At 38.7% G+C, this 71,718-nt stretch overlaps 4 protein-coding genes across 5 annotated transcripts; all 4 read left to right on the forward strand.

Moving 5' to 3' along the window:
* Positions 1 to 14,399: 14,399 nt before the first annotated feature.
* On the forward strand, positions 14,400 to 20,392 carry LOC130711800 (protein LIKE COV 2). Its single transcript, XM_057561547.1, has 7 exons — positions 14,400 to 14,772; positions 15,845 to 15,897; positions 15,981 to 16,090; positions 16,780 to 16,947; positions 17,956 to 18,053; positions 19,667 to 19,793; positions 20,032 to 20,392. The coding sequence occupies exons 1-7, from the start codon at positions 14,650 to 14,652 to the stop codon at positions 20,127 to 20,129; spliced, it is 777 nt and encodes a 258-aa protein (XP_057417530.1). The 5' UTR covers positions 14,400 to 14,649; the 3' UTR covers positions 20,130 to 20,392.
* Positions 20,393 to 21,482: 1,090 nt separating this feature from the next.
* On the forward strand, positions 21,483 to 28,543 carry LOC130711793 (uncharacterized). The gene is made up of 13 exons (XM_057561536.1): positions 21,483 to 22,252; positions 23,550 to 23,628; positions 23,748 to 23,804; positions 24,399 to 24,454; positions 25,295 to 25,523; positions 25,766 to 25,852; positions 25,938 to 26,012; positions 26,099 to 26,179; positions 26,828 to 26,892; positions 26,963 to 27,146; positions 27,226 to 27,314; positions 27,440 to 27,554; positions 28,264 to 28,543. Exons 1-13 carry the CDS (start codon positions 21,597 to 21,599, stop codon positions 28,303 to 28,305), a joined length of 1,815 nt encoding a protein of 604 aa, XP_057417519.1. The 5' UTR covers positions 21,483 to 21,596; the 3' UTR covers positions 28,306 to 28,543.
* Positions 28,544 to 30,574: 2,031 nt separating this feature from the next.
* On the forward strand, positions 30,575 to 34,460 carry LOC130711808 (uncharacterized). 2 transcript variants are annotated; one of them, XM_057561567.1, is made up of 9 exons: positions 30,575 to 30,774; positions 30,867 to 30,989; positions 31,883 to 31,963; positions 32,048 to 32,136; positions 32,232 to 32,306; positions 33,342 to 33,403; positions 33,505 to 33,558; positions 33,710 to 33,904; positions 34,101 to 34,460. In XM_057561567.1, the coding sequence occupies exons 2-9, from the start codon at positions 30,867 to 30,869 to the stop codon at positions 34,169 to 34,171; spliced, it is 750 nt and encodes a 249-aa protein (XP_057417550.1). In that variant the 5' UTR covers positions 30,575 to 30,774; the 3' UTR covers positions 34,172 to 34,460. The 2 variants fall into 2 exon arrangements, with proteins under 2 accessions (XP_057417550.1, XP_057417541.1); XM_057561558.1 differs by having other exon boundaries at positions 30,576 to 30,774; positions 33,502 to 33,558.
* A 9,111-nt stretch (positions 34,461 to 43,571) lies between these two features.
* Positions 43,572 to 44,888, forward strand: LOC130746540 (uncharacterized). Its single transcript, XM_057599210.1, has one exon. It carries the CDS (start codon positions 43,572 to 43,574, stop codon positions 44,886 to 44,888), a length of 1,317 nt encoding a protein of 438 aa, XP_057455193.1.
* The last annotated feature ends 26,830 nt before the right edge of the window (positions 44,889 to 71,718 follow it).

Consider the following 71,718-nt stretch of genomic DNA (forward strand, 5'->3'; position numbering starts at 1 on the left):
GAAAACCTAATTTAACCTAATTTAAGAAGATCCATTTTCCTTTCCACACCCTTCACCACCAACCCAGCAAACCAGATGAAGAACAAGAGCAAGACCCTCACTCTCTGCTCAAACAAGACCCAATCCAGATATGGGTTAAAACCTTCTCCTCCCCCAAAAACACCTCCTTCCCCAACCTCACCAGCTTCCTCGCCGTCTTCGTCGCCTGGTTCTTCCTCTTCTTCTTTCGCGACCGCCCTGTCGTAGTCCGCTCCCGCACCGTCGACCACCGTTTCCTCCTCATCGCGCTCTGGGTAGTCACGGTTGTTGCGCTCGTCCTCACCGAGATCTGGCTCAACGTCCTCATGTCGCTCCTCGTCGGCGCCGCGGTGGTTTGGCTGCACGCGGTTTTCCGGAGCACTGAGGATTTGTACATGGATGAGTTAGATGTTTCCAATGGAGGGTTGATTTCGGTTGTTTGCGAAATAGACTGGTGTTTTCTAACGAAAATCTAGATTGGGACAACTTATTGAGCTTAATTCAAGGGAAAGCCTGGTTGTGGACTTCTTCAATTGTGAGGGAGTTTAGATGCTTAATTCATTGGAAGGTTTTGCATGTTGGAGCGGTGGAGCATTGCCACTTAGTTGAAAACTTTCTGTCGCTCTTAACTTGTTTGTGGCGTGCCAATGTTTCATTTTTTTTACTGTTTCCTAGATCTGATCCTTCTTTCTCTTCACTGTAATTTTTTCACAATGGAATTTTGCAATTTTGCAGAATAGAAGAGGAAGGGGGATTTATCTTAAGGGGTTTGGGGTTATTTAGGTATTTAGGAATTTTAATTTAGTTTGGTGTTTAGGTTAGTTAGTGATTTGAAGATGAATGAGGATGAAGAGGAGGATAAATTTATGGGTTCTTAAATTTCTGGATTTGAAGATGAATGAGAATAAAGATTTGAAGATGAATGAGAATAAAGATGAATGAAGATGTTTAAGTGGTGAATTTCTGGTTTTGAAGATGAATGATGATGAAGATGTTTAAGTCGTGAGATTTTTTTTTCTGATTAGGTTAGGTTTTTTTTTAATGTTATGAGTTGGAATTAAAAAAATTAAGAATTCAAAATTTTCAATTTAAAAAAAATCAAAATGCCATGTGGAAAAGCTGAGTAGGCTAAAAATCGAGCCACATCAGCTGTTGGCACACTTTGTCCTTAATTGGATTAAAAAAAAATTTAGGGATCCAATTTGATGCGAAAATTTTACAGGGACCAGATTTGATTCCCTTTACAATTATAGGGGCTAATTGAGCCTTTAAGCCTATAATAAATCTAATTTTTTATTAGTTTTAATATGAAAGTATTTTCGTACAAACCCCATGAAAGCTTTTTACCCCGTAACTTAAATGTAAATAAGGCTTAAATATATTTCCAGTTCCTCTAAAATTATGGTGTTTTGCTTTCTATCAAAGTAGGTTATAAAGAAAATAGATCCGGAATATGGAGAAAGAAAAAAATGAATTTATTATTATAAACTAATCCTGTCAACCTTTCTTGAAGGTTATAAAATTAAGTCCATATGATTTATAAAATGGAAGAGATGAATCCAATCCTTTTCAAATGATGGATAGTTAAGCAAGCGAATAACTAATTTTGGACAACTACAACATATATTGATAGAGAGAAAAACAACACTCCTCTCATGCTAGAGACCAAAACAGACCAAAACATTAGACACAAAAATTCAACAGTGCTAACACAAATATTGATAAAACATACCACAAAACAAATAGTTGTTAAACACATGAAAAGAAATTACTCCACTACAATAGTTCAAACAATGATTAAAATTACATGTCATACACATCAACAATGTTAATCACATCATTGTCTTCATCCCCACCAATGTTAGGATTCATCTCAAGAGCCACTTCAGGAGCAAGTTTGTAAGAAATCTCCCAGTGAAATGGAACAAATATGTGGGTATAAAATCTGGTCTGTCCACAATAGATAAAGTGCATCATCGCAGTAGTTTATATTTGGTGAACCGAGCAGATGTCGAACAAACCAGCCCCAATTTTGTACTCCCCTAATTTACATGATAAAACTAAGGATTAAATCCTTAAATCCCATTCATTATGACATGAGAGCTGGATTTCAGGTTCTGTTTTGTCTAAAAAAATGTCATATGTAATTACTAACCAAATAGATTTAACAAATGAGAAACATTGAATTTTCCTCTGTAACCAAAATAAATAAATGAGGAACATGGAGATGCTTAATAAAAATTATCATAATATAAAATTAGATTTGTCTACCAAACAAAGTCTATTGTGTCTTTTTTAAAATCAATGTTTAGAGTTTCAATGGATCCTTAGTTTCCTTAGTTTCTTTTTAAAATCAAGTCCATATATAGTATATTGTTAGTCTAGTGTTTGTGACCCGAGTGCAATGTCCTTTGTTTGTTGAAATTAATATTCGTTCCATTTATTTATTGAAACCAAAACACTATAAACGGGTGAATGCTCACTTTCGTCTCTAAAGTTACAGGCGTCAGACATTTTAGTCCTTATTCTATGGAAATATCGCATGTAGTCCCTGATGTTGCGAAACGTCAATCACGTTGGTCCCTGGGTTGAATTCCATCAGTAAACGTTAACGGGAATGCTGATTTGGCACGTTAAGTGTCCATGAGGACTTTCCACATGGATTTAAATATTGAGAAATTTTTTGAAAAACTTAGAAACTTCAATCTAGTCCCAAGCTACAATCCCCAAATCAGAAAAACTTCAATCTCTCCATCATCTTCTTCCTCCTCACTCCCACCACCAAAACCCTTAAATAATAAATAATAAATCCAGAAGCAGAGATGAAGGTGAAAAGCCAGATTGAAGAGATAAAACAAGGGAAAACAATGAAAACCCAGATTACATCTTCTTCACCCTCCCTCCCACTACCACTCACCGCCACTCACCACCATCATCATCCTCTTCATTTGTTTTGAGAGATTCCTACCGATCTGCACACGATTTCTCCACTACCAGTCACCGCCACTCACCACCATCATCATCCTCTTCATTCGTTTTGCTGGATTTTTGAGTTTTTTTTTTTTTTTTGAAATTTGTGGGTTCAGTGGAGGATTTTGAGATTTTTACGGGAGTTGTTGGGTTCTAGTGAAGACTTTTCGAATTTTTGGGTTAGGGGTGGGGATTGGGGTTGCGATGGGATGAAGTGGGGTTTACTGGGCTTGAGTTTTTTTTCTGGGTTTGGGATTTAAGATCCTCCATCACATGATTCATATCTTCAATTGTGGAATACAACATCTTTTGTTTCTCCTGACTAGCTTCAGCAGATGCTACTGCATGTTGTAGTTGTAAATCTGATTCTCTCAGCTTCTTCTCAAGCGACTCTACTATCTTAGGTGTCCCACCAACATCTTTCAAAAGAGCCAGCTCCTTGTTGAGCTCTTCCTTAGTCTATGTCAATGATTTACAATGAGCTTTGACATTATTAGCTCGACTCTCTGCAGTTGACTAACAAGGTTTTCAAGGTCTCTGATTTCATAACACAAAAAAATATATTGTTCCTAATATTATCAGCAGAGGCCTTCACATTCAGTAGCTGGCATTCAGATTCACGATGCCTAAAACCATTCAAATTGAATTGAGAAATCTGGAGTCTGCCAAATAGTTCTTTTGAAATTCCCATCAGGATCTCATATGCACTGTCTGCCTCAAACCATTTTTCCCAAACCTCGGTTTCTTCTTCCTCCATGAGAATTATCTCTTGTTCCTTAGTTAAGTTGTTGTCATGATAGCAATAATCATTTTCTAAATACTTTTGTTTTGCATTGTTCTCTTTGTATTTGACTTAACAATTAGATTTGGGTTGTTGATATTGGCTGGTGAGCGTGTTTGTTTTGCTCTCATAGTTGCCATATCTCTTTGTTTGTAATCAGTTACAATCCTTTATAATTTGATCTTTCAAAAAAAAAATTAAATTTGAAGAACAATCTTTCTTGGATTCTTTCTGGTGAAGATGAAGATGATATTGATGAAATGAAATTTAAGATTGAAGTTTTTCTGATTTGGTGATTTTGGCTTGGGACTAAATTGAAGTTTTAAAATTTTTCAAAAAAAAAAATTCAATATTTAAATCCACGTGGAAAGTTCATATGGGTACTTAACGTGCCAAATCAGCCTTCCCGTTAACGTTCACTAACGGAATTCAACCTATGGACCAACGTGATTAATGTTTTACAACATCACAGACTACGTGCGACATTTCCATAGATCAGGGACTAAAATGTCCGACGCATGTAACTTTAGGGACGAAAGTGACCATTCACCCCATATCTTCCACATCCGTAATGTATCCTCCAAAGATTCACATGTAGATTTGCTTGATTTGCTACTTTCGATATGTATCGTATTTGCCCCCATGTCTGCAATTGATTTTTGCAGTATTTTCACCAAGCTGTACTTTCACCATCTGGACAAAAGATAGCTATGGATATCCTAGCTGCAACAGCATCTCCCTGTGCCGCAATATATCCCCGGAAGGCTCAGATGCTGCTGCTTACAATGTCAAGGTGAATGCTCCTAATGGTGTTGATGTTAGTGTCTCACCACAGCAAGCTTGTGTTCGGTGCTGAGAACAAGACACATGCTTTTGAGGTCACTCTCACTAGAGTTGGGTATGGTGGTTTTCAGAGTTTTGGGTCCATTGAGTGGAGTGATGGAAGTTACCGTGTGAGGAGCCCAATTGCTGTGAGATTTGGCAGTGGATCCTCATCATCATCCATGTGAATTGCACTCAAGATTGCTGTTGTGGAAACATGTCTTACCCAGGTTATGGGTTCAACGTCAGCCTCTTTGTAATTTTAATTTTAGCCTATTGTACAAAGTACTACAAAATATTTATTCTGTATGGTGGTATTCTCAATGTTGTTTCATACAGTTGTACTCTAGATTAATCTGAAATTGTTGTTGAAGGTCTTCTAATAATTTATGGGGCTAAAATAGAATCTTGCATAAAATGTCTTCGGATAATTGGGGTGTTGCATATTGATCTCATCTGATATGTTAGTGTATCATGTAAAACAAGATGTAAGATGTATATACCTAATAACATTTGGATTTGTCATGTCAAAATAATGCTAATAGTATATTAGTACTTCATGGCACCTGAATTTCAAAAATCAAATGTACTCTATTATGAAGTTATTTATTTACATTTGGAAAACTCAATGTACATGGATCCTTATAATTTTCCAGCATCACAGCAGGACAAGTTTATCTTGGTGGGTGGGGTGTGTTAAGGGTACCTTTTCTATTATTGTTGTGCGTCATTCAATTATTTAAGTGTTCAGTGATTCATCATGTTATTTCACAAGTTGTATGCCTTTGATTTAAAATTGCCAGTGTTTGTGTTGTTGGAGACTAGCCTTTCTTTAATTTTTTGAGTATTTGTGTCTTGGGTTGTTTCCCTGTATTGATATTAGTATTAGAACTTTCACATATTAGTTATAATAGCATAGATCAATGTATTTTAGGCAATGGAAGTGCCTCCATTATTCCCCATTGCTTATCTTGCAGTGTGAAATTTGAGATTCTCACATGCATGTTTTCTCTAATTTTAATGGAATAGGTATTTTTTTATAGGAACTCTATTTAAGGTGTTATTTTTAAATTCTAACAGGTTAGATTATAGGAGACTTAGGAGGTTTGGCAATATGTCATAAGAGATCCGCCAAGGAAGTCATAGTGTATGATTCATTTTGTAGTTTCAAGTTTGATTTAAAGATTCATTATGTAGTGACCCTACATTTAATAAATGAAACTGGATCAACTTATGTACTATATCATTCTACAAATGAAGACATTAGTATGATGCCTCATTCAACTTATGTATTGCATCATACCTAATTTGGGTAAATTTCATTTCATTTTCTATTATAATTGTGGCAGATGTGAATTGCAGACATTAATATATGATTAATTGCAGATTGTGTGGATGAAATTGATGCTCAGAGAGTTTTTGGATATACACTTTATAAGGATGGGAAAATACCAAGCTTTCTTATCCCTTGAAAAAATTTGACTCTGATATCTCTAGGAGAAGTTTTCAGAAAGGCCGTTTCATTTAGAGAATACTTCATCTCTTCCTAGGGATGGCAAAGCGGGCTAACCCGCCCCAGCCCGCCCCGCCCCGCCTCGCCTGTAGCCCGCCATAAACGGGACGGGTTGGGCTGCCCCGCCAAAATAAGTGGGCTCTCAATCCTAGCCCGCCCCGGTAAAGAGCGGGCTGGCGGGTTAGCGGGCTAGCCCATGGGCCACTATGTTAAGGGAAAAAAAAATTTGTGAAAAATATGAAATACAAAGTTTCAACATAATCCATATTTAATTTACCAATGTATCAACCATCATCATAAATTAAATATATCAAAAGAGAACAAAATGACCCACAGTTACATATCTAACAAGAAACTTGTTTTGTTCCCAAAATAAAGATTATAAAGAGAAATAGAGTAGCACATAAAAATTTGTTTTGAGACCCACCTCCAGTTTTGTTTTGTCCATGAAATAGAAATTTGTGCAAGTTAATCAACTTGCAAATCAAAAAGTTAATCAACTTGCAAATCAAAATCAAATACACCTCGTGTAGTAAGAGGACGAGAAAAAAGCACAAGAAGTATAACAAATTATACTTATACTTGCTCCAATGTATTTATAATCTATATGAAATAGAATAATACAACCCCTCCCCATAAAATAAAATAAAAGTAAGGAACCTGCGGGCCAGCCCGCCCCGGCCCGCTTTTAGCCCGTTAAATTGCGGGCCAAAACGGGGCGGGCTAAATGGGTTAGTTGGTTACATTTCTCAGCCCAGCCCGCCCCAAAATAGTGGCGGGGCGGGCTGGCCCAACGGGCTAGGCCCATATTGCCATCCCTATCTCTTCCAAAGGACATGTTTTTGTCATATTTCCATTCCTTGAAGGAATCTTTTCTTTTGAAGTTAAAAAAATTCTTTGAATCTTACACTTACATCTTACTTCCAATTTTGTGTAGTGTCAAATTAGAACAAGGAACCTATTGTTACATTGTTGTCTTGCATTTTGTAAAAAACAACCTGATGTCGAAGCAGATGCCTTGACATCTGATTTCGTGAAGCTAGGACATCAGTCCTTTGCTTGAAACGTGATTGTGGGCCCTTGAAGATCTTATGAAGATATGTTTTTTAAAGTTACTTGAGGTTCAAGTAGCTGTACCAGATGGGTTTTAATTGTGGGTTGTTATTTGTTGAAACAATCTTTGATAAAAGATTTGTTTCTATCTTTACTTGAGAAAAACGCAACAAGATCTTTGGAGATTCAGTTTTGATTTGATGGTTGTTGCAATCTGTTACTTCAGCCCATGCTAACCCTAGTGCCTATGCTGCTGCTGAAGTATATAAAAGGATGAAGACCTAAAACATGAAGACCACTGAAGCTAATAGAGAGAGATCAAGTTTTTTAGGGTTGTTCATTGTTCTTTGTCCTTGTTACTTGTGAACAAACTTTGCTCACTGATTCTATAAAGCAAAGTTGTGTTATGTGTGCTGTTTGATTCTGAAAACTCGGATTGTTGATTGTTTGTTACCAATCACTGGGGCAGTGATTGGAAGAAAGTCAGAGGGGCTCTCATACTTAGGTTGAGATACTAAGTAGAAATACATTGGGTAGATTAGGAAGTGAACTATGAACTATGGTGTTCATGAGTGTATGTAATTCCTGAATCTTGAGATAGTGGATTTCCTTTCTTTGGGTGCATACCCTCCAGACGTAGGTGAAGTTTCACCGAACTGGGTTACCAATCCTCTGTGTTCTTCTTTATTATTTTGCTGGTTTTGATACTGTTAGTCAGTTGTCGAACCGGTTGTCCCAGCATCGCGTAGAACATATGTCATGTGCGAGAACCGGAATTACAGAACCGTTACATCTTTACTTGAAGAAAATGGGACAATCAAAGGAGTGCTCTACAAAACCAAGAGTGGACAAGAGCTCACAGCAATGGCTCCTCTCACAATAGTATATGTGATGTTGTTCTCCAACTTGAGACGTTCTCTTTTCAACCCAAAGGTAATCATGCTTATTGTTGATTATTTGTTTAATGTGTATTTGGAAACTTAGGTAGAATTTTTTTCTTTCGAAAAAAAGAGAATAATATATCATTAGAAGAAATAAAGAGTGATTACACAGTAGGAAACTTAGGTAGATTTACACATCTGTGGAGATGTGATTTTGAAAAGAAATCAGGTAGGTTCACATGTGTTTGGATCAGTGTTGTCAGAATAAGTTTTGGATAAAATTGATTTTGATAAAACTGATGATAGTAAAAAGTGAGTTGAAAGTGAATTGATTTATGTTTAGATTCATTTATAGGAAAAGTGATTTCGATAGGATAACTTAAATGTTTATTACAAGTTGTAGAATTTTGAACTCATTATTTGCGCATCATCTTGGTGCTCGGCCACTTAGGTCATGTTATTGATTGAGCAACCCACACATCATATGTTACTCAAACTAGCAAAGTAGCTATGACTTTATCCAAACCCTCCTTTTTTCAGTTTCTTCATTTCTCTTTGTTAGTGTCCCTCAATGACTAACAAAACATTCTGAACTTCCATAAATTTTTCCAGTTTGTCTCCTAATTCTCTTCAAACTATGTAGTATGTAATTTGGAGTTGATCTTAACTTGTTTTTTAGTTTCTTTGCTACTGTACATTTCGTATGTGCACTATGAGAACCTACTCTTCTCTTGGTTTCTTTGTCAATGTTAAATAACCGGCCAAGTGCCAACCATTTTTTTTAAACATGTTTCATCTTCTTTCCACTTTTTCTGGTCTAAAGTAAGTTACTTATCATGTTAATCAGTCATAGAGTACTTATTGTACTATAATTTATTTTGGTCTTCAAATTTTATATAGATATTGTAAGTGGGTGTCATATTCTACATCCTTCTTAAGTGGGTGTCATATTTTAACCATAGACTGCATGGAGTTATCCGTTGGAACTTGGAAGGTATCTCATTTGTTAGTGTTAAAAATATATTTTGTATTTGTTGTGTTTGGCTTTGGTTAATGCATTTATTGATGTTTGTTTTGTAGATTTTTTAATTTTTATGATTTATCACTTGGATGTTTTACTCTCATTGACAAGTTCATATGAATCTCTTAATGTGAATAAACCTGAATTCCATCGAAAAATAAGATAACACTATTTTTAAAGTTGAATTCCATCATGTAGAACCATCTCCATAATATATGATACATTGAGATCCTTAAAACTTGGAATAGCCCAAAGCCGAATGGTTCTAGATATGAGTTTCACATCCTTAACATGTTTGATGCTTTTGATATTTTCACACCAGATGCGGGAGTCTGCAGTTTGTGTTTTATGCATATGGAAACAGCTTCACACTTGTTTCTTCATTGTCATGTGATTTGGTTGGCTTGGTGTTCCTTTCTGCGTGGTGAGGGAGTGTGTTGGGTTATGCCAGAAAGCTTGAGCGGTGTGCTGTTGGAATGGGACAATGTGAGGGCTAGATCTGATCGGGTGGTGTGGGGGTTACTACCCTATGCTTTATGCTGGTCTGTCTAGCTTGAGAGAAATGGAGTGGTGTTTAATAATAAGGTGTTTGGTGTTGAGGCGATGTGGGATTTGTTGTTGGCAAGACTTGCTTGGTGGGTGAAGTCATGGTGGGGCAATTGCCCGTATAGCATAGGACAATTTGCAATGAGCTTTCAGCATTTATCATTGCCTAAGCCGGTTCGTCTAAGGAAGCCTCAGGTTTGGATTGCGCCAGATGAGGGCATTTTCAAATTCAATGTGGATGGTTTGTCGTTGGGGTGCCCGGGAAGAAGTGAGGTTGGGGGGGGGGGGTTCTCAGGGATCATGGAGGTGTCGTGCTGGGGTACTTTGCAAAGGAGACGGGGGACTTGTGGGCTTATGAGGTTGAGGTATGTGTCATTCTTCATGCTCTCATTTTCTGTCAAGAGTTTGGTGTGGGGATGGTTATTATTGAGAGTGACTCGGCTGGGTCTGTGAGGTCGGTCACTTCAAATAAAAAAAGACCATGAAAGTTGTATCAGAGTTTACTTAGGATTGATCAATTAATTGAGGAGGTTAAATGTCTAGGAGTGCATCATATACTGAGGGAAGCAAATGGGGTGGCGGATTTTTTTGCCAAGTATGGAAGGGAGAACAATGAGCTGGTGTGGTTTGCGGGTAGATGATGGTGTGGGTGTGGTTTTTAAATGATGGGGTGGTAATGGGGAAAGTCTTAAATCAGTCATGCAAGTTTTAGTACACTGCAGGTTGTTAGATTTTCTTTTGCAAGTGCTACTGTCAATGTGTGTGTTTGGATTTAATCCCTATGGTATGGTGTATTGGTTTGGTTGTTCTGGTACTGATAGTGCAGGCAAAGATGGTGCATCTCAATTAAATGCAAAAAGTGGATGGGAAGCTTGTGTGATTGTGGAGGTCGTGTGCTAGGAGCAAAGAAGAATTCATGTGTGGATATCTATTGTGATTGGCTGCAGAGTTTCTTGGTCATAATTGTTTGGCTTCATTGCTGGTTGATTATACACATGGCAATATTTTTACTAATAGTTTTATTGGGGGGTTATTGTATTTTTAGTGGCCTCTTTGAAATTTGGGTACTCTTTTTTCTTATCTAAGTTTTTATCCCATTGGGTTTTTCTTAGAAAGGTTTTAATGAGGCTCATTTTCAAAGATCATCCTTTGGCCAGGTTGGGGGTTTAGTGTGCTGTTTTGGTTGTGGTTCAGTTTCTGTACTTTCCTGGGTGTGCTGTTTTAAAGCACATTTCCTTACATTTCCTTTCATTTATATATATATATATATATATATTTTTTTTTTTCAGCTGTCAAAAAAAAGTTTCAAAGAATGAAATAAGAAGTTATGAATAAACTTATTTTATTAATTATATATATAAATGCATACAAGAATATGATGTGAAAATTGTGTCTCTAGCATTTAACATCATGTTTATTTTATACTTTATATTATAATGAAGAGTTATTTTATTTTTCATTACATCTTATGTTAATACATTTGAATTTTATTATGATATTTATTTTACCATGACTAACACGAGTTTTTTCTTTCGAAAGCTAAAAGGAATTTTGTTGATAGAATAGGAAATAAATACAAAGAAAACGGGCCAGGAAAAACTAAAAATAGACCTAAGAGGACAAACCCAAGCAAAGACCAAAAAACCATGTCAAACGCGGTAAACAATATTAATTTAACATACATGCTATTATCATGATGAAAGTAAAAATTATGTTTTGTTTAACAACCAATATATTATGAGTGCACAAAATAGCATGACAATAAACTATAAATAAGTATATAACAAGGGAAAATTTATGGCAAACAATGTTAAAATTTGATCCACCCACAAACCATTTTCTTACATGTTATAAAATTTCATATTTAATAGCATCTATTGTTTAAATCCATACATGGAGAATTTAAGCCTCTGCAATACACTAAATCTAACAACTAAGAAACTCTACAACAAAATCATCCACTGAAATGCTCACATGATATTCTTTTTTTTTTCTCCCTGCATTTGCATTTGATGACGGTGTTGAGTAAGCAACAACTGTGATACTTATGATGATAAATTCAGTCACAGTTTGAGCTAATCATAAATTTAATTAAAAAATGAACTAATTTGTTAATTGTGAAAATATTGAATTTACTCATGTAAAATAATTAAATTAATCATCAAATCAATTACAACAATTTGAGAAAAATGATTTCTTCTTCTTCCTCTGGGGTAAGCAGTTCAGGATTGATATCTTCATCAATCTCTTCATCACTATCATTCTCAATTACTGAGCCTTGAACAACTATCAAGCACCAACCACGACATGGGGAGGGAAGAGCGCTCACGCTCCATGCTATCGCTACGCTTAGGAGATCTGCGGCGGGGACTTGGGCTCCTCCCCTGCGACGGTATGGGCTTGGGTTATGTCCTCTAACATCAACACGAAAGCAACATCTACCCGTTATATGCCCACATTCGTAGCAAAGCACATCCACACCGGTCATGTCCTCAAACCCATCTCTGGGTCTAGCTAGCTGGACTCGGCAACCATCAAAGTCGTTCATCTCACGGACAGCGACTAGAGCCTTTCTCAAGTCAGAAAAATCAACGTACGCAAAACCGGATCTTACAATCCAGACATTCTGTACAAAATCAAATGTGTTGTGAAGATCCTTCAGTCTGTACAACACATCATTTTTTTATTTTTTTTATTGAATTTGTCTTATAATATCTAAAAATTATATACTTATTGACTTATTTATATTTTCAAGCATGTTAAACTATATAATTATTTAACCATATAAACATTTGTACATAGAGACTGATGACCTATTTACAGTGATTTAGACAATATAATGATATTATTACATTTTTTAGCTATAAGTTTGTTGACATGTTTACAAATAAATGTGTTGGTATACTTGAATGTCATATGATAAAACATACCATTAAGAAATATCGATTTAAATTATGGTTATATTGTGCGAAATGTTACATATAACCTCATTTTAAGTCATGAGGATTTACAGATCATCAGATGATTTTATAAATATTATTCAAGTGATCTCTTTCAAAAATCGTACCCAATGTGTAAAGAAATAAGAAATAATCATAAATATTTTAACAAAATAAGAACTTGATTTTTTTTAACAAATGCTAAAAAGAAAAAAAAGAGCGCATACTCCCTAAGGAAAACTGCCCCTAGGCTGTCAGATAGCAAGGCAGAAACCATGTCCACTTGAGGAACCTCCCACACTACCATTGGCGACGAAGAGTCAACGCCCAACTTCGCCAGGAAATCTGCTGTCGCATTCCCTTCATGAAGCAAGTTTTCTCATGAAGCATGTGAGTGTTGAAGCATGTTGAAGGAACATTCTGACTTCACACTTTAGCAAATGTCGAAGCATTTTATTCAGCAATGCTGATCTTTGAGAATCTTGTCTTCTAATAAGCAAATGTTGAAGGCTTCACAACCACAAAACCTGAACGTCTCACGCTGGTCTTGAACCTTGCAAATTTGATCAGTCTATACTAAAACGATCATATCTTGAGCTACATAACTTGAAATTGGATTCAGTTTAAAGCTCTACAAGTTAACTTCAAGGGCTACAATATTCGTGAGAAACCCAAGTTCAAATTCAGACGTTTAGAGAGTTAAGTAGTGATAAAAATATGATTGACGATATTGGATAATTCCTAATGGTTATGAACGTGACTTTGCCATTTTAACTCATAATTGAGTGCAGTATAAAGCTACAACCTCTTAATGGGAATAGGGATGTGTGACACTTGGACTATGCACCACTATACATACTACTCCATCAGTTTCAAAATATAAGTTGTTTTAACATTTGTACCATGTTTCAAAATATATGTTGTTTTGCAAATTCATAGCATTTTTCTCACTTTTTTCCTTCTATACCCTCATTTAATATTAGATCTCTTACCTACCACTTTCAATTTTCACCTATTACAACTCTCACTATGAACTTAACCAATAATCACATTTTCCTCTCCTTAATATAAGTCAACTTTAAATATGGGTATTTCAGTCAAAATATTTATCAAATGATAAGATATTAATACTCGTGCATAACCTTAAATAACTTATATTTTTGAATGAAGGGAGTGCTATAATATATTAGGTCTTAACCCAACATTTTGTCACCTTATCATTAATACTTAGCTTTTTCCTATTAGAACTACTGTTTTTGTTTTCATATTTTTTAAGTTTTAACCCACACCCAATGTCTTGCTAAACTCTTTAGTCAATTATGTTTCCATCACAAACAACCAACAAACATTCATAATATTTTTTTTCTTATTTTCTTTTAGGTGTCCACTCTTATTGCAATTAATTAATCACCAAGTTTTTGTAATAACGATCTTGGTGTCTCAACACACCCCGTGCTTCAACACACTGAACTACATTTATTTGAAAATAATACTTTGACACGCCCCCGTGACAATGCAATCATTAATGTCCATCATATTGGTCTCTAAAAGTCTTTACGAAGCCCCTTTACAAGACTTTCCAAATCTTAGCTGCCTCCGAGTAGCCTCGCATAATCGTTAACAAATGAGTCAACATCTCGTCGCTCAACCTAGCTAGGATGAAACATTCCTTACTGAGTCATGCATCTCATGACTTTCACTTGGTTACGAGACCTCTGGGCCGACCGAGATGCCATTAGGGATTTTGACACTTCGAGTCGGCCGTGGAAAGTCAAAACTTACACATTTTAAAATTTATTTTGGAAGAATTAAATCAACGAAAATATGATTTTACTCTAATTATAATCCAACCATAGTGAGGAATGAGGATAGAAAGAAAAAGATCACATCCTCGAAAACCACGTTAACGGGGACATTGCTCGTGGGTGGGGGGTTAATGCGATTTATCCGGTGACGGAGAGTGAGTGAATGAGTGAGAGGCAGTGTTGCTTAGTATCCAAGACAAATCATTACTACCACCACACCATTGAAACCCAAATCAAGCTCTGAACTAAGATCTACCAGTTTTTTATTTCTGGCATCAAAATCGTGAGTGAAGAAACACGATGCCGGAGGAGAAAGAGTCAACGTCGATTCCTCTCAGTCAAGCTGAAGACAATGCCTCCTGTGACGATCCCGAAGATCCAGCCAAGTCTCCACCAAACTCGCCCAACTCTTCAACTCGCAGGGTACCCTGAATCTCCTTTTCCTTTTTAATTTCTCATGTTTTCAGTTTACAGTTCAAATTAGGGTGAAGTTGCTTGATCTTGCTTCTCGTGGTAGATTTTCGTTCTTTTTTGCCATTTTTTTGGGGATTTTGATAAGTCAACCATGGGTCTTACTACCCGAATTCGGAAATCTAGTTTTATGGGATGAGAATTCGATGCTTGTTCTGTGATTTTGTTGCAGCTACGATGAGTTGAGACCGCCGTTAATGTTTTGTGCTCATAATTGATTGATTATAATGAAGTTGGATGCTCAAATATAAAATCTGATGTTTTTGTATTATCATATTTGGCTATATGAAGGGTTCTGCATTTGCTGGGCGATATGTTTTATTTAGGTTAGAGTTAGATGTTATTTAGGAAGAAGCCCCTAACTTGGTGCAGACGAACCATTTCGAAAGAAATTTCCAAGAAGACGGGAATACTATGCGCGAGAGGAGTTTATTGATTTATTTATTTTTGGGGGCAAGAGATATGAATTTGAGTGAGACCCCAATACAGTAGCTATATTATTTGCAAAGGAACTACTTGGAGCCAAAGTCATGAAGTTCATAATCTAATTTGTTGTTCAGATGTTGTGGATTTTGCTAGCTCTTTGCTCCAAGGAGCTCCTTGTCTTGTTGCCTTAAAATGTATGTACGCAGAACGCTAAATAAAATTGCTAAAATAATTCATTCAGAAAATATGATAAAATTGTATAAAATTGGAGCATGATTATAATTGAAGTATTGAACCACAGCCAGTGTTGTTCTTGACCTGCACTATATGTCTCAGGAAGTTCCACCTGACTATAGGATTTTGGAAGGCTGAGGCTGACTCAGTTTGAACTTTTCCTCAAAAGAGAAAAAATGATCATCTTGCTTTTTATGATAAGTTCTGAATGATGAAGATGAAGTTTTAGAGGCGCTTAATCATTACCCGACATGCATGCGTTTGGCATGATGATATATAGTTTATGGAGTTCTATGTTTGTTCAAGGGAGACTCTATCTTTGTTTCACTATTGAGTATTGACTCATTCTGTGCATTTGTTTCAGGCATGCTGTTTTGTTCTCCAGAGTTGGTTCTCAAAGAAATTTATGACTGGATGGTAATGGACTGAACTACTTATCAAGAGGAGTAATTGTAACCATTATATTTGGCCTGACTATATGTTTGGTTTTGAATTTGCAGCGTTGTTCTTTTTCCAGTTGCAGTTACCTTTTTTATTACATGGTGGTTTATTCAGTTTGTTGATGGTTTCTTTAGTCCAATATACTCCAGGCTTGGCATTGACATATTTGGTGGGTAATTTATTTTTCCGTGAATTAAACATGGTTTTGATTATTATTATATCTGCCTCCTCATAAGTTATGTATGACAGGACTATATCATTGTTCTAGAAGGTTACTCTATATTGAGAAACGAGAGAGAGAGAGAGAGAGAGAATCTGATTTGAATGATTTCTGTTATTGGTTGATTAGATGAATGTGATACAATTACGTTTATAACGTGATTCAGCTGTAGCAAGCTCGAACAAACACTAGTTGAACCCTAACTACTTGACAACTGTCAGTAACAAACTGCGACTAAATGCTAGGCTAGGATTCTCTACATTAGGTACAAATGAGCTCTACATACTCCGATATTCTACTATTTTATCAATTGAGGTGGAAGGCATTATTGTTTTTTATTATAGTTTAGCAGATACTTGGGAATAGCTTATTTGAATTATACTCTAATTGTTTCAGAAGATGTGGTAGCTCCCCTTTCTTGTACTTCTTTGGTTTCTCTGATAATTTATTTTTTCTCTATTAAAACACCCGCACAAACATACATATACTATAGTTGTGGAAGCCTCCTGTGTATTCTTTCTTTATATTTTGATCACTCCACATGATGTCTGGATTTTGGTACTTGAACAGTTGAACTAACTCTTTTTTCTGGATGCAATGTATTGACTATTAAGTTTGACTCTTGGTTTGTGGTGCAGGACTGGGTTTTATTACATCGTTAGCTTTTGTATTTCTTATTGGTGTTTTTGTTTCGTCATGGATTGGCGGCACTGTTTTCTGGATTGGAGAATGGTTCATAAAGCAAATGCCCCTCGTTAGACATATATACTCTGCGTCCAAGCAGATCAGTGCTGCAATTTCTCCAGGTTTGTTCTTTTTAATAACATTGTCCAACTAGAAATCTAGAATTTAGCCAAAAAATATTATTTAGATACTGGGTCTGAACTCACATAGGGATGAATAATTAGACTACACTAGATTGGTTAGCCATTGATGTTAGAATAGGAAAAGAACATCTTTTAATAGAGTCATTTGAAAACATCACTTAGGATATATGCTTTTATTGATGACCTACATTTAAAGGAATTCTTCCGGATTGCTTAATGTTATCTCTTGTGAGAAAAGCGTGTAATGCCATTTGAGTTTTTCAAGCACTGTTGTTACATGTATTTGATCATGGGTAAGGGTTAATCAAGCCAGGGTTGTCAATTATGACTGATAAATTCTAACAAACTGATTGATTAGTTTTGAATTCATCAAGTTTCATATAAAACTATTCATGTAAATATCATTTTTCTTTTTGTAAAATGAAGAAGATGAAAAAGAAAAGGTAATGCAAGAAATAACAAATCTAGGCCAGCTGTGAACTTGAGGCATTCTCTAGTTGTAAAAATAATGAGGGTAAAATGATGATAGTTATTGAATAGTGATGTTGTGTGTGGTGTGGCGGTAAGGGATTCGTGGTAGTAGTAGACTAATGGTATGGTGATGGTTGTAGCAAAATTGGTCATGTATAATATCTTGATTTAAATTAATTAAACTAAACGAATATATGTATGAAACTTATTGTATTGACTGTAAAAATGGAATGCTGCGGCCAATAACATAAAACAAGTCTTGAGTAGTGTAGTTTGTAAGGCCCTAAGGTTGAAAATATAATTTACTGTTTTTATTTTAATAGATATTATGAGTTTGTCAAGTAGGCGTGCTTCAAATAGTTATTTCCTTATCATTTTACCTGTCAGTGTTTTCTTTTAAGCCAATGCACCTTGTAGATCAGTAAGTTGTAACTATCGTATATCCACAATTTTTAATATTGGTGACACGGTTACAACCACTAATAGTGATTTTATTTTTTTAATTCTTCTTTACAGATCAAAATACTACTGCCTTTAAAGAGGTAGCAATTATCCGTCATCCGCGTGTTGGTGAATATGCTTTTGGCTTCATTACATCAACTGTTATTCTACAGGTACTCTGAAGTCTGAACTATATTACATCAATTTCTTTCGAATTTGATAACTAGTAAACTTCATCCGTTTCTATTATTTATAATGCTTTTACCTGGCAACAAGGTTGACAAACTCGTGATTCTACCTAGGAACGGGGAGGGGGTGCAGAATCGTAAATCGTGTAAACATAACATGGAGGTTATGATTCTGCAAATATACTATTATATATCTATATATAATAGTATAAATACAATTTTTTATATAGTACTTTGAAGTTGAGGCACACGTCCAACAGAGGAAGTGCCACAACACAACAACAGGACCTTCGAATTCAGGTGTCCCCCTCACACGCACTCTTCACTCTCTTCCTCTCCTTCTTCTCACACACTCACACAGAGACCATGGCAGATGGCACATGAAACACATCGACGATGCACGAAGGAGAGTGGAAAGGGTCGCAGGTTAGTGAAAACTGAAAAAAGGGTCGAAGGAGAGGGAAAGGGGCAAAGTAGAGGACAACGGTGATGTAGAAGGAAGGCAAGGTGACAGCGTCGAAGGCAGGAAGAGTGACGGCGGACAGAGGAGAGTGAGGTTGAACGAAGAAGAGAGTGAAACCCGGGTTGAATCGGGTAAAAATATCAAATTTGAACCCAGGAAAAACCAAGCAGGATCGACTCATTCCACGATTATACGCTTTCACGTCAAGATCGCAGTTCCCACGCGATTCCACCAGCTGCCGATTCTGTTCACGATCCAGCACGGGCAGGGTGAGTAAGCTCTCAGAATCATGCGATTGATCGCACGTTCTGAATCATGATTCTGTCAACCTTGCTTGGCAATATCTGTGATGTTGGAACACAGACATCAGTATCACATATATTGTGATGTGATCCATCACGATATGTGAAGAATTCACTGTCATTAAATCACAGTTGATTAATCTCAATTAAAGTAACATTTGAAGAAGGATCTATTTAAGTAACATATGGTTCTAATGCTTCCTACTCAGTCAAGCACAAAAGTGTATACTATATACCCATGCATGTACATGATAGAGACCGTGGGGTCAGCAATTAAAAGGGCCCACAATTAAGGGTTATTCTAGTAGGAATAGGAAATACTTTGGATTTAGTTACGCACACAAGAAGGGGTACTTTAGGAGGGTATTATGAATGAGGTGAGGCAGTTGCGTTGATCAAAGTTTGTTAGACATTCTGCTGGGAAGAGAATATTTTCCGAGGAGCTTAGGCTTTGATTTTCCTCCTCCTAGCTCTTTGAGCTCACGTTGAGTTCAATTAACTTTCTTTAATTCAGAACACTATTTCAGGGCCCTATCATTATGAGTCTATGCTGTGCATCTGTGAGATTTGAAACAGCATACAAGTCTAATGTGGTCTATCTTGTGTTAAATAAATAAATAAATAATTAGTACTTTATCTTAGCCACTAGGGGCTTGCATTTATCTCATTTTCGTCTTGAAGGGGCTTCATGAAAAATCTCATCATATATGTGTATCCTCCGAGGCTTCGACAAATCTTGTTTTATTTTCTGAGTAAACTACTAATTTCCGTTTTTTTCTTATGTACATACATTTAATTTAACCTTTAATTTCATCCTTTTTTCTCCATCACAGAAAGAGAATGAAGATGAAGAGCTCTGTAGTGTTTTTGTCCCAACGAACCATCTGTATATTGGTGATATACTTTTGGTTAACTCCAAAGATGTTATAAGACCAAATCTTTCCATTCGAGAAGGCATAGGTAGGTTCCCTTTTCTTTCATTAACTGACAAAGTACATTGTGTGTGTTATTATGCTTGTTCAACAATGTTTATGAAGGATAAACAGTTGGTATATATGTAGTTCTTTTACCTCATCAAACACAGTTGTGAACTTTGTTATTTGACTTTTTGCTGGATGTAGGAATTCTTAAACTATTATTTGGACATTGTTTTTCAGTAATCACATGGTGTAACATATTTGTATTGGTGCTGATGCAGAAATAATTGTTTCTGGGGGAATGACTATGCCTCAGTTGATATCTCCGGTGGAAAGGGTTACTCGACCGAATGAGAGAATCTTGAACAGAATCGGATAATGCAATGAGTCTACGGTTTTAAGATATAGCTTGGAATCCTTGCCATTACAGTGTGGATGGTCCATGCCGTGATCGAAAATGAAATCTGAACCGCCTTGTGATGGAATTCGTATACTACAATTTTTGTTTAAAATTTACAGTTTCAATTCGAAGTTCAAATGAGAGTAAGATACTAAGATGCCTTGTAGTAATGTAATGTAATTATCATAATCCTAGACTCCCAATATTCCCTTCTATTAGTTTTACTTCTCCCTTCTATTGTACCCAATCTATGTATGCTTTTTGTGTTTAATTCTTTTAAATAGATATTAAACAGAATCATTTTAAATTTTTTATCTTTTATAAAAGATGGATATAATCTAAAAAGTTACTGCAAGAGTTAGGTTTCTATCAAAATAAAATACATGAAGTGAATGTAGAACATTGAGAGATTGTTTTGAGATGACAATACGGTTTATTGTAAATGTTTTAATTTTAAATTTGATAATCTTTTCTTTGTGAGACATTTTTTATTGTTTGTTTATGCTATTAAAAAAATTAAATTTAAGCAATTGAAATTTTTTTTTATTGTTAACAATCACATTTAATTTATAGCATTTACCAAAAAAAAAACATGAAGTTATACTCGACTAATCTATTTTCCAAAAAAAAGTCGACTACTCTTAAGTTTATCTAAATTACTTAAAAAAAGTTTATCTAAATTACATTTATCATTCCAAAAAAAAATTACTCGCTTATTCAAAAAAAAATTTACATTTATCTTAAAAAAAAAGTTTGCCTTGAGCTTGTTGAGGCTTTGCGGGATGATTCTTTTCACTTTCATGCCCTAGATCAGTTATTGCATCATGAGTGGTGTGTGCAATTCAATCACATCGCTAGGAGTGCTAATGGCGGGATTTGTTAGCCTTGTACTCGCTTTCCTTTGTTTTTTCCTTTTCCGATATAAAAAAAAAGATTACATTGAATTTTTTTTATTGATTTTTCACCAATAACAAGAGGAACATGTGTATAAGAATTTTTTTAGCAATGATTTGATTTATGAAAATTAAATCACAAAAAAAAATTGAAGTAAACAACAGATAATATCATGAGGTAATATGCCCCTTGATTTATTTTTTGATGTTTCAGGAGCCCCACATTTTTGAATCTTGATAAAAAAAAAGTCACGAATTAACAATAGTTGAAGAACCTTGTATGAAAATTAAAATGTCCTTCCAAAAAAAAGGAAATTGAAATGTACCTATGTTTATTTTTTATTTTAATTTTTGGGTGATAAACTAATTCACGTATTTATTTAAATTTTCTGTTTTTTCGGCCTTTATTTTTTCGTTCGGTAATATTTAAAAACTATAACAGATTAGGGAGAGTGGAAGAAACCTGTTCAGTTCTGTTTCACTTTGCTTTCCTATCTGAAGAGAAACCCCCAAAACCCTAGAATTTCAGAGACAGAAATTGATAGAACAAGCAATGGACTTCGACGAGTACGATTACTTGGAGAAGACAGTGGAGGAGCAAGAGGATAGAGACTCCAGCAAGGAGAAGAAGAACGAGAGCGGCGACAAGACCGAACGGAGCTACCGGAAGCGCGAGATCGACGACGACGCCGCCGATGACCGGAAGAGCAAGAGGTCCAGGGGAGACGACGAAAATGGCTCCAGAAAGGATAGGGATCGTGATGAACGTGACAAGGAGCGCCATAGAAGTAGCAGAGATAGGGATAGGGATAGGGATGGCGAGAGGAGTAGCAGAGACAGAGATGGTGTGAGGAGTAGCAGAGACAGAGACAGAGATAGTGTGAGGAGTAGTAGAGACAGAGACGGTGGGAGGAGTAGCAGAGATAGGGACAGAGATGGTGAGAGGAGTAGCAGAGATAGGGACAGAGATAGAGACAGGGGCAGGGAGAAGGAGAAGGAGAGAGACAGGGAGAAAGATAGGGAGCGGAGAGAAAGGGACAAAGAGAAGGAGAAGGATAGGGAGAGGGAGAGAGACAGAGAGAAAAAGGAGAGGGAGAAGGAGAAAGAGAGGGAGAGAGAACGGGAGGAGAGAGAGAGGTCCAGGAGGAGCAGGAGTCATTCTGTGCGAGATAGAGAAAAAGAACGCGATTTCGAATCTAGAGATGCCAGGTAACGTTCGTTCCCTTGTAAATCATGTTTTTCCTTTGTGAATTTGCATTATTTGCCTGAGCTATTCTGTTGATTATCAGCTATGTGGTAACTGAAGTTCACGGCGCATTTCAAGCGTCTCGCTTAATACTTAAGACATTGACAATTAAGCATTAAGGCATAAGATTAATATAATCTTTATAATGTTTAAACTCTAGTAAGCTAAAATGTGTGCATATGGAACTAGTTTTGAAGAGTGCGAACTTCGAAGTAACAGTTTGTTTCCTTTAGTAGTAAACAAAACCTCTTAGTAACAAGGCTTTGTGCTTTACCCTATCTGGCTTAAACTTGAGTTGCAAGTTAGCATTGGTTGCGTAATATGTATCCATCAACCATGTGTAACCAATAAGTACTAGCACCGGATATGTACCAGGTACAGTGCATTAGCTATTTAGGAGTAGCCATGGTGTTGCCCCCAATGTGGTGTGCGCTTAACTTCAGACCATTTCGCATGTTGCTTACATCCCCTCAGTAGTTAATTACTATCTAATCCATTTTTCATTTATACGGGCAGGTGGAAATTGGAATAGAGAACTGAGATCTCTATTTGGTTATGTACCAAAAAGTTTGTTAATGAGCCAAATAAGGGGTGCTGACATATTTATGAACATCGTCTATATTCATTTGACCTTTCGTTTGTATTATCTCAGTAAGGTGTTCACATGCCATCTTTAATGGATGTAGATGTAGATATCATTCAAATCATGTCAAGTATGGGTGTTGGGTCTCCATCTGGAATAAGTATTGAGGTGCATAACTAGCTAGACTATGCATCGTCTCTTAAATGTTGGGACCCAGGCAATAGTTTTGATTAATTTTTCTTAAGGAAATATTACAGGCATTGGGCTGTATTGATATTACAGGATTAAATGCTACTTTAGACCCTTATATTTAACACTATACTTTGGAATAATGGCTGCAGTTAAGACTTTGAGACGTTAATCACTGTTAGAATTTAAGTTACATTCACACATCACCGCAAAACCTTAAGCTTAAGGCAATGGGTGCATGGTTCCTTTATTTTATATACACTTGTACACTAGCTAATCTACCCAATGTGGGACTTATTTGAGTCTCCACTTAGTATTCTCTTAAAATCACTTGTCCCTCTGAAGATTACTTTTTTGGGATTCTAATATTAGCAATGTATGTTCACATTTATGCTACTAATTATACAATCTCTATATCTAGTTCAAATTTGATGGACTTCTCTATAGGTATGTATATTCTTAAAGCTGAATTTTAACCTAAATTGCAGGAGATTTAGGGATAAAAAAGATGCCGCGGAGCCTGAGGCAGATCCAGAAAGGGATCAGAGAACTGTTTTTGCCTACCAGGTTGATTTGTTGGCTTCATTGGCCCCTTTTCTGTTTTTGTTTTAATTATTTAAGGTCTGATATTTTAGGACACTGCATCATTTTCTGATGATTCCCAATGATCTATGTGATGATTGCAGATGCCCTTAAAGGCAACCGAAAGGGATGTTTATGAATTCTTCTCAAAAGCTGGCAAGGTCAGTCATTTCATATTACATGCAGTTCAGTGCAATCTTTTATGTAGATTTCTGTCTTATTTTACTATGTTACAAATTGGAGATGACTTGGGGAGGCTTATCTGAGAAGCTTTTTGAAATAAGCTCAATATTGTATAGTATGCATAAGTGCATATTCATAAGTTAATTTGAGTAACTTATGAAAACAAGGCTCAAAACAGGTTCTAAGTAGGTCATAAGCTATATTCGTAAACTTTCGAAACACTTGCACATGCTTCTATTATAAGATAAGCTCAAACAAGCTCTTACTAACACAATCTTATGTTGCTAACTTGCTATTGGAACATTTAGTGTGTGCGTAGGGTATAATACTGCATGATATGTGATGTAGAGTAATAACAATCAAGGCTTCAATAAGTAGTATGGTGATTTAGTGTAAGGAACATTCTGTGTGTATTGTGATGAGTGAATTAGAGGTTATATAGATATTTTGGACCCCTGGATGTAGTTGTTTGCATGCTTAGAGTGGAGTCTTGTATGTTCCTGATTTTTTCTATCATGTGATACAGTGATAGTTCTTCAAGTGTATTTACTTCTAATGTTCTTTATTTTCAGGTGAGGGATGTCCGTCTTATCATGGATAGGAATTCCAGACGGTCTAAAGGAGTTGGGTATGTTCTTCTTGTAAATAATTTATTCTTCATATGCATGCACTATATTGTGATATTAGGATATAAACTTTCAAGAATCATATTTAACTGTATTCTTAAATGGACTAGCAATGCGATAATGATGAGGGATGATGGGAATACCTTGCACTCATGTTTAATCAATTCATGCTGCGTACTCAAGGTAGATGACATAATCCTGATTTCTTTTGGTCCTTTCCCAATTTTCTTCATCTACATTTGCCATACACACACAGTGAGGATTTCTTTCTTATGTTGTTGAGCCCTATTAGTTTATATCACTTTAACTGGTTATGAGGTACTTCTTGGTGAGGTTGATGTGGAGGAATTTTCTTCTGCACTGAGTGCATTCCTTATTCCCTTTTTACTCCATTTTATTTTTGGGCTGGGGGGATGGGTCGGGAGGGGATGAAATGCATATGGATTTGGTGCTGCTTGGCTTTTAGAATTTGACAAGTGAGTTGCAGTACCTGGCCAGCTTTAAGTTGGGTTCCTTTTTCTTAGGATTTGAATTTAATTTGCTAACATGCTCATTAATTAAGGGAAGGATGAGTTGTTGGTTACCCTATCCTTCCAGTTTTGGGGGCTCATCTCTTATTCTCTCCTTGATTGAACAATGTTTTGAATTGTATTATTATTATGTCACGCTAATATTTTCTTCACATGAGTCAGATACATCAAAAGATACTCTCTGCTTGAGCTGTCTTTACTAGAGTTTTTGTTTCCCTACATCTGTTTGCTGCATGCTTTGTAAGTTTTGATTGCAACTGTTTGTATTTTGTAGTTCTGAAAACTTGATGTATGTTCTTGATGAGGCTGCAGGTATATTGAATTTTATGATGCAATGTCCGTCCCAATGGCAATTGCTCTCTCTGGGCAACTTCTTCTTGGACAACCCGTAATGGTCAAACCTTCTGAGGCTGAAAAGAACCTAGTTCAATCTACTGCTACTAGTGGAGCTGCTGGTGTAGCAGGACCATATGGAGCTGTGGACCGAAAACTTTATGTTGGAAACCTTCACTTCAATATGACAGAAAGTCAGTTGAGAGAGGTATTATGATATTTGCTTTCTATTGAATGTATGACATGAATTTTCATCACTGCCAGTCATCATCAGCAACATGTATGACAAAGCCAACCGATGATTTAATAAAAATATACCTTTATGAACTAACTAGATACTTTTTCTCTATACTGGTTCAGTGCATCTACTTTTGTTGTCAAACTTCTGCTGATTTGAATCTTGATTTGATAATTTGTCATTTATAAGCTTTTGATATTGCTTCCCTTCAGATTTTTGAGCCATTTGGTCCCGTGGAGGTTGTACAACTGCCTCTTGACCTGGAGACTGGACATTGCAAGGGGTTTGGGTTTATTCAAGTTCGTTGCTAATGCTTAACTTTGAAAGTTTTCTTTCTGATGATATTTCTGTTACTTAGCTTTTCGTATGTTAATTCGTGGACAGTTTGCCCATCTTGAGCATGCCAAGGCTGCTCAGAGTTTAAATGGAAAATTGGACATTGCTGGAAGAACTATTAAGGTAAAAAAATAAAATTGCGTGGGTCAGTTTGTTTCTCACTTTGCTTTTATATTTTGTTTGTAATTAATGTTGTTTATCAAACACAGGTTTCATCTGTAACAGATCATGTTGGAAGCCAAGACACAACTGCAAAATCTGCAGACTTTGATGATGATGAAGGTGGATTGGTAAGCACCAATGTTCTGAAAACCAGACCGGTCATCAAAGCCATCTCTGAAAACCGGACTAAGCACACTTATAAATGAAATATATATCTCCTCATTTATTAAGCTTTTTAGGCTTGATTGACGAAGCTTTGTTTATTTCAATATTACTTTATTAATTATACACTCTAGCTTTAAACGTTGCAGTTGGATGAGAAGATTATTACTATTTGATAGATAGTTGTATTGAAGTTTATGTTTATTGAGTGTTCACTATTTCCGCTCCTTTTCTTTATTGGGTAACTTTATATTGAGAAGGCATTACATAAGTGAAGATGTCAAATAAAACAAATACTAGTGAATAATGATATCTTATGCATTTCCCAATTCACTGGACTTAGGTCAGACATTACTTGCAACATTCCCTATTTCACTCTTCCCTGATCTGGTTCAAAATACAAACTAAACTATTTCTGCTTTCATATTTTATGCAGCCAGAAACTGCAATTTTTCCCTTATCCTGGGCAGGGTGGTAGTAGATAAGGATTTGCCAATCCGCTACGATCTCTCTTCCTTCCTCGTTTCTGTTTTTTATAATGACTATATCATTAATCTATTGTCTTCTTAGTAATGATTTTCTTGCTCGTTTATTGTGCTTTTTTCTATACACAGGCTTTAAATGCCCAATCAAGAGCGTTGCTTATGCAGAAGCTGGATCGTTCAGGCATTGCTGCAAGGTTTATCTCAATATTTTCTCTTTTATTCTGTGAATTCATCAATTATCTTAATGGATTCCAAACACTGCAGCATTGGTATGCCCACTGTAAATGGATCCGCTCCTGCTCAACAGGCAAGCTTGCCAATTGGTAATCCAGGAATAATACCAGTACCAACTCTCCCAACACAAATTATGCCTACCCAAGTGGCTGAACCTGTTGGTAACCCGAGCGAATGCTTACTGTTGAAGAATATGTTTGATCCAACCACAGAGGTTAGGATTACCTGGTTGATTATAATTATATCATATGTTTCATTTAATAGAACTAAATATCAAATGTTACCATATGCAGACAGAACCAGATTTTGATCTAGACATTAAAGAGGATGTAGAAGAAGAGTGTTCTAAATTTGGACGGGTTAAGCATATCTATGTCGACAAGTAAGTTCATGAACGTGTAGATTCATCCTTGGATCTTCCATTCATTCTTTGTTATTTATTTATTTTTTCATTTTCTTTCCTTTGTGCATACTCGTCAGTTTTTAATCGATTCATCTTTTATGCAGAAGAAGTGCAGGTTTTGTGTATTTGCAGTTTGATACGGTGGAAGCAGCAAGTGCGGCTCAACGTGCTATGCACACGAGATGGTTTGCACGCAGATTGATTTCAGCTATCTACATGGTAAGTGTTTGTGCTGAGTTCCCTGCTTACATTTTTTATCCTTGACTTCAGTTTTGCAAATTTAACTGGAATAAATTATAGTTAAAATCACAGTGAAGTCCCTTGTCTCAAATGGAGGGTTTGTGTTTGAGAAAGAAAAAAACTATACTTGGTATTGTCTGATGGAGTTTTAATCAGGGAAGCTAATAAGAGATGTGAGTGTGATTAACAAAATATGGACCAATAAGCTAGAATTAAACTGTACCAAGTTTATAGGGACCCGAAATATGTTTAATTTTAAAGTAGAAGGTAATTAATGGAATCAATATCGATAATATATACATATTATTTCAGCTTAATAAAAAGAACCAAACGCTTGATTGGCTTATTAGGTTGTTTTCTCTAGATGGGTCATGGATTTGGGGAATCCTTTGATCTAATATAAGTAGTGGGAATCGAACCTAAAACTTTCTAGTGAAGAGCGTTCACTGTTTTTCTTATGGAATGCATCTTTGTATATTTGATGTTAGTAGACTTGTACTAATCTTGCTAGGTAATGTAACAATTTTACCTTCACTGGCTTAATAAATGGTAGCGAATCTGACTACTAGATTGTTACATGTGTTAATATCATGTGCAAAACTTAAATTATACGGGGAATTTAGTGGGTCAAGTTAAATGGAATTGCTATCATATGCATTCTTAAGAAATAGTTGTTTCTATTTTGCAGCAACCTCAGGTATATGAAGCCAAGTTTAAAGGGGAAGTTTGAAGAAGTGGTTACAGACCTTGTGGCTCTTAAAGCAACAATCTGCATATTTTTCTCAGATTAGTTTTTGGAAATTGAGTTTTTAATTTATAAAAGTTTAATTCATCACTTGTATTATTAGATGTATGACTGCAGAATTTTTACTCCAGGTGGTGATTTTGGTGATCAGTATATTACAATCTCGCGTCTCAGTGTATTTTAACTGTGGTACTGTGTCTATAATGTTTTATATTCTTGGTTACTCTGTTGGCGTGGTAGCTCTGATGTTGTACTCTTATCAACTTTCGTCAATAACGCTGCAGTGAATTGTGCGTTACGCCCCTTAACAAAAAAGAATTGTACGTTACGAAAGGGTATCATGATTCATGAGCTTTTTTAGCAGAAAAAAAAAAGATTGGATAAGTTGAGGAAACTTTTTTTGTGAGGGGGAGAGAGGGGTGACTGGGTGGGGCTCAACTAGTGTTTTAAGTTTTACATAATTGGTACAAGAGTTATTCTTTTGTTACAGGAGTTTTTTTTAATATAATGGATTTTAAGGGTAAATTTGTGAAGAATTAATTATAGAGGAAAAGGAAAACAAGATTTGTCTTTCACATAAATATTCTCTAATTTGGTGATTTTTTTAATAATAAAAGATGAAATTGAAGATAAGCCCTAATTTTTGATTTGATATCATAGAATTGTTTTTTTTCCTTTCTTTTTGTCAAAACCCTCTATGGCAATATATTATGAGGAATTTATATTTGTTAATAAAAGTTACAATTTTTATCATTTACATTTAGGCAGTTTTTTTTGGGAGGGTTGTAAAATAAGTGAATTGGTGGCTCACCACACTTTAAAATTAGTTCACAAAAATCTAAATATTATAAGATGTTGATATAATATTTTCACTCACACTCCCCCCCCCCCAGTATTGTTTGAGACCCCTACTCACATCCACTTTCCCTAATCACCCTCAGTGGTCTTCTCGCTTTGTGGATCTTCCTTTACCGGATCATCCTTTTGTTCTTTACTGTTGAACCTTCTCCGATTATGAGACGCTTGTGCTTCTCTTTGTCTTTGTCATTTTCCTCGCCAATGTTAGTTTCGTCCTCGTCTTTGTTCTCATGCTTGGTGTCACCTTCATTTACCTCTATGTAGCCTTTCGCGTCCCTGAGGAGCTCTTCTTTGATGAGCAGTAGACTCTGAAGACAAAGACATTAATTTCCTCTCCTTTGTCTGCAATCCTGCTACCTTACCTCTGCCGTCATTGCTTGTGTTTATTGAGTATCACTTTGATCTAGTAGCAGTAATGTTGAATTTTGGTACTTCGAAGCGAAATCATTACAGAAAAATAGCTTTGGCAGAGTTTGAGCGTAGGACTCAAATTCATGCCTATAAAGTTTAGGTTGAAGGGGAATCTGATTCTCAAAACTTCTTTGATTGATTTAATGTGATCGTCCAAGTAGAAGCATAATAATTGCTTGAATTTGTGAAGGGTGGTGATCTAGTGTCATGGACAACGATCATCTCTTCTTAAATTGAAACTAGTAAATGGAATGTAGCTATGCAAATCTATGTTAAAATGACTGAAGTAGGTATTTACTCGAGTGAGTTCACATTTGTTAGGCTTGTCTTCTTTTCTTGGTTTGGGTAATGAGAAACTATTGCATGTACATATAATCAAATTTGGTGTTGCAACGAATTTTGTCTTGAAGTCAACAATTGTTGACATGTATTCCTTATACATACAACTAACAAGAAGGTGAAACTAAGGTCTCGTACATTGCTTGCTTTATGGTAGAACTAGGGGATTCTGATTTCCGATGAGTTAGCCGGCAAAGGAGGTGGTGGTTGTTACTATATATTACATTTGAGTTTGTATGGGTCAATCGAACGATGGCTGCTAGGGTTCAGATGAATGCCCCGAATCACTCTTGGTCGAATTGCATGTAAATTTTACTGATTAGACACATTTGTCCAATTCAATCCACAATTTTACTATCAGATCGAGCAGGTTGAGCGGATCTACCGACTCATGTGCATCCCTCGAAACCCATCCAAACAACTTCAATCCATAGATACAAAGTAAAAAAAAAAGTAAATTCATCATGATTAATACGATGCTAGTGACTTTAAATTGCAACTTTAATCTAACATTAGTATTATGAAGTGAACAACAATTGGAAATAGTAAAAAAAGGGGGAAATAAGCAGCAGGCCGGTGAAATAAAAAAGCCCATTGGGTGAGGATCCAGGAGAAATTGGCGGTCTGATCGGCGATAAGACCGCGACCTCATAGCCCTACTCATCAGCCACTCTTCTCTCTCACACACACTTCTCTCTCTTCCTGCGTGCTTCTACTTCTATTCTCTTCTCTTCTTCACTTCAACCACGCCACCATCCCTTTCTCCCTTCGCTTCGTTCGTAGCAGCATATTCCCCCAATCTACAAACCCCAACCCACTCTCGCTTCCATCAAACTCACCGCAACGGTTTCTCTCTCTCTCTCCAAACCCTATCTATCTCGATAACGCACACGCTAATTCATGTTTTGTTTTCTGATTATCTCGATTTTGTTTTTCAGATGGATAGGTATCAGAGGGTGGAGAAGCCCAAGGCAGATAGTCCTATCAACGAGAACGAGATACGCATTACCAGTCAAGGAAGGATGAGGAATTACATCACCTACGCCACCACTCTCCTTCAGGTAATCTATCCTTATCAGATTGTTAACTGCTTCAATTTGTTTCGTGAAATTGTTAGAGATTTGAATTATTTACACGAGTTTTGAATAAAATCTCACACACAAGTCACTGATTGGAGTGAGTAGTGACTAATTGAAGCATGACATCGTATGAAAACATAAACAATGAGAAGAGTTAGTTGAAAAACGGTTATTAGGTAAAGAATCTGATTACAGAAAGGGTGTATTGAACTTTTCGGCAGCAAAATTGGTGAAGAAAATGGTTAAAATCGCAACGAGTTTACGAGATTGATGAAAATTTTAGAGAGACAATAGATTGAGAGAGTGAAAAGTATGTGAGTGATAGTATTTTTGTTGGTAGGGGACAGTGATTTGTATCTGACATGTGGAGTCATAAGTTAAGGGAATTGTTTCTTCCTAAAGTTTTGCTACTTTGCAGAAGAACTGCTAACCAGACTTTCTATTATATTTTTCTAAAACTTTATGTTTTTCTCAAAACTTCTTCCTAATCGTATATTAACCCCTGCACTGGACACTAGTGGAAATTTAAAGGATAAAGTATCTTTAGGAAAATTACATTCATGCAGGTTCGTGAACAAAAAAAAAAATTACATTCTGTGAACTATCTTTAGGATATTCATTTTCCATCTTAGTCTGAGGCAGAACCTCTTTAGGATAACATTTTCCCTCTTGGGCAGTCCAGTTTTCTCTGTATATTTTCATTTTTACTTTGTTTACTTAATCATTTTACATTGATTTTCTGTTGGTGTGAGGATTTTACCTAATATTTTGTTAAATCTGATCCAAACATGCAAGTTTCAGTTTATCTAGAATCAACTAATATTTTGCCTTTTCCTTTTTTATGTTTCTTATTGCTCTGTATGTATTTTATGCAGGAGAAGGGATCTGATGAAATTGTTCTCAAAGCAATGGGACGTGCAATAAATAAGACTGTAATGATTACTGAGCTGATCAAGGTGGGAGTGTAGATATCTTAACGGAGTATGTGGGTTGGCATTTGCTTATCATACTTTAGTGACTTTTTTGTATTCTTGTTTCAGAGAAGGATTGTTGGTCTGCACCAGAACACTCTGATTGGATCAACTGATATAACTGACACATGGGAACCACTAGAAGAAGGCCTTCTTCCGTATGTATTGTTGTTTCTTCTATGCTACCCCATCAACACTTAATTTCTGTGTGCATGGGAGTGATTATTTTGTTTTATTTGTTTTACTTGCTCAGTTTGGAGACTACTCGCCATGTTTCTATGATCACAATTAACTTGTCAAAGAAAGAACTGGATACATCCTCCACAGGGTAAGAACTTTATGTTTTAATGGCAACATAGATGTTTTAAGGCAAGCTGCTAGTTTACTAGTAAGATTGGCTTAATTAGTGTTTTCATAAAAACCGTCTTTGTGAGTTTGCTAAGCTGTACTCGTCAATAATTTTTTTTACTCTATTCTTCTGGTAAACCACTTTGATGATGTTTATTCATTTTTTATAACCAATATGGTCATAGATTGGTAAGCCATACCTCCTTGCTTTTGCAGTTCCACAAGTTTCAAGGTCCAGATAAAGTTCTAAAAACTGTATTTTATCATATTGTGCCTGTCTGAGATAATTTAAATATGTTATTGTCAGTTAGTCACACTAGCATTATATAGCTTGTCGAATTGGGAATGAGATAGGACGAAGAGGTCAGGTTTGACAGCTCGTATTTCAAACATAATTTCCTAGTTTCTAAAAAATTTAACACCATCTTAAATTTATCACAAAAGTAACCCTTTATCTCGTAAAATCTGAACAAGCGTTGTGCATTATACTAATTAGGTCAGTATAAGTTCATTTAAATTGACTTGTCATGTTTCCTTGTTTGACATTTGACTTTAACTTTGTATTTCAATTGCTGAGTTGAGGACAATGGAACATATTTAGATCCTTGATTTCAAGGAGGAGTGAAGTAAATGCTATGTCTATCGTGCTGTTCTACTTATGTTATCTGGTTTTCATGCAGACTGATGGGACAGTTCGGATTTGTTAACTCTGCAGTCTAATAGTTTGCGGTGTTTATTTATTTGCACTCTAATTTTTGGCTCGTGCTAATTGATTCTATCAAACCTTAATATAAATATTAAGGTCCAGTTATTATTTTAAAGTCTTGTTGTGTTCTGCATTGTGTTATAACTTAGTAAGTTACTGGAATATTGATATATGTTCTACAAGCAGATTTTTACATGTGCTCAGTTGTATTGACCAAAAGGCTTTTCCCCTGCCTCTGGTGTAAAACTGATTGAGTTTTTGTGAAGTTATACCCTCTGTTGGAAAGAATTAATTTTCATCCTCATGCAGATACCAACCTCCTCTTCCTGCTGATCAAGTAAAACCTTTAAATGAATATGAAGAGGATGGAGGTGAGTTAGTTATTTTCTTTTAATATTTCAAGAGAGTGAAAAACTCGTGTGATTATTTTGGCATGCTTATTTGCTTACCATAATTTGATGTGATGCAGAAGGCTCCCCAAGGATGCGAGGAAGAGGGCGTGGTCGTGGAAGGGGTCGGGGTAGAGGTATTGTTATGCACTTTGTTTCACTTATTTCACTGTAGTTGGCTAAAGATTAAAGATTGATTCTGAATTGTTTTTTTCAACTCCTTTATTCTGTTGTGGTTTCTTTTAAATTGCATAAGTTGCTTATAAGGATACAATATTTTCTACTTAGGATTTTACAATAATGGGGGTATGGAATATGGTGGTGGTGATGGTTGGGACGGTGGACGTGGCTATGGTGGCAGAGGCCGTGGCTTTGGTCGTGGCAGAGGTCGTGGTTTCCGGGGACGAGGACGGGGAGGCTATGGTGCCCAGCCAGTTGGGTACTATGACTATGGTGAATATGATGCACCACCTGCCCCACGTGGTAAGCATGCAACTTCAATTCTTATATTTTGCTGTGCTATTTGTGTTTGCATGGTGCCTCTTTTAAATCAAGCTACCGATAAATGTCTCTTCTATTGAATTCACCAACTTTTTCCATGTCCTTTTAATTTCCTCTGCACCCTGTATTCAAGCTACTGGAGTGGCATGGTAGTAATTTTTGTTTGATGGTTTTGCAGGACGAGGACGTGGAAGGGGAGGAAGAGGCCGTGGTCGTGGTCGTAATGCAAGCTGGGGAGTTGCTGCTTGATCGCATGGGTGTTGGTTATGATGTATATTTTCAGTTAGAAGATGGTTTTGCCTCTTTGCTTAGTTCTTTGTGGAATCTGCTTATACTATTTTGGTATTATTTGAAGCGTTCGGGTGTTGCAGTCATGTTCCTGCAGTTTTGTTTTTCTAGTTCTTTCCTTTGTAACAACCTCTATAATTTCAAGTTCCGAGGTTGAGTTAGATATTCATATATTTCCTTTGTTTAGGGAGTTTCAAGAAAATTAAATTTGTATAATTTTTTTAAATAGAAGTTACTGGAGTTGAATTTATCTCAAGGTCGCTTTAGAAGGTATGCACTGAAATTTTGGATAGGAATCGCAGTGTCATATAGTGTCTCACCTTACTGAACGCCAGTTCGAAGAGTTTAACTTCCTACTCTGGATTTTTAGAAACTTGATAATTCTCTAAAAATGAAAATTTGAATTCTAGCAGCACTAACTTTTGTCCATCCCCATCGTCAGTGATGTATAGTTAATGCTAATTTGCTACAACTTTTGTTTGCTATATTTTGAAAAAATTGAGTGAATAAGAAAACTCGTTGATGCCTAAAATGTTTTTTTTTCTTTTGCATTCAGCCATAGTGTAAATGGAAGTCAGTAAGAGATACTAAACACGTCAACGAAATAACCTCAAGAGGCGCTGTTGCAAAGTTTTTGCATTTTTTCATGTTCTTTACTTGTTTTCCTGGACATGGTCATGGATGGCTGCTGACATTAAATCGCAACCGAACAGGTCAACAGCGTGACAACGCAAGGATAGTTTCTAAAGACAGTTTGGTGGCAAATTGTTTCTCTTGACCTTAAGAATGTTTTCTTGGAGATGGTCTTCAGTCATCAGTGTACTTATTCAAAAAAAGAAAGAATACTATCAACTTTAACTAATATATTTACAGCCAATTTCTTTTCTTATCTCCCACTTTTTTTATCACATCAATATATTCATATTTCTCGTTCCCGTATGATAGCTCAAGTGGTAGGAGCTAGGGACATATGAGTTGGGTATGAGGAGGTCCAGAGATCGATTCCTGACAGGAGCAATTTATCTTTCCGATATACCAAAAAAAAAAATACTCATATTTCTTATTTCTTATAAAAAGGTTAATGTGAAATGAGTATGAAAATATTTATTCCTTATTCTATACAATTGAGAATTATATAAGAAGCGGTGAGTTTTTCACATCACCATTTTATTATGAGTTTAATGTAAAACAACTTTATACTAACACTATCATGTTATGCCGTATCAGATCATATTCTAGGAGTAGTTATTTTCATTTTTAATTTTGATTTAAAATAAAAAAATTAATATGGAGAAATCAATTGGATGTAAACAAAATTTACGGTGACAATGCACGTAACTTTAGTCTTTTATATTTTATATTTACTTAACACTTTTTTTTTCTGTCTTTCCTTTCCCATTATATCTTACTATATCTCATCTTCATCTTTTTCATCACACTCATGTTCTTAAGGGATGTAAAAATGAGATAAAAGAAATGAGTATCGTGTTATATATTATATTGAAATTCCCACCCTTGCGTTTGACCCAACTATTTGTTGGGAACGACTGGGGCGTGGGTTCCGCGATACGGTCCAGGGGTATTGTTGTAATCTAAATCATTAATATCCATATATAAACATGTTTGTAACACTGAAACCCTAACTATTATATTGTATTCAGAACGTATCAATAAAACGAAACTATATCTGCTCTATAGTCACAGATGTAGGCAATTAGAACGAATTGCGTGACCAAAACTTTTCTGTGTTTCTCTCTACTCTGATTTGTATCCGGTAGCTGCTCTAACAAAAAAAAAATACAGCAAGCCGCTTAAAAAAGGTACTAAAATGACATTCAACGGAAGATTGATAGAAACAGAAGGACAATGGGCTGGAATGGTCAGCATTATCCAGTTAATTACTTACTATGAAAGTTTAAGCAATATTCTCTTCCTCTTTTATTCTTTTGCCTTTAATTGAAAATAAATAACCAGGCATATGGCAAAGAAAGCCATATATAATGCGCGCACACGCGCACGCACAAACATATATAATTTGAAGATGTCTCAGGATTCCCCCACAGCAAGAGAAGTTGATTAATTACGCTGAGACATACATTCTACGATTTTTACAACTAAGTATGGGAATGACCAAGTTACACTCTCTACTATCACGGTTGAGTCTTGGCGGAACAAATAAACCCTAGCTAGCACTACCTGAGGCTGAGTCACTTGGTGAAGCTCAAACCCTCACGGCCTCACCTTTATATCCCTTATTCATCAGCATCATCAATGGGTGTTGTCACCTCATATAACTCCGCAAGAGACCGATATTTCTTCACCCTCTTTACCGGACAAGCAATCACTTTAAAATCAATCAGTCTTTGATCAACCTCCTCCTCTTCACCTGATATTCTCTTATTTTTCTTCTTGCTGCCGCTAACACCACCAGCATCATTAGTTTCTTTATGTTCGCCGCTGAGCTGCATAAGATTCTGAGCAGCATCTAGAATATCAACAATAGACTGCCAACGGATCATTCTGCTGAGAAGAAGAAGGTGCTTGTCTGCCATCGATTGAGCCTGTAACGCGCGTGTTTCGAGAGAGAGAGAGAGAGAGAGAGAGAGAGAGGGTATTGAGAAGTTGAAAGTGAAAGTGCAAGGTTGGTTCCTTTTGTGAAATTGTTTGGAAGTTGAATAAGCCCAGGGCCGGTTCCGACATTTTGGAGGCCCTGTGCAAATAATAATAATGGATTCTTAATAAAGAGAAATATCTCTTAGAGATACAACTTCCAGATACCTTTATATATTTAATGTTCGAAATTTAATCAAAGTCATTATGTTGGTTCGTTTGGCAATTGACCTCTTGCAACACGCCTAAAGGTCGCGTGTTCGAATCCAAGCTAATGTGTCCTTTTGCTTTAATTTTTGAATTCTTTCAATTCAAATTAATTAACAAATAACATGTCAAAAGCCAAAAGGTGAGATTCGAACTCAGTACATAAAAGCAACATAAACAGTTACTAACCACTAGACCACTTAAAGTCATTAATAACATCTTGAACATTAATTATTATAACTAAGTTAGTTTTTGGGGAAAGTTTAATGTGAATTTTTTTTGGGGCCCCTTCTTTTTTGAGGCCCTGGGCTGTGGGCCTGCTTGCACAGGCCCAGGGCCGGCCCTGAATAAGCCTGTTATACTACTTATATACTTGTGCGAAGCTAATTTTGTTGTCATCACTTATGCTTGACTCTTTGCCCACTCATCCAACGGCTGATTTTTATGCATTGCTATTTTTTCCTTTTTGATTTTTTTTTATAAATCACACATAAATATTGAGTAAAATCACCCAAAGAGTTTAATGTAGACAATTATACTTTGACATGTGTTATGATCAGATAGAATTTTCTGAGACACATGTCAAAATTTTATCGGATCACCTAAGTTCAAAGTAAATCTCGAGTGATTTAGAAAACTGAAAAAATTATATTGCTCTTATCTAGGGATGGCACGTGCGCGAGGCGGGGCGGCTCCCCGTCCCCACATCTTTCCTCTTTCCCCGTCCCCATCCCCATCCTCATTCCCCATGTCGGAGTGAATTTTCACCCCATCCCCGTTCCCTATCTCCCCTGAGGTCTTCACGGGGATCCCCAATATGTCATTAAAATTTTAAATTAAATATATAAAATATATAAGTTAATTTAATAAATTTAAAAATTACAATTGATAATGCAACTGCATCAAATTCCATACAAATATATAACAAAATTAAAATAATATTAATGAAATTCATCACACAATATGTGAAGTTCACTAAATAAACAATTTAAAACGTAAACTACTAAATTCAACTCATTTAAAATAGGAAGTATAAAACTCAAAATATTCTCTCAAGCATTTAACTCATCAAAAATGTGAAATCTTCATCGTAGGTAATTCAATATTTGGAACTATGCTATTGTATTTTTTACTTGTATATACATGGCAGGGACCCCACAGGACAGAGAGAGTGATCCTCATCCCCCGTCCCCAAATTCTTATCGGAGACATTTTCATCTTGTCCCCATTTCCACGGGGAAAAATTCCCCAAGATCGGGGGCCCAAACGGGGCAGTCCCCACATGGATCTCCATCTTCGGATGGATGGAAATTGCCATCCCTACTCTTGTCGGTGCATTATTAATAAAAAAAGGTTCACTCTTCAAATATTTAACACAACTTCTTTGTATTTATGGTGCTGTGGAAATTAAATTTCTTTATTTTGCTTTCTATTCCTTCCATCCAAATTTTTTTGCCGTTCAAGATTATTATACATGTACACAAAGAACTTTTTTTTATAAATAATATATATATATATATATATATAGTATTACTATATGAATTAAAATACCTCATTATGCCTAATTAATTTTATTGAAAAATGTTAGCAACACTCTTTTTCCAACAATTCTCTTTAACACTTTCCCATTGATTGGTTAAAACTTAAGTGAGATCCACTAAAAATATAAAAGCCACATGAATTTTAACCAATTAATGAAAGAGTGTTAGAAAAATATATTAGTAGCACTCCTCAATTTTATTTATTCTTCTCCAACTTTCCCCAACTCACTCACACTAATAATCATAAACATCAAATGATGGTATAATTGGAGGGAAAAAAATTAAATAAGTGTTAGATTTCTAAAATTTAATAAATTGTTGAAGCAAAAGAAAAAAATGTAAAACAACAAAACTTTAGAATAGATGAAATACTTAAAAAAATTATATATCATCTTAAATATTAATGGATTAATAATAAAGTATTAAAATATTGTTTGTGTTGAGAAATTAGTTAAAGGAAAAGATGGGAAGAGAGGAGCAAGTGTGAGACAAGTTATTCTATGGAATGAGGTGTGACTGCTTATGCAACCTCCTTTATTTATAGCACTAGAACTAGGTCAATTCATGGAGATGATACATATGGGTCAAGCCCACAAACTTTCTAGTATAGCCCATATACCCAAATACACATGGTCATCCAAACTATTCATAACACTCCCCCTGGATGACCATCCTTTAAGAATGTGCCTCATTAAAAACCTTACTAGGAAAAACTCAGTGGGATAAAAACCTAGTGAAGGAAAAAGAGTACATCATTCTATAGCTCGTCTTTGTACATTTCCTCATTAAAAACCTTACCATGAAAGAATCAATAGGAAAAAAAACAAGGTTAAGGAAAAAGAGTACAATGCATATTAATTGAGATCTTTTAGCCAACGAACTTCGATATTTCGCACAAGCTTTTCAAATGTTGTTGTTGGAAGAGTCTTCGTAAATAAGTCTGCCAAATTATCACTTGAACGAATTTGTTGGATGTCTATGTCACCATTATTTTGTAGATCATGTTGAAGAAGAGCTTCAGTGATATATGCTTTGTTCTATCTCCCTTGATGTATCTAATCCTTCCTTTGTTTGAGCAATGCATGCAGTGTTATCTTCATATATGGTTGTTGGCTGCATCTTTCCAGAGGACAAACCACAAGTATCAAGTATGCATTGAATCACAGATCTTAGCCAAACACATTCTCCACTTGCCTCATGTAATGCTAATATTTCTGCATGATTAACTGAGGTGGCAGTTATAGTTTGTTTCATAGATCTCCATGAAATAGTTGTTCCACCACAGGTAAACAAATAACCTGTTTGAGATCTCCCATTATGTGAGTCTAACAAATATCCAACATTCGCATAACCAATTAGGTCAAGCTTGGACATATAAGGAAAAAATAAACTCATATCCATTGTTCCTTTAAGATAACGAAAGACTTGTTTTATTCTATTCCAATGTCTCCGTGTAGGTGAAGAACTATATCTTGATAATAAGTTAACGGAAAAGGATATATCAGGTCGAGTATGACTAGCTAGATATATTAATGCTCCGATCGCACTAAGGTATGGTACTTCGGGACCAACTAGTTCTTCATCATTTTCTCGAGGTCTAAAAATATATTTATTTACATCTAATGACCTTACAACCATTGGAGTATACAATGATGTGATTTGTCCATGTAGAGTCTTTTTAGTACCTTTGCGACATAAGTCTCTTGGTACATAAATACTTCATCAGTTAGATACTCAAATTGTAGGCAAAGAAAAAATTTAGTTCTTCCCAAGTCTTTCATCTCCAATTCTTTCTTTAGGCAATCTACAACTTTTGGAAGCTCTTCTAGAGTTCTAATAATGTTCAAATCATCGACATAAATAGCTATTATGGCGAACTCATGCCTAGACCTTTTCATGAATATGCAAGGGCAAATTGGATCATTTTTATATCCTTCTTTCAGCAAATACTCACTAAGGCGATTATACCACATATACACCTAGATTGCTTTAGACCATAGATTGATTCATTCAATTTAATCGAATAATCACCCCGAGGGTTAGAAATGTGTGCTTCAGGCAACTTAAATCCTTCAGAGAGTTTCATATAGATGTCAGTATCAAGTGATTCATACAAATAAGCTGTAACAACATCCATTAAGCGTAAATCAAGCTTTTCACATACTGCCAGACTAATTAAGTATCGAAAAGTAGTTGCATCCATCATAGGCGAGTATGTTTCTTCAAAATCAATCCCAGGCCTTTGTGAGAAACCTTGGGCAACAAGCCTTGCCTTATATCGGACAATATCACCATTTTCATTTCTTTTCCGTACAAAAGTCATTTATATCCAACTCGGTTTACACCCTCAGGTGTACAGGCTACAGGCCAAAAAAACTTTACGCTTCTCAAGCGATTTTAACTCAACCTCGATTGCGTCTTTCCATTTTTACCAATCATTTATTTGTTTGCATTCATTAACAGATTTTGGCTCATGATCCTCATATCGTTTAACACATCTAATGTTGTGCTATGTGTAAAAATGTCATCAATGTTGACTTTGCTTCGGTCCCATCTTACTTTATTCACGACATGATTAATTGAAATTTCATCATTTTCAATAATTTCAGGTACTTGAGTTTCTTCTGAAACTGTACTTTTAATTATGTTTTGCTGCTCTTCCGGAGCTATCATATCCTCGTTTATGCAGTCTTGGTTCTCATCTCCTTTTTTTTCGAGGATTTTTATCTTTGGAACCTGTAGGTCTGCCACGCTTCAGGCGTGGGATAGATTTATTTGCAACACTAGATTGTCCAACAGGGACATCAATCTTTAATGGAGCATTTGTTGCTGGTACATATGACTTAGTAACTCTTTTTGGATCAGCAAATGCATCTGGCAATTGGTTAGCTAAATCTTGCAAATGAATTATATTTTGAGCTTCTAGTTCACATTGTTTTGTTCGAGGATCAAAATGGGATAATGATAATTCATTCAAGCTAATTTCCTTTCCCAACTGCCTATTCTCTCCCCTAATATCGGGAACTCTGATATAATAGATCAGTAAAAAGATCTCCCGTTAAGGGTTCAATATATTTTATAATAGAAGAAGATTCATACCCAACATATATCCCTAATCTTCTTTGAGGGCCCATATTTGTGCGTTGTGGTGGAGAAATTGTAATATATACCGTACATCCAAAAGTTCTTAGATGGAAAATATTAGGTTCTTGACCATGAATAATTTGCATGAGAGAGTGTTTATGATAGCTCGTTGGTCTGATGCGAATTAATGTCGCAACATGTAATATTGCATGTCCCCAAGAAGAGGTTGGAAGTTTTGACCTCATAATTAATGGCCTTGCGATTAACTGTAAGCATTTAATAAATGATTCTGCAAGTCCATTTGGTGTATGAACATGTGCTACAAGATGTTCAACATCAATTCCAATTGACATGAAATAGTCATTAAAAGTTTGAGATGTGAATTCGCCAACATTATCAAGGCGTATTTTCTTGATTGGATAATCAGGAAAATGTGCTCGCAATCTAATCAATTGGGCAAGTAATCTAGCAAATGCCAAGTTGCGAGAAGATAATAAAGATACATGTGACCATCTTGTTGACGCGTCAACTAAAATCATAAAATATCTAAATGGTCCACATGGTGGGTGTATTGGTCCACAAATATCGCCTTGTATACGTTCCAAAAAAAGAAGTGATTCACTCCCAACTTTTGTTGGTGATTGTCGAATAATCAATTTTCCTTGGGAACAAGCAGGACATGTGAATTCATAGGTTTGAAGAATCTTCTGGCTCTTCAATGGATGTCCCATGAATTTTCAATTATATTTCTCATCATAATGGAACCGGGATGGCCTAACCAGTCATGCCAAATAGAAAAATCTGTAAACTTGTGGTTTACAGTAGCATTTGTTTCAATTTGGACTGGGCGAGACCCCAGGGTCCCTCGCCCAGGGAACCTGACCTTAGGCAGGGAACGCGCCATGACATTGGGCCACCCTTTCCGAGGCCCAACTGGCCCATTTATGCAGGATAAAGGCGCCAAAGCCCAACTCCACTTCTATAAATAGGGGAAATACCAATTGTAAGAGACTATTAGCTCCTTTGAATAATAATAGCATTGAAATTCAGTTACACTTTCTCTCTCTAAGTGGTTAGAGCTTCTCTCTCTAAGTATTCTCATCACCTTCCTCACACTTTGGGTACCACCTTCCCTCTCTATGTTCTAGCACGGAACATTTGGCGCCGTCTGTGGGGAACAGTAGATTTTTATTCCCGGACTACGTGGATCGTGATTCAGAATAGTGGAGCTTGTTCTTCTAAGCGATTGTTCTCGAGTTTTTTGGAGATTGTGATCCAGAGGAAGATTATTTGATTTTCCATACAGTTTCTTCCATTTCCGAGTTTTTCTGGAGAGATTCTCCAATTCCGATGGAAACACGTCGCAGACGACGTGATGACGATCCAGAGCATCGGCATGTTTCGCCGACGCGCCGCGTCAGAGGCAGGCCACGACGTGCGCAGGTTCAACGTGAGGAGACAGATCAGGTGACTCCTCCTGCTCCGCTTCCACCTCCTCCTTCTCCAACACCTACGTTGCTCTCACTGTCGTCTTCTCCAGAGCAGCAGAGGTCACCAACGGCGTCAGGAGAAGAGACTCAGGCACCGATCTCCAGCCAAGATTGGAGGCGTCTGATTAGTAGTATTGACGATATACGACAGCGAAACGAGTATCTCCAAGAACAGCTAGAGTATTACTGCATTGAGCAGCAAGATGAGGGAGAGCGCGAGGCAGAGGCTGTGGCAGAGTTTGAACCGTTTTCAGCGGCAGTGAGGGAAGTTGCCATTCCAGACAATATGAAGAGTATAGTACTGGAAACCTACAGTGGAAAGGCTGATCCCAAGAAGCACTTGCTGTATTTCAACACGAAGTGGTGATCAGCGCCGCTTCTGATGCGGTCAAGTGTAGGATGTTTCCAGCCACATTCAAAGGCACGACAATGGCATGGTTCACGACTCTACCACGAGGATCCATCACGAACTTTCGTGACTTCTCGTCCAAATTCCTTGTCCAGTTCTCGGCGAGCAAAACTAAGCAGGTAACGATTGAAGATTTGTACAATGTGCGTCAATCCGAGGGCGAGACTTTGAAGCAGTACGTGAAGCGGTTCAGCGCTGCGTCAGTAAAGATAGAGGAATCCGAGCCAAATGCCTGCGCCCGCGCCTTTAAAAACGGATTGCAGCCAGGAAAGCTAAATAGTAAATTGAGCCGAAAGCCAGCCAAGTCAATGGCGGAGGTGCGAGCCTGGGCGAACACGTACATACTTGACGAGGAGGATGACGCTTTTAAGCGGAGGCGCGCGAAGGTAGAGAAGGATGGCGAACAGAGGGACGTGTCACCAGAGGACAAGCCGAGCAAGGAGAAAGCAGAAGACGGGACAGGAAGGTTCGGACTGGGGAAAAAGGCACCGAGGGAATCTTTGTATCCCAAGAAGGAAAATTTTGAGCAACACCGGCCCTGGCATCAGGCTGACCCTCGTCGTCGAGAGGAGGCAGGAAAAAGCTTGAACGCCCACCTGACAGAGCTGCTACGTGAAGTTAAGGCGACACATGCAGTTGAGGAGGGCGAAAGAAGGAATGACCCGCCGCGGGCAACGACGGACAAGACCAAGTGGTGTGTGTACCACCGTTCAGCAGAACATGACACAGGGGATTGCTTTACTCTGAAGAATGAAATCGAGAGGCTCATCCGAGCAGGCCGGTCGCAGCTGAATGAACATGGCGACCGCGGGAACGGAGAGCGACAGCAGGGGAACAGGTACAGAGGGTCTCGCCAACAAGACGAACGCCGGCGGGAGGATCGTCGCCAAACGCCGACTACTGACAAAAAGGAGATGCTGGCTGCACGAAAGAAGGGAGCAGAGGAAACCTTTAATAAAGATCTTGAACCGCCGGTTGGCACGATAAATACAATTGCAGGTGGTTTCGGCGGGGGTGGTGCAACGGCCTCAGCAAGGAGAAGACACGCTAGGGCGGTGACGTCGGTGCAACAATACGAGACTCCTTTCGGTTTCCAGCATCCCGACATAGTAGTTTCAACGACAGACTTTGAGGGGGTTAAGACGCACAAGGATGATCCTATAGTCGTCATGATCAGGATCAACAGTTTCAACGTCCGCCGAGTTCTTCTGGACCAAGGCAGCTCTGCTGATATCATCTATGGAGACGCATTCGATCAACTGGGATTAACGGATAAAGATTTAATGCCTTATACAGGGACTCTGGTGGGGTTTTCGGGCGAGCAAGTTTGGGTGTGAGGATACATAGATTTGGACACAATCTTTGGGATTGATGAGAATTCCAAGCTCCTTCGTGTGAGATACCTCGTGATACTGGTCGTAGCTTCATACAACGTCATTATAGGAAGGAACACACTTAACTGTCTTTGTGCGGTAATCTCCACGGCTCACCTGACGGTTAAGTATCCGCTGATGTGCGGAAGAGTGGGAAAGATTGCAGTCGACCAAAGGTGAGCCAGAGAATGTTACAATAACTGCCTCAGCATGTACAGCAAAAAAGGAGCTGGCGAGGGACATCGGTGTCATGAAATAGAGATTCAAGACGGAAATCAGAACAAGAGGGGTAAGCAGGAGCGCAGGGTAGCAGAGATTGTCAGGGAAAAGGTAAAGAGACAACGGAAGAATCAAAGGCAAGCAAAAGAGGTTGAGGAAACAGAAAGAAAGGGACCGTTCACAGACATTAGGGCAGAGGAGCGCTGGGCAGGGATAGTTGATGATCTAGAAAGGTACAAATTCAGTAGAGGAGTGTTGGCAATTGAGCCCAGGCTCACGTATGAACAGGAACGACGTTTGGAAAAGTTGGTAGAGGAAAATTTTGACCTCTTCAGCTGGAGCCCTAAAGATATGGAATTTTGGGAACTTCCGCATTTCAGGACACCAGCTTTGATAAGCAAGGGACCGAGCGTGCAGGGGGAAAGAAAGGCGGTGAGCCCAGGGGCGGACTTAAGAATTGTCCAACGCCAGGAGGGCGGGAAGAAAAGATTAGAGCTGTTTGGACAGGATTGGGATAAGCTAGAGGCAGGGCGAGGAGGCCTGACCTACCGCATCAAGGATAAAGGTAAGGCCAGGGCAAGGCAGCGGAAATCGGCGAGAGGAGAGGTCTTCAGGGGCAAGAAAGGTAAGAGGAGCGTGCAAGAGAGCGAATTGACAACCCGCTGGCAAGAACGCCAAATCTGCGACGGCGTGGAGTGGGTGGCAAGCACGTCAGGAACAAAGGATGAGGTTCTGGGCACGATACTTTGATAGGGAAGTTCGTTGACAAGGGCGATAGCGCAGCGGAAGGGTCGGATCAAAGCCAGTAGGATCAAAAATAAAGATGCACTCTTTTTCTCCGACACGGGAGTTTTTTAATGAGGCATCCCTCGATGTACAAAAAATCTTTTACAAATGAAATACAAAAAAGATATTCACCAGCAATACTCCTAATTCAAAAGATATGGTCGCCCGGTGGGAAATATTCCCCGAATGTGGCAATCCCAACACGACCTTGATGTCTGGGGATTGCTCCGAGAAAGTCCGGCGCGAACCGGTGCTATCCAAATAGCAACTCAACTAACAAGTCACGTTCGCTCGGTGGGAAAAATTCCCCGAAGGTGGAAATCCCAACACGACCTTGATGTCTGGGGATTGCTCCGGGAAAGTCCGGCGCGAAACGCTGACCTCTCGTTGGCGATGTGTGCGGGAAAGCGACTCATCCCCAAAATGGGGAGGGTCCCTTATCCCCTTAGTCTCCCCGAAATCTGGGAATACCAGGCCTCCCCGAAATATGGGCGAGAAAATAAACTAGGCATAAGTCTGGGTAAACCCATATGGCCATTGGGCCCCCAGCAGTGTAAGCCATTGGCGGGATGAAACCGCCAAGGCCACACCTGCTCTTACGGGAAATATTGGTGTGAATGAAAGCCTCAAAATGAGCAAAAGTCCTAGTTTCTTCGGCACACCTTCAAATCGCTACATGAACGCAAGGAGAAAATTCCTAAAAAATTGCCTAAATGGCGACGGGCGAACGAAAAAATTGCCTAAATAGCGGCGGAAAGACACAAGACGAAGTCAAAATAAAGAAAAATATAACAACATTAATTCATTACAAAAGATGATATTTACAAAAGATGACAAAACATAGCTATCTTTACATTGACGATTTTTCCCTCTCAATTTTAGCAGCAGCGAAATGCTCGACAGTGAAGCCCGGAGGATCGTCAGGGCCAACAAGCCCATGCGGGGTAATCTTCTTGAAAGCTCTCATTCCATCAAGGTTAATTCCTTGATAGAGATGTTGAACTTGAGCCTTGGCAAGAAAGAAGCGCCGCCACGTTCTTCCACGACCTCAGCAGCAACGTCAGCTACCAACCTGGCTTGGGAGGTCTTAGTCTTGGAGTCCATATCTGCGAGGGCTTGGTTTTCTGCCTCAAGTTGCGACCACACGTCAGCCAGGGCCTCATTCGTCGCTCCCAACTCGCTCTGAAGGAAAGCGATCTCTTTTCCTTGAACGATGCAAGTGGTCTTGCCTGTGTTGATTGACCTCGTTTTTGCCTTCACTTATTGCTGAAGTTCATACCAATCCAACTCCAATTCATCCGTCCTTTCCTTACAAGCAGCCATGTCCTCGTCGTAGTAGTTCATCTCAACGCCTACGTTGGTCAGTTTCCTCGTTTGAGCTGCCACTTGGGTCACCAACTTGTCCCATTCCTTGTGAGCCTCCTGCGTGGCCACGCGGTAACCGTCAGCCTCTTGTTGAAGTTTCTCCACTTCTGCGGAGGAAGCTGAGTCTTAGGATAGTTGGGCAAAGAGGCACCCCACTCGTAAGAGGTGGTTGAGGGCTTCCTGCGCTGCGATGTCAAGGTCAGGAATCTCGGCTGCTCTCATATTTCCAAGAAAGGCGTTAGACAACATAAAGTCGATGAGGGAAGGCTGCTGGCTTGTTGAAGGTCTCGTTTGGTCGCCGGAAGTAGCATGGTTAGTTTCAGCACTGGGGGAGCAAAAGATCGGCGACCCTTGGGAGTTTGCACCTTCGTCCTGAGGGCTCGCCGGTCGAGCGAGAGATGCTCCAGCTGGGTCCGCCTCGATTGGATCAGGAGAAGGAGTTGTTTGGGGAGAATTTTCAGAAGGTTGTTGACCAGCGGAAACCCCCTCCGGACAAGGTGAGGACTCAGCATCGCCCAAGTGCTTCGGCGTCTCTTCGCCCGCCAGGTGTGGGGCGGACGCCTCGTCAGCTGGAGGTTTCTCGCCTTTCTTTTTCTTCTTTTTCTCCAAGCGTGGGGCGGATGCTTCACCAGTCGAAGATTTCTCGCCTTTCTTTTTCTTCTTTTTCAACTTTCGGGGCGAGGAAGTCTCGACCCCGGATTTTCCCTTTGAACCAGGGTTAACTTTTTTGGATTTCTGGGACCTCTTCGGGGGGGAGGCAGAGCGACATCACCAGGGGATCTGGGAGCCAGGTCGTCAGTAGGCTGCAATGGGGCGACACCCGGTGTAGCCTCATCAGTTCCAGCTGCGCCGAGAATGGGGTCAGCTGAGGAAGATCCTTTGACCTTCTTCGACGGAAGAGCGGTAGTCTCGGCGGCGACACGCTTCCTCTTGTTCACCTGGGTATTGAAAACAGGAGGAAACTCGAGTGGATCGGCAGTTAAGGCGCGCTGTAGTGCGGCCGCAGTAAAGTCAATCCCTTCTAGGAGGGTGTGGAGTGTGTTTTCGCGAGCGGCTTCGAGCAACTGGGAGCATTCCCAGATGGGGAACCCACCGAGGAAGCCGAGGATAGCTTTGTCTTCATTATTCAGTGATGTGTCGGGTGGCGGAGGAACGTCGCAGGGATCCTCGGTCCAGTAAAGAGGAAATGAAGCAGTCCCATCCCGGCGTGTGAAAGCTTCAGGATAGGAGGGGTGCACGATTACGCGAAAATATCGGCGCTCGGGCCCCATCTTGATATTACTCTTATAAGGTTGGAGACGCTGTCGACCCGTTCGGAACTTCAGGGATACCCACCCGGGAGTCTCAGCTTTCAAGGATCTTGGCTCCACGCCAAAGAAGTAAAAGAAATGGGAGTTTTTGGCTTCAAGGTTGATGACATCACACAGGATCTCGTAGCATCGAGCGAAGGCCCAGGCGTTCAAATGAAGTTGGCTTGGGGCTACATTGATTTCTCTCAAAACCTGGCAAAGAAAGGGGGAGAAGGGTAGTTTGATCCCCAGGTCAAGAAAGAAGTACTCATAAACGTAGAAGAAGTGGGGCTCTTCCGCGCCTTGCTCAAGTGTGCGGCACTTCCAAGGGCGACGGCTGCTCAAGCCCCGCCTGGTGATAAGGACATCTTCGAGAGATTTTTCATGGCATAACCCTCCGACTCGGCGGGCCAGCTCGGCGATGGATTTTTCGGTGGACAACTCGGAGGGTTGGAAAATGGCTTTCAGAACGGGTTCTCTGGTAGCGGACGAAGGGAGAGTAGAAAGAATTTTGTGCCAGAAGGCATTCTTTTCATTTTCATGAAGGGGATGCCCCCCGGCAGGAGGAGGAATGGCCGGGGCGCGGGATGTTTGAGCGGGGCTTTGGAGTCGTGAGGATCTTTTGGTGCGGCGTTGAGGAGCCATCTTTTTGCAGAAAGGAACTGAGACGGAAGAGGAGAAGATGCTGAGGTAATAGTTTGGTTAACTTTGCAAGGCTGTGGAGGGTTTCAAAAGTGGCAAGTGAGAGAAAGAAGACTGAGACGGAAGAGGAGAAGATGCTGAGGTAATAGCTTGGTTAACTTTGCAAGGCTGTGGAGGGTTTCAAAAGTTGCAAGTGAGAGAAAGAAGTTGAATTTAAAGACCAGGATAAGAAACGGTTGGGAAATCGCGCCTCATCAAGGCAAAGGTGGAATGATTACCTCAGGAGACATGGCACGGATTTTGGGGAAACGGGGGTGCCGCATTAAATGAAAGCCGCAACGGTTGCTGCCGATTGGTTGAAATTCAAATTGTCAAAGTTGTGACATGGCTGGAAAGGACATGTCAAAGATAGTGATTGAGATTTTGTGGATTCACTGACCCCGGTGTCACTTCGAGGCACGTGTGTGCCTATGCAGAAGCGGGCGGACTAAAAGCCGTCGCCACAAGCCTGCTTGTGGACTTGGATCGCCCGGAAGAGGAGGGCATGGTTGGAGATCCAAAGTGTTGATTGCAAAGGCTTTATTTTTCAGGCCATGTTGGCCATTGTTTTTCACTTCTAGATTTTTAAGGTTTTTTAGGTCTTAGTCAGTATTCTTAGGGATTTCGCCTTATTTCTTACTTAAAGACACACTTAGCTCTCATGCTTCGAGCTCGGTGTCTTGTGGACTGGGCGAGACCCCAGGGTCCCTCGCCCAGGGAACCTGACCTTAGGTAGGGAACGCGCCATGACATTGGGCCACCCTTCCCGAGGCCCAACTGGCCCATTTATGCAGGATAAAGGCGCCAAAGCCCAACTCCACTTCTATAAATAGGGGGAATACCAATTGTAAGGGACTCTTAGCTCCTTTGAATAATAATAGCATTGAAATTCAGTTACACTTTCTCTCTCTAAGTGGTTAGAGCTTCTCTCTCTAAGCATTCTCATCACCTTCCTCACACTTTGGGTACCACCTTCCCTCTTTATGTTCTAGCACGGAACACAATTATACTAATCCTTGTATAGTATAAACCAGAGGAGAATGCAGGTAATTTTTCAAGTGTGCATTTTCTCCCTGATATCACTCTTGTGATACAAAGATATTCCACATTTTATTCATTCATGGTCTCAATGTGGTATCTATTTTTACGTATATCTTTGAAACTTAATAAGTTTCTATGAGATTTAGAGGAATATAGTGCATTCTCAATATTCAATTGTGTTCCTCTAGGCAATAATATTTTGGCTCTTACGGAGCCTTCAATCATATTTGTAGTACCATATATAGTACGATTATTTGCTTCTTGCATTACCAAAGAAGAAAAATAGAACTTATCCTTGAAAATTGCGTGCATTGTTGCACAATCGGCTAGACAAATATCTCACTATTAAAATCAATATCCATAACTCAACAACATCAAATTTTCTAGTGCATTTCAATGCTTGCATTGTTTCTTTTGGATTTAGAAATGAATCTTCATGATTCAAAATCACTACGGTCTACAGTCCTTTTGGACTCGTAGACTATGAATCTTCAGGATTCAAAATAAACATTTCACTTCAATTATTCTGTAGGATCTGAATCTTCAAGATTCTTGATAAAAAAATTAACTACAGTTCTTTTGGACCTATGAATCTTCAGGATTCATAATAAAAATTTCACTACGGTTCTTCTCGACTCGTAGGATAAAAATATGTAAGAAGATCAATTCCTATAACTTATTTAATCTCATTGTAAATGAGATGTGTTACCCATCACTGTGTATCACGATACCAACAACATAAACATGAAAATTGAGAAAGAACACTCAGATCTAGTTTATAATATATAATCAATAAAAAAACGAGAATGAATGAAGAAAGTATATATTTGCCAATTTGCCAGATTCAGATTTGCAATGAGAATAGACAAAAGAATGTATATACAGATTCAAAGCATTCAATAGAAACCGAATTTGTTCCAAAAACAAGAAAATAAGAAAGCAAGAGGAAACCGTACTTACAAAGGGAATGAATTTTTTTAAGGATGAAGATCAACGTAAAAAAATGGATGATTGAAAAGAAAAAAAAAACACAGCACGTATACATACAAAGGGAAATAAAAAAATCGTAATGTTAATAATCCTTTATGCTATTGCAGTAGAAGAAAAACATGATTCATAACGTGTTGAGAAATTAGTTAAAGGGAGGGATGGGAAGAGAGGAGCAAGTCTGAGACAAGTTATTCTGTGAAATGAGGTGTGGCTGCTTGATGCAACCTCCTTTATTTATAGCACTAGAACTAGGTCAATTCATGGAGATGATACATATGGGCCAAGCCCACAAACTTTCTAGTATAGCTCATATTTTCAAATACACATGGTCATCCAAACTATTCATAACAATTTGTCAATTTTTAGAAAAAAAATTTAATCAATTTTTTAGAAATATGAAATGCCGCCTCTACTTTTGCTTTAATGCATTTATGTAATTATCTCCCTATTAAGTATATTCAATTTTATCTCCTATCCATGTTTTAGGTCCCCTCTAACATAATGCCTTTGCTGAACTATTTTGATTTGTTAGGTGATCTATATGTGTTGATTATAGAGAATGTTGTACAAATATACAATGTAGACATCTTTTTCGTGCAAAAAGTATAATTGATGTATGTGCATCTAAATAGAAAAAAAGAAAATAGAGGGTTGAGGTGAGTAAGAGAAACGGGAGTGCTACTACCACTCCGTATTTATCTCTCAATTGCCTGTTTTGTATGAAAAAAGAAAATAAAATGGGTTGAAAAGATAAGAGACTTATTGAAATTGATTGCTTTGTTGCCTTAGGAAATTAAGGATCACTTAGCCTAATTTCATAGCGCTTTAATTATTCACTAGCCAAGAAAGATCATTTAGTATGTCTTCACATCCAGTGCAGTTGCCTATCAAAGGCAATTATGGTAGACATTTCATCTAAAGTTTCAAGAATTTTAGTTTGAATTTATGTCAAAATGAATTGCTTGAGATTTGTTCTTTGTTGAGTTTTAGGTGGTTATGAAGAATGGCATACTGCAAGTGCATTTTTCTAATCCGGGAGGATTCATCACTAGAATACATTATAATGGCGTTGATAATTTTCTTGAAGTTCTTACCAGTTTCTATTTCCTTAGACTCAATTTTGAAACTCAAACTACTCCACATAATTAACTTTTGTTTTAATAGCAATTTCATAAGGATTTCTACCTTTTGTAACGGATTAGTTTATAATTAGAGAAAAAGTTTGATGCACCGACGGTGTAAAGTTTTTTTACACCATCAACCAATCAGATTTCAAGGATATGTCACGTCAATTAATGAAATTAAATGAAAAGAGAGATTTTCTCACATCCTTGAAATCTGATTGGTTGACGGTGTAAAAAATTTTTACACCATCGGTGCATCAAAATTAAACTCGTTATAGTGGAAAATGAGGAACAAGTTAAAATGTCATTTACAAAAACAAGGGAAATCATATATCGCCTCTAATATTTCTAACTTCTCATGCTGGAACTATTTTATCATAGTCAATCACATTGATGTGGCCTACAACAAAAATTCCGGACATTGCAATCCATTTGCCTTCTAACACATCAATCACTTACTCATCGTAGGTCTCTGATTTAAGAGCTTTGAAGGAGTCATCCAAGTAATACCCCACAAGACGAAAAATACTAAGATGACGAGTTTGACTAATGCTCAACAGCTCATTAGCAAAATCCATACAATCTTCTCTGGATGCTTTAAGCCTTTTTGCAGTGCGATCTTGTGCAAATTAGTCAAAGTTCTTTCTGGTCTATTTGAGTAAAGGAACTTGTCAAGAGAACTGTTCGGCATGAACTCATATGTAAGAGCTTTGAAGGAGTCATCCAAGTAATACCCCACAAGACGAACAATATTAAAATGACGAGTTTGACTAATGCTCAACAACTCATTAGCGAAATCCATACAATCTTCTCCGGATGCTTTAAGCCTTTTTACAGTGCGATCTTGTGCAAATTAGACAAAGTTCTTTCTGGTCTATTTGAGTAAAGGAACTTGTCAAGAGAACTGTTCGACATGAACTCATATGTAAGAGCTTTGAAGGAGTCATCCAAGTAATACCCCACAAGACGAACAATATTAAGATGACGAGTTTGACTAATGCTCAACAGCTCATTAGCGAAATCCATACAATCTTCTCCGGATGCTTTAAGCCTTTTTACAGTGCGATCTTGTGCAAATTAGACAAAGTTCTTTCTGGTCTATTTGAGTAAAGGAACTTGTCAAGAGAACTGTTCGACATGGACTCATATGTAAGAGCTTTGAAGGAGTCATCCAAGTAATATCCCACAAGACAAACAATATTAAAGTGACGAGTTTGACTAATGCTTAACAGCTCATTGGCGAAATCCATACAATCTTCTCCAGATTCTTTGAGCCTTTTTACAGCTACGTAAACACCTTTGATATTTTCTTTAACTTACCTAGAGAGCGAAATAATGACGGAGGGAAAGACCAAAACTGCTTGTCTCTTTTAGCGAGCCTCCGAATTGACGGAGCACTAGAGATGTTCGGTGGCTTGTGGTGGCGGAAGCTTACTCCGTTGTGGCCGCAAGGTGCTCAATGAAGTCTGTGCGGTGCCCGAGGAGGTTTCGTGACGGTTTTGCAGTGGCACGATGGAAGGAGGGTGAAATAGGGGAGGATTCACATATCTACCTGAGGAAATGGCCTAGTTTGGCTATGGAGGGGTTGGTTCAAGGATGTGTTGTTTATGTCTGGCTGCTTAGATTGGAAATGGACAGTAAAGGGAATGATCATGTTTGGTTATGCGGTTTCTCTCCTTCATTTCCTTTCTCTCTATTTGTCACCAACAATGCCAGATAGCACCCCTTTTTAAAACATGATCATGCACCCATCTTCTATAAATAGCATATTAAATTGTGTGGCATGACCACATTTTGTGTACTTCAGTTGATTCAGATGTGCTGTTTGAATTTTATACTATTCCGATGGCTCTAGTTTTTCAAAGGCTAGTGGCCAGAATTGGAGAAACTTGGGGAGAAAAATACTATAGATCCTAAAAAATTGCCCTATAACTCATTTCCTAAAAAACTGCAACTTAAAAGTATGTTGGACCAAGTTTTGCTTAGAACAAACCCATACCAGTTCAGCCTTTACATCTGGCATATACACTTCTATACAAATGAAACTTTTAAGAGAGATTAGAGACATGTTTGCATCGGGATGGAGGCTCGAAGTATATATGTGGTGTTTAATAACTTTAAAATTTCAGCCACTAATTGTAATCTAATGGTTAAAGATTATTTCTCTCACTCCCACATAAAAACCATCTCTCTCACTAGATATACTCCCAGACAGGGGCAGAGCTAGATTTTGAGACCGAGGTGGCTAAAAATGAAACAAAGCATTTATATGTGCATGTTTTGGTAGCATTCTAAAAAATTATAATGGACAAAAATAAAGCGAAGTTTCTGAGAGTTTCTTTTGTCCAACATGATTTTGGTTCAAAAAATCATTATTGTGTATTCAAAATTCACTTTTTTAAAGAAGAAAAAATATTTTTTCCTCACAAACACAAGTGTATATTTGGAAACAAATCACATAGTTTTATTAAAGGAGCAAATTGCACCTTTATTTTTTTAATCTTATTTTCTAAAACAAATGTAAACGTAATTAAGTATCTTATGAGTGTGAAAACGTAATTAATGAAAGTGTAGGAATGTAATACTTTTTCTATTTCACTTTCCTGTTGCAATACATGAAGCAAAATGACATACATTTATCTATCATTACTGCCATATTTATATGTATTTCACCAATGAACTTTCTAGTAATTTCATATCTAAGATTTATTTTACTTTATTTAATCTGAACAACATTAATTTTCTTAAACTTACTTTTGCGTGTAATTTTCATACACAAATTCAATCTCTTATCCTTTATTTTATCAAATTTCATTATATCAAACTATTCCGTATATGAAAGTCAATTGATATTTTTTATAAGTAAAAGAAATATAATTAGATGTTTTTTTGAAGCAAATATATAATTATATGGAGTATAAGAGATGCTAACCAAGTTATAAGTTTGTTAAAACTAGAAGTAAGAATAGATAAAAATTCAAAAATGTGTTTGTCTTTTCAAAAATTTAATATATTAAATAACACATGATAACTGATAAGGATTATTTTTTTGAAAATCCATCAAATATATTGAAAACTAAACCGGCCTTGAGGCCAAATGTCAGAGCGAACAAGAGCATCAAGTCCAGGCGGTCCCTCCTCTATCCAAACCAAAAAAGAGGAGGCACCCCGGGCCAAAAAGTCAGCGGCACTATTACCGGATCTACGAACAAAAGAAACATCCACATTTGAAAAAGCTAAAGAAAGCGTACGAAAATCAGAAATAATTATATCTAAATAAGAGGACCCCCTGCTTCGACGACGCCACCATTGAAATAACTGCAAAGAATCTGTCTCAAAGAAAACAGTGCGAAAACCTAGATCAATAGCCATCCTCAGCGCCCACCGTAAGCAAAGAGCCTCCGCCAGACCAACAGATTGCATTAAGACCGGAGCTAAAGTAGCTGTTGGCAAAACCTCTCCCTCCTCATCTCTTGCCACTAAACCAAAGCAAGCTATATTCCTCCGCACGGATGCATCAAAATTGACTTTGATACAACTTGCGCGAGGACGTTTCCAAGTAGACGCACCAACCAACGCTGGGATTGTGACCGTAGCTGGCCTGGGCAACGCTGAAAGAGCCACCATCCGCTGCAACACAAAGGGTACCTGCAACTCCCTCTGGTTAAAAAGCCAAGCATTCCTTGCTTCCCATATTACGTACAACAACGTGAAGATCCTGCCCACTGCCTCAGCCTCCAAATGCTTCATCATACGCGACAACACCTCATAGAACGCACCTGTTCCAACCGGTCAAATACCCAAGACAGCAAACCAAACTCGAGCAATAACTGGACAGAGCAAGAGTGACTGATGATATTATATATTTCTATAAATAAGTTAAATCGCTAAACCTATTATAACAGTGGTCCAAGATGTTTCGGTAAAACTTGTAACATTGCAGGTTCGATTCTCATTCGTGGATTTTTTTTTTATCCTTTTTTAGTAAAAAACAAATTAAAAGTGAAGGTATGAAAAACACTAGAAAGGGGGGAGGGGGGGTTTGAATTGGGTTTTGAAGATTAACCGCTTTCTCTCGAAGATAAAGACAATCTTTTCGTGAAAGAATATAAAGTGCTAAGAGCGAGGGATAAAGAAAAGCACATAATGATTTTATCCTGGTTCACTTGATGAATCACTCAAGCTAGTCCAGTCCACCCGTTAAGGTGTTTTCTTCCTTCTTAGAATGAAGACAATTCACTATTCAAAGATTGTTACAACTGCACTAGCACACCTTGCTCAGTGACTAAAAATACTAAGAACTATCAACACTAAGACAGTCTTGCCTTAGTCTTCTCAAGAATACTGACCTTACCTGTCTCTCAAGAAACTACAAACAGAGTTTGTGAATAAGTTTGGTTTACAAAGAATTGCTTCTAAAACAAGCAGAGGTAAACACAATAGGAACAATGAAGAAATATTGCTAAGGTATTCGCTTGAAGGTTTTTCACTTGTATGCACAATAGAGTGTGTAACCGTTGGATGAATATGTCCGTTGGAGGGCAGTTCTGGAATTTCCAGAGCCTGCTATGGCTGAGCGTCGTAGGTAAGGCGGTCAGAATGGTACATCTGCTTTTGTACGAATGACAATGACGTGCCTTAGCCTAGTTTGTAACATCCTGACTTGACGACTGGCCTCACGATAACAACACGAGTCTTTTCAGCGCGCTTTGTCCTCACTTGCGCACTTCCCGAGAAAACTTCCTAGGAGGTAACCCATCCCAATATTACTCCAAGGCTAGCACACTTAACCATGGAGTTTTTATGAGTTGGGCTCCCGAAAAGAAGTTGCAACTTGTTGTCATGAGTACTTGAGTAGTACCAATCAAATCTTTTATGCCCTCCGCAATTGTATAGTTCATCCCTATACAGTCTCGGAATACCTCTTGTTCGGGTGTGAGATCGGTTCATTCATGTGCCCCTCCGCCTAAAAGCCCGTCAGGAGCCGCTCCTTGTCCGTGCCTCACTGCACCGGCAATCACTCCCCGCCCTTGTCGGCCCCGGGCGTCACAGGCCCACCAGCTTCCGCTTGGTTCGTCCCCGAACCACACCGTACTGGGAGAGGTCGGCTCTGATACCATTTGTAACATCCCGATCTGACGACTGGCCTCACGGTAACAACACGAGTCTTTTCAGTGCGCTTTGTCCTCACTCGCGCACTTCTTGGGAAAATTTCCCAGGAGGTCACCCATCCCAATATTGCTCCAAGTCAAGCACACTTAACTATGGAGTTTTTATGAGTTGGACTCCCGAAAAGAAGATGCATCTTGTTGTTATGAGTAGTACCAATCAAATCCTTTATACCCTCCTTGACAGTATAGTCTCATACCTATACAGTCTCGGAATAACTCTTGTTCGGGTGCGAGATCGGTTCATTCATGTGCCCCTCTGCCTAGAAGCCTACCAGGAGCTGCTCCTTGTCCGTGCCTCACTGCACCGGCGATCACTCCCCGCCCTCGTCGGCCCCGGGTGTCACAGGCCCACCAGCTTTCGCTTGGTTCGTCCCCGAACCACACCGTACTGGGAGAGGTAGGCTCTGATACCATTTGTAACATCCCGGTCTGACGACTGGCCTCACGCTAACAACACGAGTCTTTTCAGCGCGCTTTGTCCTCACTTACGCGCTTCCCGGGAAAACTTCCCAGGAGGTAACCCATCCCAATATTACTCCAAGGCTAGCACACTTAACCATGGAGTTCTTATGAGTTGGGCTACCGAAAAGAAGATTCATCTTGTTGTCATGAGTAGTACCAATCAAATCTGTACGGTGTGGTTCGGGGACGAACCAAGCGGAAGTGAGGCATGAACAAGGAGCGGCTCCTGGCAGGCTTCTAGGCGGAGGGGCACATGAATGAACTGATCTCACACCTGAACAAGAGGTATTCCGAGACTGTATAGGGATGGACTATACAGTTGATGAGGGCATAAAAGATTTGATTGGTACTACTCATGACAACAAGATGCATCTTCTTTTCAGGAGCCAAACTCATAAGAACTCCATGTTTATGTGTGCTAGCCTTGGAGTAATATTGGGAAGGGTGACCTCCGGGGAAGTTTTCCCGGGAAGCGCGTAAGTGAGGACAAAGCGCGCTGAAAAGACTCGAGTTGTTAGCGTGAGGTCAGTCGTCAGATCGGGATGTTACATAATTGACTCTTGATCTTTTGAGATGCTTCATGTTGGAACTTGTGACGTTTACGCGATCAGAGTCAGAGCGAAGCTTGGATCCACAGATCATCATAACTTCTGCTTCTGGACCGTTCAACAGAACTTCTGGTCTTCAGAAAGTGAAGTGCTTCAGATCTTGAAAGCCAGCTTGTTCTTGGACTTCAGAGCCTCAAGCCTTCAGCTTCCGGACCGTTCATCAGAACATCTGATCTTCAGAGTTTCAGCGCCTGATTCTTCAGAGTCAACATCAGAGCTTACATCTTCAAATCATCTGAAGTGTTTGCTACCGTTCAGAAGATCGTAGTTAATGGAGAAGCGTAACGTTGGCTACTCTTGAGTCTTTATCTTCTGATAAAAGTTGAGTCTTAAAATCAGAGTCAGAGCCTGTTTGCCACAACTTAACAAACAAACGTTAGAGTACCATAATTGTTCATACATAATAAATAAACTTGTTATCATCAAAATATAGAGTTGTACCACCAGACCAAATCTTGGTCTTACAAAAAGGTAAGGTAAGAAGTGAAGGTATGAAAAACGGTAGAAAGGGGGGGTTTGAATAACGTTTTCAAGATAAAGCTTCCACCTTAAAGATTTTGACAAATCTTTCGAGAACTTAAGTGCTAAAGATAAGAGATAGAAAAGCACACAAGGATTTTATCCTGGTTCACTTGATAAATCACTCAAGCTACTCCAGTCCACCCGTTAAGGTGATTTCTTCCTTCTTAGAATGAAGGCAATCCACTAATCAGGTAAGAGTTACAACTGCACTTGAAACCTACAAGTGACTAACAATTACACTGACTTAGCTCACACTAAGATTCACTCTCTTAGTCTTCTCTAGGATCCGATCAACCTTGATCTCCTAAAGGAACTAAACAAACTGTTTATCAAAGAATTGTTTACAAGAGATTTGCTTCTAAAAAGCTAATAGTAAACTCAATGAATTTCAGATGAAAGAAAGCTTAGAAGAATTTGAATTTGTCTTGCGCGTATGTGAATGCTTCTAGCCGCTTCTTTCAGTCTTCAGCCTCTTTATATACTCCAAGGATTAGGGTTGAGCGTTGCATGGGAAATGCTACCGTTGGAGGGCAGTTCTGGAAAATCCAGCTTCTGCTGTGTCTGAGACTGTTAGGTAGGTCGTCAGGAAGGTACAGTTGCTTTTGTACTTGGATAGCGACTTGACCTTTAAACCTAGGAGACTTCTGATCAGGAGAAAGCTTCATGTTGGAACTTGTGAAGCCGGTTGATCAGAGTCAGAGGGAAAGCCCAGATCCTCTGACCATTGTTTCTTCTGATTCTGAACTCAGAGGGAAGTACATGGTCTTCAGAGTATCTTGCTTCTGGACATCAGAATTTCACTAATCAGCTTCTGGATCTTCAGAGTCTTCTACACCATCAGAATATCTGAGCCTTCAGTGTTTCTTGGTTATCAGACTTTCTGGATCTTCAGAACTTCTAGTGACTGAGTCCACATCAGAGTTTGTATAACTTCAGAACTTCTGAAGCTTTTCTACTGTTCATACTGAACATGGTGAATGCGAAAGCGTTGCTTGGGTCGCTCTTTATACATAGTGCTTCTGATTTGTGTGAGATTGAGTTGAGGTCAGAGCCTGTAAATAGCACACTCAGAAAAACACGTTAGAGTACCACAATTGTTCATATCAAAAGGTTAACTTGTAATCATCAAAACATAGAGTTGTACTACTAGATCAAAACGTGATCTTACAATCTCCCCCTTTTTGATGATGACAAAACTAAGATTTTTGATGAACAATTCTTAAACATTAAACTAAATTCACTCAGAGTTTAGAGATATAGAATAAGACTTATCCTGATGTGAATAGTTTATCTTGCTCATTCTGAATTCAAGTCACTGCTTGATTCTGAGCTTAGCTCCCCCTGAATCTAATACTTGATGAAAACATTAGTAAAGTCTAGATTCTGAGCTAAATGATATAAGAGTTCAGAGTGAAAAACTTATGACATAGATGAAAATAGAGTAATCAGAGCGCATAAGTAATCAGAGTCTTGGACAAGGTATCAGAGTCTTGGGTATCAGAGTCAAATAAGAATCACTTCAGAAGAAGTGAAATGTATTCCTTGTATTTGCCCAGTGACACATCTATGGTCATAAAGGTGGAACTCTTAAATTCTCCAAAAGAAAAATAAATCACACTAACACATCTTACACATCAAAAACTGGGTTTACTCCCCCTTTTTGTCATAAGCAAAAAGCTTGGGGTGTGAAAAACTTAGCTTGAAGTACAAGGTACTCCCCCTTAGAGAAGGTCTAAGTTTAAAGAAAATGAAAACGATGCATGAATCAGAGTTTGGCGAAATAAATCGAAGAGTTAATGCAAGATAAGAACGTTTACCACCGGCCAAGGGAGTAAAGAGGAGGGTCAGTTACCAAGAACTTAACCTCGAGAAACTGTAGGAGCATTAACTTTCAGAGAGAAAGTGAAGCCTATATAAAGCGTTGGAGAGAGAGGTAAGCTTCACAACTCGAGCAATTTTCAGTAAAGAAAAAGGGCATCATACATCATAGCACTAGAAGAGCTGAGAAAGAAGGCCTTTGAGGAGGACTTGTTCCTTAACATTAGGCATCCAGAGGGTACAAAGACCATCTCAGAGCTAACACGGACACTGCTGGAGGAGGACCTGCGTCCAGAGTTGAAGAGAGACTTGAGGGAATTTCTTGCCTTCGTGGAGGAGGTGCAAGAACTCAGCCAGCTTGAACTAAAGCTGCTGGAAGAGAAAGAAGTCATAGAAAAGAAGCTCAAGACTTCAGAAGAAATTCTGGAGAGGGATGAGCAGATCGTCAATCTCAACAACATCCAGTATGCACTGGAGCGTCTGGAGAAGGAGAGTTCAGAGCAGCGCCAGGAGTGCAGAAGAATGAGGAGGGATCCTCCATTCTAGGATTTTTAGGAAAAAGAAAGAAAATGTATGATGTAAAAGCGTTTATGATGAATAATAATAAAAAATAATTTGCAAACATAATGTCAGATATATATATATATATATATATATATATGCATAGATAATCACAAATGAACAAAGTAAAGATTAACAAGAAGGAGCTAGAGATTAATGAAATAAAACATAGATAAAGGAAAAGAAATCAAAACGAAGAGATCCTAAAGCTAGGGTTTATCAGATCGACGCAGAAGTTCCATCATCATTTGCTTCATTTCAATCAGCAGAGACTCATGAGTGTCAAGACGTTGTTCCACAATGTCGAGTCTGGACGAGTTTGGCTGGGTAGAACTAGAAGGAACATTCTGAGCAGCGTGAGGAGCTGGAGTGGAAGCAGAAGCAGCAGGAGTAAAAACTACGGGTGCAAGTGCTTGGCATCTAAGAGCTTCAGCCTCAGCTTCAAGTCGTTCTGTCTCTAATCTGGCTTGTTCAGCTTGAGCTGCTGCTTGACGTGCAGCTTCTTCTGCTTGTTCTTTCTTTCTTTTGGCTTCTTCAATAGCTTCAAGTAGCTTATGTCTCTGTTCTTGTTCATGAAGAGCCACCCTTCTAGCAAACCTTTGCTTTGCAGCCTCGATCCTCTGACTTCCCTCTGCATGCAGGAGCTGCATCATAACTGGAACTTGAGCCACTAGCCAAGTGCTCAGATTGTTCCACTCTTCAGCCACATGTTCAGCATTCTCGCTTAGGTCAGTCTGACCTTGCACATTGCGTAGCATCAAAGAGGCTTCATGATAGAAAATATTGATGCACTTAGAGAGAGATGTGGGTCGAAGGTGAGTGTAAGGAATTATAGAGAGGTTGGTTTCAGGAGAGGCTGGGTGATTGCTGCTGTGAGCTTCAGAGGCACCTTGTGGAGAGCCAATGTTAAACATTTGAGCATTTAGTTCAGAGGTTCCAAGGTGAGGTTCTGAAGTTTCAACCAGAGGATTGGGTGATCTAACTGAGGATTGGTTAGACACAGATTGTTCTGGTTCAGGTTCTGGTTGAATAGGCTCTTGTTGGTCAGGGGCAGGGTGAGCTTGTTGAGCCAAAGGGTCTGCCTCATGTAAAGGATTGGCCAAGATAGGTTCATCTGGGTCAACTAGACGTTCAGGTCTAGGGCCAGGATATCTCCTAGGGCTTGGACAAGTGAGATAATATTCTTCTAAGGTAGACACCTTTTCTTTTCTAACTTCCATGAATTTTCGAAGGGATTCAGAGTTGTTGGAAGGAGAAGAATCAGCAACATTTGTTGGGAAGGATACAAGTGTAAGGGCTGTGGAAGAGTCTGTATCCGTGGTTCTGGGAGCCAGACGTTCTGATGCTCTTGGGACAGAGTGATCAGAGGTTCTGGGTCCAGGTTCTGTTTGGTTAGGCTCTGGTTGCTCATGAATGATGGGTTCAGAAGTTAATGGGTTGTACGGGATGGTAATTGGAAAGGTTGGTTCATCTGGCCTAGAGGGTTGGTTCTGGAGCAAATTCCAGAGAGGTGCTTCAGTAGGAGAATGTTGAAAAAATGAAGACCTTGGGGAATGTGGTGGAGAGGTGGTTTGTGCAGCTGGTTGGGACTCAGGAATAGGAGTGAGTGGATTTGAAGATTGTTTGAGCATGGCTGATATGGGGAGTGCATCAAATAAATTCAAATCATCATCAGAAGCAACTGCGGACTTACTTGATTGTGCTGATGATCTTGTCACTCTGGCAGGAGTTTCAATCCTTCTGATCACTTCAGCAGCTGGTTCCACCCGAGTAGGCTTCACCACAATTCTGACCTGCTTCTTCTTCTTCTTAGGAGAAGGAGGACCATCCTCATTATCACCATCATCACCATCATCGGGCTTGCTGGTTTCATCATGTTTTCTCTTGGATTGACCAGCCTTCTTCTTTTTGGTCAGAGGGACATCTGATTCCTCAGAAGATTCTTCTAGGATCATCTTCCTCTGAACTTTCTTCTTGATAGGAGAAGGAAACTCTGGAGCTGGCGGCAGTCTGCTGAAGAATTCATCGAGATCAATTTCATAGCCTTGAGCCCTTAGGTCTTCAACATAGCACCTAATGGCTTCAGGATTGTCTGCCTGTGTCCACAGAGGGTAGGCATTCAGAGGCACCCTTCTACTTCTAATTTCAGAAGATGTGTCTTCATGGGCAGGAGCAATCTTCTTCTTGACTAGGCCCATTTTCTTTAGAGAATTCGCAGTGAAGACATCACTGACAATGGTGGTCAGATCCTCTGTGCATCCAACATTTACCAGATCTTGAATGAGGCCACTCTCAATGAAGAGATCAGACAACAGTCTCCCAAAGGGAATATACTTGATTGCTGACTTGATGGAGGCAGTGGTACGAGACTTCCGGATACACTCCTTCAAGTAGGAGAACAGGAAGTAGGGAAGGCAGATCTTCTTCTTGTCTTGGATGAAGAACAACATCGCCTTCTGGTTGAAGTTGATGTAGTCTGGGGAACTGCCCTTTGGTCTCTGGTTTATGCAGTGGAGCAAAATCTTGTGCCAGATCCTGAGCTTGGGATGAAGGTCCATCACTTTGTAATTAGTCTTGCCCGGTTTGTAATTGGTGTACAGGGCCTTGTTGGTCTCATCCTTCGTCTTGGGTTTCAGCTTCGATTCAGTGAATTGGAAACGATACCCAAGAGCAGTTTCTGCACCCAGCAGGTTCACGAAAGACTTCTCTGTAATGATGATCTTTCTTCCAAGAATGTGAGATACCACCTGAGTATCATCGCAGTCGGCGTGCTTCCAGAATTCCTTGATCAGTTTGTCATACACCGGTCCTCGAAGCCTGTTGAAGTAATTTCCCCAACCTTGAACTTGGACTTCAGGACGAAGATCATACCCATTTGTAGCAAGGTTGTCGAGGTCGAATCTCCATTCTGCCAGTACTTGAAGTTCCTCAGGAGCATATACGCAGTGAACGGCACATCCCCGTTCTGCAATCGGAATAATCTGCTCTTGAGCTTGACCTTGATCTTGATTCGGATTCTCAGGACCCCTTTGACCTGTTGCTAGACCAACTACCATATGAGGGAACTGGGTTGCATCTGCAGTAGCTCTTCTGGTTTGACTCACCATTTTTGGAGCGGTTGAAGGTTTAGGTAGAAGATGAAGGTTGAAAGATGAAGAGAGATCGAGAGAGAAATCGAGGATAAGCGGTTTTGAAATAGCAAGAGAGAGAGAGAGAGAGTAAAAACCGAAAGTGAAGGAGATCGTGTGTGTATAGTGGGTTTTGACAAATAACCGTTGTTGATTCAAAAAGCAATTTAAAATCAACGGTTGAAAATTAAAGATAGATAGTAACAGTAAATACACATATCACACACAGGAGAGAAGCACATCTACACGCAACATGACAGACTGTCACACGGGCACAAGGAACTATGCATCAGAAATACTGACACACGTGTTGCTGTCTCAGCTTCAGAGTCAGTACCAATGGGTACACACACTCTGATTGAGTTACCTTCTGGACTAGACATCTTCTGATCAAGAAGTATCATAGTCAGAGGTTCTGATCCATCTTCACTCTGGACAAAAGTCCATGTTCAGATTTTTCAGAATAAAATTAAATCTATCTTCTGCTAAGGGCTTTGTAAAGATATCTTCCCATTGATGGTCAGTATCAACAAACTTCAGAAGAAGTACGCCCTTCTGTACATAATCTCTAATAAAGTGATACTTTACCTCAATGTGCTTTGCCCTTGAATGCAAGATAGGATTCTTACTCAATGAGATTGCAGCAGTGTTATCACAATAGATTGGGATATTGCTCTCAAGGATCTGATAATCCTCCAGCTGATGTTTCATCCAGAGCATCTGAGTGCTGCATATTGCTGCTGAGATATATTCTGCCTCTGCAGTTGATAGTGCAATGGTTGATTGCCTCTTGCTTGCCCATGAGACTAGATTGCTTCCCAGAAATTGACAATTTCCAGAAGTACTTTTTCTCTCTGTTCTATCTCCAGCATAATCAGCATCACAATAACCTGAAAGCTTATACTCTGATGTTTTCTTATACATCAAGCCAAGGTTAGTGGTGCCTTTCAGATACCTTAGGATCCTCTTAACAGCAGTTAAGTGGGTTTCCCTTGGATCTGATTGGAAACGAGCACATAAATGAACACTAAATAATATGTCTGGCCTAGATGCAGTTAAGTATAGAAGTGAACCTATCATGCCACGATAGAGCTTCTGACATACTTTTCCACTTTTATCTTCTTTCTCCAGAATGCATGTAGGATGCATTGGAGTCTTGGCCACTGTTGATTCCAGCATATTGAACTTCTTCAGAAGTTCTTTAGTGTACTTGCTCTGATGGATATATGTTCCTTCTGGTGTTTGATCAACTTGTATTCCCAGAAAGTACTTTAATTCTCCCATCATACTCATCTCAAATTCAGCCTGCATCATCTCAGAAAATTCTTTGCATAGAGATTGATTAGCAGAACCAAATATAATATCATCAACATAAATTTGCACAATTAAGATATCATCTTTATAAGTCTTGCAAAAAAGAGTTGTATCTACTTTACCCCTTACAAACTCATTCTCCAGAAGGAATGCGCTGAGTCTCTCATACCATGCTCTGGGAGCTTGCTTCAGACCATAGAGTGACTTCTTCAATTTGAACACATGGTCTGGCTTCTTCTCATCTTCAAAACCTGGGGGTTGATGAACATAGACTTCCTCTGAAATATAACCATTTAGGAAGGCACTCTTCACGTCCATCTGATGTAGAACTATGTTGTGATTCACTGAAAAAGAGATCAACAGTCTGATTGCCTCCAGTCTTGCTACTGGAGCAAATGTTTCAGTGTAGTCTATTCCTTCCTGCTGGCTGTAGCCTTGAGCAACTAGCCTTGCCTTGTTTCTGACTACATCTCCTTTCTCATTCAGCTTGTTTCTGAATACCCATTTTGTTCCAATTACATGGACACTCTCAGGCTTCTTCACTAAGCTCCAAACATCGTTCTTGGAGAATTGATTCAATTCTTCTTCCATAGCCAGAATCCAATCCTTGTCCTGAAGAGCTTCATCTATGGACTTGGGTTCAATTAAGGACACCAATCCTTTCAGACTGAGCAAGGTCTCTTCAGAGGGTCTGAAGGCTGATCTGGTTCTGACTGGTTCGTCTTTGTTGTCCAGAATCAATTCCTTAGGGTGAGCTGCAGTGATTCTGCTCTTCTTCAGAGTTTGTGAGTTAGAGGGACCAGCTTCTTCCTCTGGTTCATCTTCCTCTGGCTCAGCTTCCTCTGGAGCTTTGCCTTTGTCAGAAACATTTATGCTTAAATATGCAAACTTCTCAACTAGCTTTGACTGGTCAGAGTCAAGCTTATCGTCAAATCTAACATGAATAGATTCTTCAATAGTCTTAGCATCAGTATTATAAAATCTAAAACCTTTAGATCTCTCAGAATAACCAAGTAATAGACACTTAGAAGACTTAGCATCAAATTTATGCAATCTATCCTTAGTATTGAGAACATAACAAACACAACCAAAAGGATGAAAATAAGAAATGTTGGGTTTTATGTTCTTCCACAATTCATAGGGAGTCTTATTCAGAATTGGTCTCACAGAGATTCTGTTCTGAAATTCTGAATGTAACATGCTGTATTTACTGCCTCTGCCCAAAAGTGCTTAGCCATGCCAGTTTCTTGGAGCATGGTTCTAGCCATCTCCTGAAGTGTTCTGTTCTTCCTCTCAACAACACCATTTTGTTGAGGAGTTCTGGGACAAGAGAAATCATGTGCAATTCCATAGGAATCAAACAGACTCTCAAACTTGTCATTCTCAAACTCTCCACCATGGTCACTTCTGACACGCACAATCCTACAAGCCTTCTCGTTTTGCACTTGGGCAATGAAGGTAGAGAACACAGCATGAGACTCATCCTTGCGGGTTAGAAACTTTACCCATGTCCAGCGGCTATAGTCATGACACGCACAATCCTACAAGCCTTCTCGTTTTGCACTTGGGCAATGAAGGTAGAGAACACAGCATGAGACTCATCCTTGCGGGTTAGAAACTTTACCCATGTCCAGCGGCTATAGTCATCAACGATAACCATCCCATATCTCTTGCCACCTATAGACTCAGTTTTCACTGGTCCAAAAAGGTCGATATGCAGAAGTTCCAACGGCCTTGAGGTTGAGACAACATTCTTTGCCTTGAAAGGGACTTTTGTGAATTTGCCTTTCTGACATGCTTCACAAAGAGCGTCTGAAGCGAACTTCAGATTGGGTAAGCCCCTGACAAGGTTTAGCTTGCTCAGCTGAGAAATCTTTCTCATACTGGCATGCCCTAACCGTCTATGCCATACCCACTGCTCTTCATTAACAGACAGAAGGCACTTCACATTCTGAGCCTCCAACTTAGATAATCTGATCTTATAAATGTTGTTCTTCCTCTTGCTGTTAAACAGAACAGAGCCATCGATTTGACTTACAGCCCGGCAGGACTTTTGATTGAATATAACATCATAACCCTTGTCAGCTAATTGACTTATAGACAATAAGTTATGTGTTAAGCCGTCTACCAATAACACATTATCAATGCATGGACTACTATCTACACAAATAGTACCAGTACCAACAATTTTACCCTTTTCATTTCCTCCAAAGCCAACTTCGCCTCCAGGCTTAAGTTTCAGCTCTTGGAACATACGCCTTTCTCCCGTCATGTGACGCGAGCATCCACTGTCCAGATACCATGATTGGTGTTTCAGTGGAGCTATCAAGGATATCTGCAACATAGATAATCTTGTCCTTAGGTACCCACTTTCTGGGTCCTCTCTTGTTAGTTACCCCAGAGGTTCTGATCACCTTGGGTGTCTCAACATGATATTTTAAAGGAATATTTGCATGATATTTAGACATAGAGAAGGATCCCTTTTTAAGAGGGTTTTTAGCAACTTTAGCAGGTAAAGGATCAGGCAATATGGTACCAGAGGGAACAAAGCATTCATACAAGGATTTAGCTTTAGACACAGAGGGCTCATTTCTAATTGGTTTAGAATAGCCAATGCCATGCATTCCATTTCTGCTTACGCCATAGATCATTGAAGCCATTAAGCTTCTATCCACGCTTTTAGCTAGGAATCTTTGAAAAGACTTTTCATACTTAGACTCATTTCTACAATCAGAGGCATCACAAGCAACAATTTCTTCTAACTTAGCAATCTGGTTCTTAAGCACAGAGTTAGAATTGATCAAAGCATGATTATCATTTTTCAAATCAGAAATAATTTTCTCATGTTCAGAAGGAGTCTTGGAAACAGCAGATAAGTCCTTTTTCAGCTTCTTATGCTTAGACAATAAGGAGTTATACTTATCCATGATATCAGACAATGCATGTTTCAGTTCAGAGGTAGAGAAAGAAGCGAATACCTCATTTTCATCGTCTGAGTTAGGATCTCCTTCTGATTCTGACTCAGAGTCAACAGCTCCCTTTGACTCTGCTTCCTTGTCTTTGAAAATAGCCATGAGTCCTTGGACTTCACCATCAGAGTCAACATCCTCTGACTCTGATTCATCAAATGTCACCATCAGACTCTTCTTTGTCTTGAAGTGCTTCTTTGGCTTCTTGTCCTTCTTCAACTTTGGACAGTCACTTTTGTAGTGCCCTGATTCTTTGCACTCAAAGCATGTGACTTCCTTAAGTGAGGACTTCTTCTGACCTGAGGATTCAGACTTTCCTTTTGCCTTTCCAGAGCCTTTGTATTTGCTCTGCCTGTGCTTCCAGATGCGATTGAGTCTCTTGGAGATCAGAGTCAGCTCATCTTCATCAGAATCTTCTGATGCTTCTTCAGATTCCTCTTCTTCAGCTTGAAGAGCTTTTGACTTCTCAGCCTTAGCCTTTTCAGATTTAGATTTCAAGGCTATGGACTTTTTCCTCAGATCTTGCATCTCTAAGCGCTTCAGCTCGTGGCATTTCAAAATGCTGATGAGTTCTTCTAAACTCATATTCTCAACATCTCTCGTGAGCTCTATTGAAGTCACTAAAGGCATCCAACTTTCAGGAAGACACCTGATGACCCTTATGACATGATCTTTTGTTGTGTAGCTCTTGTTGAGAGGTCGTATGCCAGCTACAAGCAACTAAAATCTGGAGAACATTTCTTCAATGGACTCATTTGGCTCCATGATGAAGGACTCATACTTTTGGATCAAAGACAATGCCTTTGATTCTTTGACTTTCTTGTTTCCTTCATGAGGCATCTTCAAAGATTCGAAAATGCCTTTCGCAAACTCACGATCTGTAATCTTCTGGTACTCTTCATAGGAAATAGCACTTAGAAGAATTGCTCTTGCTTTGTGATGTTGTGAGTACAGCTTCTTTTGATCTGCAGTCATCTCTGACCTTGGGATCTTCTTGCCATCTGCATCAACTGGACGCTCGTAGCCATCCACAATAATATCCCAGAGATCTGCATCGAAACCCAGAAAGAAACTTTCCAGTCTATCTTTCCAATATTCGAACCTTTGACCGTCAAACATAGGAGACTTTGCATTGTAACCATCTCTTTGAGTTTCACTGGTGGTGGCAGCCATTGTTTTTCACACCGGCCCGGATCACTGAACACTGTTAGGTGTGGTAATCAGAACTTGCGCTCTGATACCAATTGAAGGTATGAAAAACGGTAGAAAGGGGGGGGGTTTGAATAACGTTTTCAAGATAAAGCTTCCACCTTAAAGATTTTGACAAATCTTTCGAGAACTTAAGTGCTAAAGATAAGAGATAGAAAAGCACACAAGGATTTTATCCTGGTTCACTTGATAAATCACTCAAGCTACTCCAGTCCACCCGTTAAGGTGATTTCTTCCTTCTTAGAATGAAGGCAATCCACTAATCAGGTAAGAGTTACAACTGCACTTGAAACCTACAAGTGACTAACAATTACACTGACTTAGCTCACACTAAGATTCACTCTCTTAGTCTTCTCTAGGATCCGATCAACCTTGATCTCCTAAAGGAACTAAACAAACTGTTTATCAAAGAATTGTTTACAAGAGATTTGCTTCTAAAAAGCTAATAGTAAACTCAATGAATTTCAGATGAAAGAAAGCTTAGAAGAATTTGAATTTGTCTTGCGCGTATGTGAATGCTTCTAGCCGCTTCTTTCAGTCTTCAGCCTCTTTATATACTTCAAGGATTAGGGTTGAGCGTTGCATGGGAAATGCTACCGTTGGAGGGCAGTTCTGGAAAATCCAGCTTCTGCTGTGTCTGAGACTGTTAGGTAGGTCGTCAGGAAGGTACAGTTGCTTTTGTACTTGGATAGCGACTTGACCTTTAAACCTAGGAGACTTCTGATCAGGAGAAAGCTTCATGTTGGAACTTGTGAAGCCGGTTGATCAGAGTCAGAGGGAAAGCCCAGATCCTCTGACCATTGTTTCTTCTGATTCTGAACTCAGAGGGAAGTACATGGTCTTCAGAGTATCTTACTTCTGGACATCAGAATTTCACTAATCAGCTTCTGGATCTTCAGAGTCTTCTACACCATCAGAATATCTGAGCCTTCAGTGTTTCTTGGTTATCAGACTTTCTGGATCTTCAGAACTTCTAGTGACTGAGTCCACATCAGAGTTTGTATAACTTCAGAACTTCTGAAGCTTTTCTACTGTTCATACTGAACATGGTGAATGCGAAAGCGTTGCTTGGGTCGCTCTTTATACACAGTGCTTCTGATTTGTGTGAGATTGAGTTGAGGTCAGAGCCTGTAAATAGCACACTCAGAAAAACATGTTAGAGTACCACAATTGTTCATATCAAAAGGTTAACTTGTAATCATCAAAACATAGAGTTGTACTACTAGATCAAAACGTGATCTTACAATCTCCCCCTTTTTGATGATGACAAAACTAAGATTTTTGATGAACAATTCTTAAACATTAAACTAAATTCACTCAGAGTTTAGAGATATAGAATAAGACTTATCCTGATGTGAATAGTTTATCTTGCTCATTCTGAATTCAAGTCACTGCTTGATTCTGAGCTTAGCTCCCCCTGAATCTAATACTTGATGAAAACATTAGTAAAGTCTAGATTCTGAGCAAATTTAAGGCATAAGTAATCACAATAAACTCTTCAGCAAATTTCCAAGGCACACATAAGCACTCTAAGTCA

The sequence above is a fragment of the Lotus japonicus genome, chromosome 1 (genome assembly GCF_012489685.1).
Source record: "Lotus japonicus ecotype B-129 chromosome 1, LjGifu_v1.2".
NCBI lineage: Eukaryota > Viridiplantae > Streptophyta > Magnoliopsida > Fabales > Fabaceae > Lotus > Lotus japonicus.

Excerpts from the sequence above, each read along its gene's own strand:
- LOC130746540 (XM_057599210.1), top strand. The coding sequence starts at position 43,572 with ATGGCATGGTTCACGACTCTACCACGAGGATCCATCACGAACTTTCGT.
- LOC130711800 (XM_057561547.1), top strand. The coding sequence starts at position 14,650 with ATGCCGGAGGAGAAAGAGTCAACGTCGATTCCTCTCAGTCAAGCTGAA. Across the intron at positions 14,773-15,844 it reads CCAACTCTTCAACTCGCAGG|GCATGCTGTTTTGTTCTCCA; the intron begins GTACCCTGAATC and ends CATTTGTTTCAG. Across the intron at positions 16,948-17,955 it reads CAGTGCTGCAATTTCTCCAG|ATCAAAATACTACTGCCTTT; the intron begins GTTTGTTCTTTT and ends TCTTCTTTACAG.
- LOC130711808 (XM_057561558.1), top strand. The coding sequence starts at position 30,867 with ATGGATAGGTATCAGAGGGTGGAGAAGCCCAAGGCAGATAGTCCTATC. Across the intron at positions 32,137-32,231 it reads CTAGAAGAAGGCCTTCTTCC|TTTGGAGACTACTCGCCATG; the intron begins GTATGTATTGTT and ends TTACTTGCTCAG. Across the intron at positions 33,559-33,709 it reads TGGAAGGGGTCGGGGTAGAG|GATTTTACAATAATGGGGGT; the intron begins GTATTGTTATGC and ends TTTTCTACTTAG.
- LOC130711793 (XM_057561536.1), top strand. The coding sequence starts at position 21,597 with ATGGACTTCGACGAGTACGATTACTTGGAGAAGACAGTGGAGGAGCAA. Across the intron at positions 23,805-24,398 it reads TCTTCTCAAAAGCTGGCAAG|GTGAGGGATGTCCGTCTTAT; the intron begins GTCAGTCATTTC and ends CTTTATTTTCAG. Across the intron at positions 27,147-27,225 it reads TGTTTGATCCAACCACAGAG|ACAGAACCAGATTTTGATCT; the intron begins GTTAGGATTACC and ends TACCATATGCAG.